At 37.6% G+C, this 72,089-nt stretch overlaps 1 protein-coding gene across 4 annotated transcripts; it reads right to left on the reverse strand.

Moving 5' to 3' along the window:
* Positions 1–6,578: 6,578 nt before the first annotated feature.
* ST18 (ST18 C2H2C-type zinc finger transcription factor) lies at positions 6,579–54,337 on the reverse strand. Of its 4 annotated transcripts, XM_030445293.1 has the most exons (19): positions 54,148–54,331; positions 49,681–50,040; positions 49,246–49,596; positions 45,843–45,977; positions 43,215–43,305; positions 41,659–41,763; positions 40,078–40,283; positions 36,724–36,935; positions 28,022–28,267; positions 23,378–23,493; positions 20,700–20,762; positions 19,817–19,885; positions 14,697–14,759; positions 14,521–14,601; positions 13,215–13,436; positions 11,455–11,543; positions 9,896–9,999; positions 7,526–7,669; positions 6,579–6,719 (listed from the first exon to the last, which is right to left on the reverse strand). In XM_030445293.1, exons 1-19 carry the CDS (start codon positions 54,320–54,322, stop codon positions 6,579–6,581), a joined length of 2,973 nt encoding a protein of 990 aa, XP_030301153.1. In that variant the 5' UTR covers positions 54,323–54,331. The 4 variants fall into 4 exon arrangements, with proteins under 4 accessions (XP_030301153.1, XP_030301152.1, XP_030301154.1 ...); XM_030445292.1 differs by having other exon boundaries at positions 49,246–50,040; positions 54,148–54,337; XM_030445294.1 differs by lacking the exon at positions 28,022–28,267 and having other exon boundaries at positions 49,246–50,040.
* Positions 54,338–72,089: the final 17,752 nt, after the last annotated feature.

Here is a 72,089-nt window from a genome sequence, read left to right on the forward strand (position 1 = left end):
ATAGGAATAAAATGAGGACTGTAAAAAAATGCCTTAGGAGGGAAAAAAAAAAAAAAAAAAAAGAAAAAAAATCCCCAAAACCCCTAAGCCTTCAGGATGGGTTGTATGCAAAAGCTGAAAGTGTTTGAAATAGGAAATGAAAAACCAGAAAAACCAGAGGACAGATCTGAATGCTTCAGCTGGTACCATGCAGTGCTTCTGAGGCACGGGGAACAAAATAATTGCACCAGAGTTACAGTGGCTGATATCAGGGCATTTAATATACAGTGTTTGTTGAGGATATCTCTCACTGAACACAAAAATTACTATACTGAGGTTGAAAGGATACTGCCACTCATATAAGAACAGCTACTACATGCTCTGGCTCACTCTGCTTCCCTGTATATGCATGTGTGTATTGAATGCTCCTATGTAAGACTGGTGTTGCTCATTCCTAATACATTTCAATCTTCTTTCACTGATGTGAAAGCAGAGCTAGAATGAAGTGTCTAGCCCAGAGTAACCCAAGAGGTTGGGTTTCCTGAGGTGCCATTTTGTCTCCTGCCATCTTGGAAACACAAGGTGTCCCCTCACAGCCTTCAGCATCAATGTTCTACGCGTGGTGCCTCTGCCCCACACATCTGTGCAGAACTGATCTCTTCAGTCTATGGAGATGGCAATGCATTTTTCTCTGATGTATTTCTATTTATAGAAATTTTTCTGGTAGGTTTTTATGAGCTTTTTAAAACCTTCATTCCTAAAATCCCCCCCTAAAACAATTTTGACCAGAGGATTAAAGAAACTGACTCTTATCTCCCAGTTCTAGGCAATTCCTCCCAAGGGAACTAAGCTCATCCTGCTTCCAATGGATCAAATGAATTCCATCCCAATAAATTGTAAAGTAGCATAGAACATGGCTCATAATCCAGATTTTGCTTGCTGTGCCAGAAGTAAGCAGGGGTTTCACATGAGATGCTACATATGATTGTAATTAAAGAAGATTGCAGAGCAGATACTCTAAGCCTCAGCTCCAGCTTCAGCAGCAATGACAAGGAACTGTTTGGACAGATGATATCTTCAGCCAAATAAGGCATGAGGTTCAACCATTTGTTTTTTATTTCTTTTTTGGTTTTCCAGCAGAACCTTAAAATAGATTTAGACAGAAAGCAAATGAGGAGCTTGGCACAGATCCGAATTAAGCTTGGGATAACATCAATCATGCTTTATTCTTCAATACATGGTATGGGTACAAGTACCCACCTAGAATGTTATGGTGCATTGTACATGCAGATAGCTGCATATGTAAGGATTCTATTGAAATACTAGTAGGAAAACTTTGTAGCAAGTCATTTGGATTGGCCTGAGAAGAGAATTTTGTAAAGACTCTGCTTGGTATAAAAAGCTGTACACTTAGCTTCTAAAAATAAGGCCACTTAAAATCAAGGAACAGGAATCTGGGCACCAAAATCTGGTGCTGGGCACCAAAAGCTGGTTTGGAAAAGTAATAAAAATCTTAGTAGCAGATAGAAGCAACCTAAATAGTAATTGTTATCACATAACTGAAGCATCCTGAGATTTACTTGGACAATGTCCCTTGGAACATTCGTTAAGAATAAAATGCAGTTGAAGCAATTTGTACCATGAAGTCAGACAGGAAATCAGCCTAATCCTTGATGAAATTATGTGTAAGCTTGGCTGTCTAAGACTTACTAGAGCAAAAGAGATAGAAGAAAACCCAGCCAGAATGAGATATTGAAAGGTACTGAAACTAGGTCACTGTCCTACATTACACAAAAGCTAAATGGAGCTCTATCATCCCACAGTACACAAGATGAACAAAGGACTTTGTCTGGTGCAAATCTCCTAGCAGCATCCAAGTTATACAGCTGCAGAAATCATAAAGAAACCTTAGGCAAGAGAGAAATGCCAAGATAGGTAGAATGTATAGCACAGAAGGGATATGGGAGGAAACAAGAGGGAAAGCTTCTGTCATAACTGCTCCATTCCATGATAACAAAATCCCATTAAGAAATCCTCTAACTTGATAAAAAAACCCAAAAGTACAACATGAGTGGGATGAAGGGCACTGAATGGCAAGCCATGACATAATTAAATAGGTACACTAAGCCAGAAGGAATGAAGAGGTGCTTAATTAATAAATAGAAATAAAATTGTAGTAGAAAAGAGAATCTATTTTTCTGCACTGTAGACTCAAAAATCATGGTTAGCTAAGGGACAGAATAAACTCCCTGAGACACCAAATGTTGACTCTTCTTGCTCCCTTTTCCTCTCTTTGATATTTAAAGTTTCAGTTCCACGCAAAGTAATTTAGTCAATGGAATTTATAAATTTTTACTGAATTAAGCATTTTTTCTCTTTTTATAGGCATAGATACAGAACAATTATTAAAAGTTGTTAATTTTTAATAAAGATATGAAGAAGACAGAAATGGTTTGAAAGGTTACTTCAAGTATAACATTTTTTGCTCTGTAGTTAGGGTATTTCCCACCCCAAGGCTTACATCAGTTCACCTATGAAGATGACTCAACAGTTTACTTTTTCTTTTTAAATTGAGAGACACCATCATTTGAACACTGAAGCAAACATAATCAGAGCAAATTGTTTAAAGCTGAATGCAGGCACAGTCTTCAGATAATAATTTAGTCAACTGATGTGGACATATTTCCTACTCGAAAAAGAGAAGTGTTTCTTTGCTCACAGTCTCTGTCTCAGATTGCTAGAGACCTTTTGAGAACACAACATTGTGTTGACAATACAACATAGGTGTGTGTAGACATCTCATACACTAACATAATAACATCTCATACCACTACTCTCCACCAACCCTATAAGTAGAAGAAAATAAGAATCTGGGACAAAAAAAGGACATCTGGGCCTTCTAAATTTTTATTTTTAATTTAGGTAGTCAGTAAAAAAATGAAAATATTTGCCCCAGTCTTTATCTGTTTATCATTAAGACACATTGCTAAGGGAGAGCTGCTTCTGCTTCACCTGTGATGTGAGAAGACACTATCCCACTGCAGCCTGCTGACCTGGAGCTCTACATCTAAAATGAAATAATAATTCTAAAGGACTCTGAAAAAAGAAATTATTTTGTAGTAATTAAGAAATATTAAGAAATACTACTTAAGTAACTATTAATTAAGTGGCAAACAGTTAATGCTGTCTTTAGATAAGTGTCCTTGAGCAGAGAAACCTCCAGACCCCAATGGAGCAGATCTTCCCAGGACAGGTCTGTCTCCAGCCCAGCCTTATGCTTACTCTAAAGCTCCAAACTCATCAAGATTTTGGAGTATCCAGGATTCATGTCATGATGCAAACTTTGAATCTTTGCTCTATTTAACTGCAGAGCATGTCAGTTTTTCTTGTGTCTGAGTCCATTTTGGTTTATTTAACCATGTCTATTCAAATAAATAATTGCCAGCTGTTTTACGTACTTTAAATTTAGCTTATTTTCAAAAAGAATATTATTCTTGGTCTATCTGTGATAAGCTGGAATCTGAGACAAGAAACGTGCCTGAACCCATTACCATTCATCCTAAATAAAACCTTCCTGTTTTCGTTACAACGAGCAGTGAAAAAAGAACATCCATTAGATACTGGAAATACTGTCTTTCTAAAACCAGCAGATTTTTATTTGTGCAATGTCCGAGCACTGCAAATCTCAGCAGAAAATTGCACTAAAAGAGTGGGCGCTTCCAAATTGCTGGAAAGTTTACAATGGCTTTTATGTTTAAACATCGTTTAGCAGCTGTTAAAGGTCAGCACAAATCCTGTACTTTATCAGTATAAATGAAGTCTACAACTGCCAAGAAAAGAATGCACTAAATAATGCAGTGATTATTATCTTGATTTTTTTCCCCCTTTAGAAGTGAAAAGGACCTCTTAAGCAGTTCTGGTTTTCTCCTCCTTATTTCAAATTGACAAAGTAAAACACTAATTAAATTATTTATACCAGAAATGTACTTATAGGGATGGCACATTTTGTACACAAAGCAAGTAAAGCATCTGACACATTGTATAGTGCCAGGTGCAGTTAAGAAAGTGTAATAGAAGTCGGCATCTAGAGGCTAAAAAATACCCAACAAACTTGCTGCAGTGTTTCATTATCAATTTTATTTCCTACCATACACCAATTGTACAGCACAGAACACAATTTTGTTGTTTTGATGTAAGAAATATTAATTGTATGAAGAAACAGTATACAAACTACTCCAAATTAAAAAATGCATACATCATCGCTCTTTACAAAAGGTCTAATTTACAGTATAGCTCATCAATGCATTTAAACAAAAAAAAAAAAAAAAAGAAAAGAAAAGAAAAACAAAAAGAAAAAAAAAATCAGTGCACATTACAAAACACATCAAGTACAAGGGAGGCAAATAAATACAAACATACTTCACAGAACATCCTGAGCAAACAACCAAACACAGATAAATTAACCTGAAGCCATAGTAAATCATAATAATAAATACGTAGGTCAGTAAGAGATTTTTTTTACTTAAATAAAATATATAACAAATTTTAAAAAATATTTAGTAAATTAAATTTTAGTCTTTGTAATGAGTGAACTTATTTTGTATGCATTTAACAAGTATAACAAATGTTTGCTTTCCGTTGTGGTTTTTTTTTTTTTTTTTTTAGCAAGAACAATAACTTTAATAGCAAATTTTTGTTTGGTGTTCTCCTATTTATATTAGACAGCACATATGGTAGCTTTTGAAAAATCGATTTAAAAATAAACACAGCTCCTAAGAACATACATTTTGCCCTGTCTAAACTAAGATCGGAGAGTTGCATCAACCCTCAAACAAAAAGCAAGCCCCACCTAATGCAGAACAGTGACCACAGTGCATGAGAGTTGAATCACTTTTGAATAGTACTTTTGTGCAGGAACAGTAATAATATAACCTGTATATGTCAAGCCTGTGAATGCCATCATATTCAATCTAAATATAAATGAGGCTAATAAAAATAAACACTTTCATTATAGCACGGAAAAATTAAACACACGCTAGATCCATGTATACATTTACACTGAGGCACATATGCACATGAGGTGTGTGTGCATACAAAAAAGGCAGTTTAGCTGGTTGTTTATACCTTTTTCTTAAAAAAAATAAATATAAAAAAAACTTTTGAAACAATGCTCTGAGTACTTACAATCCCTGAAATAGACATTGCCTCTGTTTGTAGCCACTGCTACTTTTCTGACGGATTCAGAAGTTCCACCCCCAGGCTAACTGGGTACCAAGGTGCACACCAGCAACTCCACCCAAGTGCTCCTCGCCTGTCTCTGCATCTCTGTCTCTCTGGATGCACTGCAGTAGCACTTGGTACCCTACCAAAAGACTGGTAACAGATTCAGTCTCAGCCTAGTCTTAGTGAAGAAGGATGGGAGAAACCAGTCATGGTGTTGCTACCGTTCGTTCAAGGAGAAGGTCAGCCACCATTGTGCTGGAGTGGTATTATTCCCCTCCCAGAGCACTGCCTTCTCAGCTGCCCTGAGGTTCAAACCAGTATTAAATGCCATTTCAGGGGAGATGTGTTCGGTTCACTACGTACAAAGCCTTCAGCTTGGGATGCATCTACATTTCTCAAATCCAAATCCATAGCAATACCGGTCACTTGGTTAAAACCTCAACCTCTGCTACTAAAAAAGTACCAGCCCTATCAAATTATCCTTCTTCTTTAGAGATAATTGTCATTTTCCTCCGTGAGCTAACTGCAGAAAAAAACCCCAAAAAACAAAAAACCTGCAGTGGTAAAATAAATCTGAAGTTCTCTTGAAACATTTTAAATAATCATTCGCATAGGCTAAATCACACAGCCAAGTCAAGTGCTTTGCTGATTGCTATATTTCATTATTGCTAACGTATTCTTTAACACACTGTTCTCCAGCATACTGTGCTTTTAAGAGCCCAAGTTCCCCACTAGTGGGAGCCGTTTATCTTCTCATTCCATGCATCTTCACATCTCATGTTACAGCAAACCCATTTCTGATACAAAGCCATTATAAAAAAGCAGGATGTGAGGAAAATAAAACTAGAACCATGGTTCAGTCATTTGTTACTTTCATAGTTTTTTTTTTTTCTTCCTGTACAAACCCAGCAAGTTATTTAATTTACAGTATAACTTTTCAGTCTATTTAAAATCCCGTTGGAAAATAAATTAATAAACACATTTGTAAAAATATGGCAGGCCGCAAAAATGCTGTTAAAAGATAAAAAAAACAACTCTTTGATTAGAAATAAATAAAAAATATAAAAAATAGTCGCACACACTTTTTACATTCACTTTACAAAAACTGAGTGCAAAAGAAGAAAAAAAAAGGAATTGTACTGAAATAAATACAATATACTAACAGAGTGCATTGCTGTTAATACAAATAGTCTGTTGTGGGTTTATTCTTTTTTTTCTTTTTTTTAATGTCAGCTGGGAAAAAATTAGTGCAATGTTGCAATTGTAAATGCAGCATGGCAACCTACACCCCTTAGCAGTAGTACATGAACTCCTAACAGATCCATCTGGAGTTTACTGCTGTTAAGTAATTTCTGTTGCCCAGCAGCTTTCACATCCTACACATGGATGCCCTTCACTGCTTGTTTGATACTTTCCAGCAGAGCTTTGCATTCGGGGGAATAGTCCCGTTCCAGATTGCTGTACATGTCTGTGAGTGTATTTACATATGCTTCGAAATTCTGCTCACTGATTGGCCCCTATATGAAGACAAAACAGATTATAATTGTAGGAGATGAAATTAAGGCCAAAAGAGCCCCCAAACATCCAACCCCAAAGCATGGTAAAGCAGCGATATGGCAAATGGGGAGAAGCCATCAACAGGGCAGCCATCCAAATTAATGGAGGTTTTGTAGAAATAGAGGGAGCTGCATGTTTTGGGGGAACCAAAAAGCAAGGAAAAGGGATGAAGTTTTTATCGCCAGTGGAACTTGCTTATTTATTGCTTCCTGTTTGGCTCTGGGACTGTGGCTGATGTCCCTGTAACTGTCCTCTCCTAATCTCCCAGCAGCACTCTAGAAATTAAGAAAGGTGACTATAACTCTGGAGACCCAAATTACTTATTTTTTGGATTTGGCCTGTGTTTGCAAGTAGTACATCAAGGACCTGGAGTTTTTGAGAAGGTACAGATTTGCTGGCTCCAGAAAAATCCTGTATAAAACAGATTGAAATTTTGATCTAAGAGCAGAGGAAATAAGGATTCTCACTGTGAAGTTCTCACTCTCTGTGTGGGGCAGACATTCAGAAAGGGAGGGATGAGGGAAAACCCTGTCCTGCAGGGAGTGGTACAGGGCAGAGATAGCAGGGCCGGCTCAGTCCTGGAAGAAACTGTACCTGCTATCACACAGATTTCAGGATCCAGCATCTCTGCACAGTAAATTAGGCTAAAAGACTTCTCTGCTAATGCAGCTCCAGTGCTCCTGATGGTCCCTCAGCTTTTTCATCTGCTTCAAGTGCTGAAAAAACAGTCTCAAAGAAAGTGTGAAGCTGCTGGCTGTGGTCTTACCATCTGTGGAAGCTGAATGTCAGCGAGGCTGGAGATGAGGGCTTGGCTTAAACCAGCTAACTCCTTCAACAGGCTCTCGTTGTTCTGCTCGATGAGTTTGTTCTCTTCTTCTATTGTTTTCAAATTGCTCTCCATAGATGTAATCTAAAAGACACAGGCAGGCACAAACAAGCAAACAGAAAGACCCTTGTAACTGCAGTTTGAACCCAAAATAGCAGTAGTCTGATCATGAGAGTGGCCACCATGGAGCTGAAACTCAGGTATGCTTTTCTTAGGATAGGCATAAATTCACCTCAGAATATTGAGTAAGGCAGATGCTGTGTTCTATCTGACATGACTGATTTTGCTGCCTGAACTTTGTGGCAGTGAGGCACTGGAGGGTGCCCTGCAGTGGGAGGAGGGAGTTGGGCTGAGGGGAGGAAGGTCACCGTGGAGCTGCAGGGCTGGCAGAGGGAAGGAGAAAAGAACCTGATGTTTAAATTGCTGTCCTGCTCTTACAGCATCCCTGATGATTGACCACAACATCAAGGACATAGATATCAGCTGCTGTGCTACTTTCTTGCTCCACTCCTGGGTGGAGGGAAGAGCTGTGGGCTGACTGAGATTTGACAGGGCTGGCTCTGGAAAGAATAAAATAGAGTGGAAAGGAAACTGAGAGGCTGAGCTCACAATTATCATCACAAAGAGGGGCTCTGACCAAGAGAATGGAAATGAGGGGTTTGGAAAGAAAAGGACAAAGCATCTGGGGTAGCAAAACTATATGTTTTTAGCATGAAAGCAGTGGGAATATACTTAGCTGTGAAAACTTGTATGTAAAAAGAAGCGCTGAGAAACCAAAGGTAGCAATGGCAGGGTTTGGTTTCCAGCTCCCCAGCTCCTTCCCCTGCAATAGGCAGTGAGGCAGTGGAGCGGGGCAGAATCCAAGGTTGCCTCCCCTGCACCTGGCCAGGCTTCCACAAGGAACAGAATGATGGAGTCAAATCCATTGCTGTTACAACCAACCATCCCTCTCTTCTTTAAGATGCACACCTCTGCACCATGGAATTGGCCACTTCCCTTCCTCACAACAAAACTGTTCCCCTGGGCAGAAATCCCTTTTTGTCTTCGTCCATCCACAACTTTTCCTCTTGAGGGTGTGTGCAGCAGCCTAATATCTGGCTGGGCTGGAGTAAAAGGAACTAGAGAAAGCTCTGTATGAGATGTGTTGCTTCAGCTGTAGTTCAGCTCAGGCTTTGTGGGTCAGACTGCCTTCCCCAGGAAGCAAGCCATAGGAGAAGAAATTGAGCATATCAATTGGGTGATCTCTGTGCAAATAACAGTGATCACCAGAGAGAAATTAGTTAGAGAATTAGAAATAGGCACTGAATACACCCTCCCTCACTGCTGTGCTGTTTGGGATGGATATCCCCAGACCCCTGGCAGTGTGAAGCCAGGTCATTTAGATTCAGCATAATTATTTAGACCATACACATGATGGTTATTACACAACCAGCATGAACCAACATGTAACCATATCCCTCTGTATTTCCCCATTCCAGCGGGGCACTGGAATGAAATACAGAGGGGTATGGTTATACTTAGTTTGTTTTTCACTCAATTTCAGTTCAGAGACCTCTTTAAGGAACTTTTTCTTGAAATCATATTCCTAAAATAGTGAGCAAGCTTCTGCTCTTGATTTTACCCAGTCTGCCGAGGTGAACCCCCAGATACATATTAGAGTCTATGTTAGGATGAATATAGAACCATTATCAGCACGTTAAAGCCAATTTAATCTCTTCAGTATACAAAAGAATGAAAGCAAATGACTCTTTTCCATAGCTCCCATCAAACTTGTCTGCTATACAAATAAGTAAAAGGCATCCATTCTTTACCAGGTATTGCCTGGAGGCAAAATCCACATTGTGGGTGAACTGAACTAGGGAGATTTTCTTATGTACACATAAGAACCACATCAACTTGCATTAAGAGTTAGAGTGTGCTGTTAAGGGGTAATAACCTCTCTTAAAAGCACAGTCATTGGATTCTTCATGGTTTGATCAACAGAGGTCTGGTCAACAAAGGCAAATGAATGGTTTGTTTGGTAAATATGTTTTTTTCTGCTTCCCAAGATTAGCTCCAAACTGCCTTGAATTTTTGGTTTACCAGATCTTTAAGATGATACCCTGGAATATGCTGCTGATTTACAGAAAACAAACAAACAAAAACTTAACAAAAAGGCAGGTAGGGTTTTGATACTTTTAAGTGCCACAGAGTGATGGGAAAACAAGTGTGAAGGAGACTGCTTAAACATACTACTGGCATAGCATTTGTTTATTTATTGTGCTTAAATGTAGCATAAAATAAGGTAAAATTGTCCCATCAATGTCATACCTGGGTTTGAAGTTTCATCATGTCAGCTTCAATTTTAAGATTGGATTCATTCAGTTCTTTTATTTCCTCATCCAGGTGTCTGATTTCTTCATCACTCTCAATACCTGCAAAGAATTGAAATTACCAATATCAGGTTTTAAGTGTCCATGTATAAGTGGATGTATGAGTAATAAGCTGTATTACTTGTTACTAAACACGATTGCGACAAGCTTTTCATCAAATGATTGATCCTTAAATAGCCTCTTACTTTGCTTTTACTGTAAAAAATGTTTCCTAACTATAAAAAATCTGTGAGCTGAAACATAGAAGGGGCTTTCTGAGTCTGTGTTTCTCAGTTCTGTTTTTCCAATGCAACATGCAACTACAGCCTGGAAGGTACAAAAAGTCAAAAATTGCCTAGAAAGAGGGATGTTTATCAAAGTATCAGGTTGTATTGACAATGGGTTTTTTTGTTTTTTTTAAAAGAAACATAACAACAACTCATCTGTTGCAGGAAACACCCCAGAGTAAAATGTCCAGTATAATTTGTGACTTTAGAAAGCTCATCTTTATCTTTTTCTGATCTTGCAAGAAGTTCTGTGAGGGCAAATCTCTGTGAAGAATAACTTCAAGAAGCAGAGACTTAGATACATGTAATAAACAGGGAAATATAAGTAACAGCAAAACCAGAAAATTTCATAAGGCTAACAAGCATTATAGACAAAAAACAAAAAAAGGAAGAAAAAAAAGAAAAAAGGAATGAAGTAGGATAGCAGTGGAAAAAAACCTTTAAGTCTTTACTGAAAACCTCGTTCTGAAAAATATTGGCACTACATTTTCCTCTTTCTGTTTAATGTAACTCTGAGATCAACTCTACCTTGAGATTTCTGCCACTGTTGTTGTTTGTACTTTAAAATCTAGAGGTCTGAACTGAGTCTACTGAGGAGACAGCTTGGGGAATCTGTAAGCAGCAGTCCCTGCCCCAGTGAAAACATGGGCACATGGAAGCAAATTCATTTGCCCAGCGTAACACAATCGTTTTGCTCAGCAGCTGGAGGCATAAAGAATAAGTTCTTTGAACCCTGGTTCAATGCCCATATTTCTAAAGCACATTGTGCATGAAAGGAGACTCCTTCCCCCATAATTATTTGATAAAGACACTTGTCCAAGTACTGCACAGATACTGAACCGTGTAGTATGGTTCAACAGTTAGGGAGAGGAGTCAATTTCTGCACACAATATTTAATCCTTCTTACCTTAGTCATCAAGTAGCTAATTCCTTATGATCTATAAGTAAAAATTTATTAGCAATAACAATAGTGAAAGCATTTCCAAACCTAGGAATAATGCTCTGAGACAAGATGAGAGCACAGTCTCAATGCTGAGTTATTGTGGTGTGAATGAGAAAAAAATTTAAATCTCTTATGCAAAGATTTTTGTTATTCAAGTTTTGTTATTGCTAGAGACAACTGAAAGGAGTGACAATTAATGCCAGAATGGCATAAGGGGGCATAACTATAAATGGGAGTCAGGGCCCTTCTATCTAAATAAATGTCATCATCTTTTACAAATCTCCTTACCACCACTTGCTTTAAGCTTGATAGTCATTAATTCTTCCGAAATTTTGCCCTTTTTTATGGCTTGTGCATTCAGAGGACAACCAGACAGGCTGAAAGGGATAGGAAAAAAAAAAAACATTAGCACCCACTTGAAAATGGCAACAATCCTTTCAGGCAATATTATCATGCACTTGGACAGACCTCTGTACCCAAGGTCACATCAGTATCTCCATTATAGCATAGCTTCAGGGAATGACATAACTCATAGAGAGCCATTTAACTCTATATTCCAGATTGAAAATTGGCACAGAAATCTCAGCCTATAAGGAAACAATTCTTAAGCTTATTTCAGAATAATAAAAATAGCAATAGCAGCTACTGCTAAGATATGTGAAGATGCATTTACAGAATTCTTGAAATTCCAACATATATAAATTAAAACTGTCTCCTGTTTTTATTGAGGGCTTGTGCTCCAGGGGAGAAGGTCAGTACTGTCCTTTAAAATGTCAAGTTTACTAGCCTAAAAAAATTTAGTTAATGTGATAATTTCCATGGTGCTCAACTACTGTATCATTCTGTTGATACATAATAATGATCAATACAATAATAACTCTGTATATACCCTATAGACTGTAATAGTTTTTTTGAATGGTTCTATTATATAGTCAGTGTGCTTTTTAACCACTGTTCACATTAAATTACATTTTGCTATTTCAAAGCTTACAATTTCATCAGCTGGTAATTATCTGAGGCAATTTTTATAGGCCACTAAAGAGCTAAGATGAATTGCACTGTCTTAATACTATCTTTATAAATAACAAAGAAGAAATACTCATATGCTGAAGAACTGGCAGAACGATTTGTATTCAGATGTAGGCAAGGAAAGAGTGAAGGAAAATTTTGTTCGAGAGGAAAATGGTGCTTTTTATGTGTGTGTAAAAATTAAAACCAAAAATCCTAACAGATGTGATGTTTCCACACAGAAAAGAAAGTGAGTTAATGTTAGCTACACACTAAGCTAAAAGCAATGCATGCAGAAATGTTAGTTCCCTAGTTCTAAAATGCTGCTTAGTAACTCTACCCAGAGCATGTTATTAAAGGGAGGAATGTCTCAAATCATTAGGTTACTTGTTAGGTTTCAAATGTCCTATTCATAATGCTGTATTTTCTACCTTATTTTAACCAACATGACCTTGATTGTGATCCAGCCTTATGCAGAAGCTGGTGATAAGGAATGTTTATTGTTACTGGTTATATGCATGATTCTTTTTTTGTAAGGATAGTCTTCTTTGTAAGATTGTTATAAATTCAAACTTGTGTGATCCACACATGTTTACTTTTTCCATGTGGCTCCAGCTATTTAAACACAAAGTTTATGAAAAGGGATTTTCCACTAGTAGAAAAATAAAATGAGTGTAGCAATTGCTCTTGCTAAATCTTTCCTGGTGACAGGTCAATGATATTTGCATCTGCTGTAAACAATATATAATACAATTTCATATTAGCCTAGGAAGGAACTCTATTAAACTTCAAACCATACAGAAACTGTGCTAATCTGAAGAAGAGACCTTGCAAAGTCACACAGCAATGAGAACAAAGGAGCAAAAGTTGATCTCAGCTCTCTGAAAGTTATTCTGATCCATGCTACTTCAGCTGCAATATAAACTATGTTGTTACTTTAAAGGACTTCAGCACAATTTATTCAGACTGTAACCTCACACGTTGCCAATTGAACAGTAGAATGTTACAGAAAAATAAAAAGAGAAATCACAAAGTTATACCTTCTGTGGGTGACAAAAACATTATTAACATGACCCAGCCCGTTGCAGCCTGGCAAAGGACAGTGTGGCAGCTCTTGTTTGTTCAGTTTCCAGGATAGTGAAGACCCATTGACAGGACTCTCCTTCTGTCTCTTGGCAGCCAAAGGACAACCAGAAGCAGTGCGATGAGAAGTGTATTTACCTGATATGTGACCTTGGCCATCACAGCCTATCACTGGACATCTACAAAAACACAGCAAAAAAAACCCCCATTTTCACTGGAGAGAGCAGGTGAAGTCAGTCTCAAGAAAGACTAAGAAAATAATTCCAGCTGCTTGTGTCACTTTGCATTAATGAATTAAGACTCTGTCCCCAGAGGCACACTATACCTGAGCATCCAATTCATGTCAAGCTGAGTTATGGAGGTTCAGCTGATGTTGAGATTAAGCAATTTACAATACAGTCATACAGCCTTAGAAATGAAAACATTCATTTAGATAGTATTTTACAAAAAAAAAAAAAAAAACCAAAAAAAACCAAAAAAACAAACAAACAAACAAACAAAAAAAGAAATTCTATCACAGGCAATAAATCCATAAATCCCACTTTTACAAGTGTATGGGAAGTCAACATTGTCTCTTCTCTATCTAGGTTTTTGCCATGAAGCAGAGGGTGGGCTCCTGTACCTGGAAAACTTGCCTCATCTTAAGCAAATACTTGTAAAGAAAGGTTTGGGATTTATTTTTGCCTTAGTCTATGTTAAGTAGCCTCTCATGTATCATTAGTAAGTACTAAGAACATTGTATGCAACTCAATCTTTGTATTTATATTCTGGCAGTTATCATTTACTGATTTTAATGGAATGTGTGTTCAAGTCCAAAATGTAGTGAAACTGTTTTCACTTTAAGCAAAGTTTTAGTTTATCTACAAAGGAAAGACATGAGATGTAAATTTAAGTTCTCTGGGACTTATTTTTAAGGTGTCATCCTGATTTAATTAGATAACATGTTAAGATTACACTACAGGCAGAAATAAAAAATGCTTCATTTTGCCAGTTTTTCCAGACAAGTGGCACTTTCATAGCACTGTTTAAAATAATTGGACCAAAGCAAGAAGATACAGCAATCCTTCATCACTGTTCAAGCTCTTAGGTAATGTACTCCAACAGCTTTGTTGCAAGCAGAAACACTTGCTTTGGCTCCAGCTCTGGGCCATATCCTCACATGGCTAAGATTAACCAAGGAATCTCCTAGGATGTCTCAAACCCTGAGCTCTTAAAGTCTTGTCTCCCCCTTCCCTGGTGGTAGCACTCTCCTTTTGTACTCACTTAAGTTCAGGGTCTTCTTTTTCTTCCTTGGTAGGAGTCACTTTGATACCTCCTTTCCTGGCACGAGGACAACCAGATAAACTGAAAGAAGCACACAGAATAAAACCCACTTCTTCCTGCTGCTGCTTCCTGAGAACACTGAGTGCTACAGCTCTGTGCAATGGGTTGGATTTTACCTTCTGTGGGATGCATAGTTTCCTGTCACGTGGCCAGAACCATCACAGCCAGGTGTTGGGCACCTATAGGGTAATACAGGAAGCTTACAAAATACAGTTTCAAAGGTACACAGGAAATAACAAGTACATTCTGCATTTTATCTATTGCGGAAGAAAGAACAACAGAGCTTTTTTTTAATAATTAAAAAAACACAATGAAAGGAGCCTGTTCTTTTTAAAAAAAATCCCAGCAAAAATGAGTTTTTTTTCTTTTATAACAGATTTCTGGTAAGGGGTATGAAATATATTGCATATTATGTCTAGATTTAATTAGTTTATAACACAGTTTGCAGCAAACATTTTTCCTTGTACAAGATCAATATTAAAAAAAAAAAGGCAGCTTGGTATACATCTATTTTTACTAATGTACTGTTTGATATTCATCTGATGTTTTCAGGTACAGATATAAATAAGCTCTTTGCCAGTATTTACAGAAGGAAAAACAGAAGCAGAAAAGCAGCTTCACTTCCAAGGATCAGTATATGATAACCAGAATTTGAATTTAAAAATCTGTATATTCTAACACTGCAAGCATACAACAGGATCATATCTTCCTAGCTTTAGATTCTATTGGGTATTCAGCTTGGTAATTGGACTGTGCTTATGTGTCAGAGTTAAGGGGTTTCTGTTTGCATGTGTGTGCAACAAACAAGCCTTTTCAAATATGAATGTTTGATACTAAAACATCCACACAATGAATTAAAAAAACCTGCCTGTTGCTGTGTTTTTGCTAGTAGTCTGGGAAGGTGGACTTCTTGCTTGCTCGTCATGCATGAAGAAGGTGCTCCAAAAGTCAGCAGTTCTTTCCATTAATTTCCAGGGGCCTGGAGCAGGACTTAACTGCTAACACCTTCTGTCTCAGAAGTTCAGATATACATTTGTGGGTTTTTTCCCCATTTAAGGCTTTTATACTTCTGTGGATTTTTTTCTTTGTTTTGGGTTAGGCTTTTTGCTTGTTTGTTGTTTTGGTTTTAAGAGAAGAGAAATACAGCTCAGCACACAAAGAAGAACAAAAAAATATTTACCTACAGAAGTTGTGCCAGCGATTTCTGTGTTTCTATATTATAGAGCATGAAGTTCTTATGCTAAGCATCCTTGAGGGCCTTTTGAATAGCTATGATTTTTACAGAGTATCAGAGTTACAGAAAGAGTTGTGCCAAGTAATCTTGTACCAAACCATTAAGGAAACTTGTTACCTTTTTAAGGGTCTCATTCATTACTGAATCTTTCCTGAGTTGAGGAAATGGGTGATTTAATCTAGTCATTGGTAAGCTGCCATAGAAAACACCTACAAATGTAATTGTAACGGCACATCTGAGTGTGCAGGTGTATCTCTTCACAGAATATTCCAAACTGTTTTCCTGCGAACAATTAATTTGTCAAAAATGTGATTTCTTTTGGACATGACCAAATTTATTCACTGATTCAAGCAGGATTCAGCAAATAATTCCAACTGAGGGGGAGAATTTTTTTTTTTAAAGTTAATGTCAAAACATTTCACAGTGATGTTTTCAGAACAAAATATTTTGGCAGAATGACATGCCTCACACTGACAGCAAAGGTAGAGGTTGGGTTGCAGAGTGCCAGATATGTTTGAATGTGTAGAGCTAAATGCTGACCTGTCTGAGTTTGGGAGAAGGACTGGGCACAATGTCAGGTGGAGCAGGCAGCAAGGGCAGATGTCTGGAGAGCATGAATGCTCACAAGTAAATCCAGAACACCTGCCAAGTACTATGGGTAATAACTTTGGCTACTTTTTTATCAGATATCACAGATGGAAGAGCTGTCCACACAGAATGTATGTGGATTTTAAACCAGTTAGAACTCTTTGTGGAAGATGTTCAAATCTAAAAGTTATGGACTTAAAAAAGACACTGGACTAAATTTAAGCTTCCCCATCTGTATTTTTCACATCTGGAAGCAGATAGATTTCACAACCACATTAGTGTCCAAGGTTTTCTTGAGGCCACAAAAGATCTGAGGATGAGATATTATCAATACTGCTGAAATTACTAGATGATATTTCAGGGGTACTACTAGCAAATTAGTAAGAAATTTCACCGGCAAGTCTCCTAAGCTTGATCACTGTGTTTGCAAAATATCAGTGATATCTTGGGATGGATTGTGAAATTCCACAGTACAAGATAAGGCAGCAATGTGTTGCCTTACAGTCAATAATGCTGGGGATCTTCATCAGCTTTTACCTAGCTTATGAGTTTAAGCTGGTGCCCCAGCCTCAGGATTCATCCCCTGTTACAGATTCCTGTGCAGAGCTGAGAAAATCACATTTACATTGGATGTCCAGAGGTCTCAGGAGCTCAAGCTGAGAGATGCCAATTGTCAAGTGGGTGTAGGCTACATATTCTTGTAGAATAAAGTTTGTTTTCCAACACTCCCAATGATTTCACATAGAAATTCTTGTAAATGTGCATTGAGTACTTGCTTTTTTGTTCTCTTCTCCAAGGGGTTTGTTTTTTGTTTAGGTAGATGAATTACAGCTGCACGTAAAACTGATAAAATCAGGAGGAGATCTAGGAGCATTTCTGGTGATTTTACACCCCAGAAAGCTCACAGGGTTGCTTGGACATGAACTGTTATAGCAAACCCACAAAGGTGAACTAAGAAAACCAGTGCCTGAAATATGTCATGCTGCCTATGGAATATGGATCAGTACCAACATGCTGTATGTATGATATCTCACTGAAAGAACTACTAGAATCTCACCTAAAATATTACATTTAACCATGGGAACAAGTTGTCTAAGGTTAGTACTGACTACCTATTTCTTAGAGTATCTGAACTGTAAGTAAACATCTTTAAATATCTTTAAATAAATATCTTTTAAAAGTACACTTTTACAATTCTTTAAGGCTTGATAAGCAAGCTCTTTGGTGAAACTGGATAATCAGATATAATTATCCCTTATAACTTTAAAATCTGAGTCACCAGCTGGACTATGTTTTCATTTGACCATTTCAGATTGTTCTGTGCAGCAAGAATCCTCAGATAAAAAATTTCTTGAAATTGACTCAAAGGCTCACTTTCTGAACAGATCTTCCTTATTTTCAAACTGTAGATCACATGGAAGCCTTGTATCTTTGTTGGCTTAGAGTTTCATAATCAAAGCCAAAATCATATCTTGATTCTGGCAAATGAAACATGGATAACATTTGGAAAAATACACAGCTTTTTCATATTGATGCCTAACTACATGAGGGTACTTTTGTGGCCTGATTCAATGAACATTTATGCCCTCTGCTCACACAGTAATAGTAAAATTAACTATTGATATGACTACACTATACCAGTGCAAGCACAATTGCATTTTTTGGCATAAGATTTCATTTATCCAGCACTTGCTGAAAGCAGAGTTTTGTTTAAAATATCACCTGCACTATGTTTTCGGGAATCTTAAGTAAGGTGGTTACATTTGTGGAAAAGATTTTTATTTACCCCCTTCTCCTTTTGCAAATTGTCTGTGAACAGATTTTGAATTTTGCTCTTTTTCTTGTTAATTGAAATTAAATGCTAAGTGTGTTATGCAACATATTTCTGTCTGTGAAATGTCCATGAACTTTGACTTTGTCTTTCACAACTCACTTATTATACATGGCGTACAGTGTGCAGTTTGTCATTTAAGTCATATGCTGTTGCTCCTCTTTCCTTATGGCATGACCAAAACTCTAGAAGCTTTAGTGGAAAAATAACCATATTGGTATGCAAATTTCCTTATTCACACATGAATATGGTGGAGGGGGAGCTACATGAGGAGCAACTATTCAAAATATTTGTGTGACTGTCTATGTATGGCAGAAAGCCAACAAAAGCAGGGACAAATCCATGTGACTCAGCAAATGATTTCAAATTCGTCAGCATTTTTGCGAGTCAGTTCCTTGCTTCTAGTGCTGCTCTTTTTAAAATAAAGTAAACCTAAATATTATACCTTTGAGATTAAGTGATGCAAAAACTGAAGCATTGTGCCAGTGTGTCAATTTAAGTGCTGGCATTGGGAACCACTTTAAACAGTTGGCCATAGAAAAGGCCTTTCTTTGCCATTTTGCTACATCTCCAGTAGTCTCAGCTCCATAGCTACAACCAGCTCAGCATTTTTTTTATAACTCAAGTTGTCAGACTAAAGGATAAGGACATTAACATTTGAAGCTGAACACTGAGTCAAGCCTAAATGTAGTCACTGCTACTATTAATGCCATTAGAGCAGTGTAATAGTGCCATGATCAGACTTTATTTTCCTCTATCTGAACTAGAGATGAACCTAAAGGACAGAGAGGACAGTCACAGGATTCTCCTCTTTTTACATGCATTTATGAGTTTTTCCAAGCCATCTATTATGGGATCCAATTTTCAAGTTGCAGAGCAAAAGCTATGAAAGAACTCTAATTATCCTTTCCTCTTCCCCATATCCTTATTGACAAAGCCAATTCAATGACTAGATGACTGGTTGCCAGTGCCTCCCTTGACTACAGATTTTTGAAATATTCATATGTCCCTATACATCTGTCTATATAGCAGAGCATGCACAGTCCTTTTGTAAATGACATTTCATGGTGAGAATTATGCCAGCACAAAATCATATGACATGATGTCTGTTTCAGTGACATTATACTCATAGTATATGGTAGTGAACGTCAGAAAATGATTTGCAGGAATTCTGGTGTCATTTGGAGATTTATCCTAGCTAGATTTATTTCTGACTAAATAATTCTATTTTATTCTAACTGGATCAGACCAAGTTATTTTCCAGCTAACTTTTACGTATTAGATATTTTCTAATTTCTCTCTGATTCAGAAATACTGCAAAAGCAGCATCTCTCCTACTTTTTACACTTTTTCCCCAGGGTCCTGGGTACTTCATGAAAATAAGTGATATAAAAATGAGGAAAGAGAAGTGGAGAAAAATAAAAATTCTATTGCACTCAATAGCTTTCAAACCAATTCCCTTCAAATTTCAGACAAAGGTTTGATGTTGCTCAGAGCCATTCTAATGAGCAACTGAATTAACATAGGGGACACGCTGATCAAAGATAAGTAAGAATAACATTTGTGGTATTATCAACACTTACTTAAGCTCCTGAGAATTAGCAGCCATAAGGGATTTCAATGTCTTGTCAGCTAATGGGCATCCAGAAACACTGAGGAAAAAAAAAAAAAGCAAAAAAAAAAAAGCATGAAAAGTTTTACTAAAACAGAATACATTTTTTTCCTAAACTAACAACCTCCAGACAATCTATGATTTATTATGGTAAAAAAGTTGTCCTCAAGTGTTTGCTTTTGGGAAAGGAGGACCAGCAATTACCAGGCTGTAGCTCATAAATTACTGGAAAAATATGGGGTTAGGAACAAAAGTTTCAAAGTCTCTGTAAAGCTTTGAATTGGGAGGCAGTGCTACAAAGAGACCTTCTTTAATGTTGCCTACATGGAGGGCAGGTGGAGCATCTGGTCCCTGTGGCTGGGAAAAAGCAGAAACTTTCCATCCTACTCCCAGAAAGAAAGGCAAGCAATTATTTTTTCAACTCTTAGACTGACAGTAGGCTACTCTGAAGAAAATATTTAGAATCCTCAGATTATACTAGCGGATCTATGAATTTCAAAGGCATTTATGGAGAGATCTGCAGAAACCTCATTTAAAATCTCATGCTCCAGCATCTGCACAGGGTGCCTGTACACTTAGGGAAACACAGACTTTATTAAATGACTTATCTACAAGTCTCATCTAAGACATGCAGCTACAGGAATATCCATATACTGCTTAACTCCATCAGTCGATTGAGTCCAGACCTTCATAAAATAGAACAATAACAGGAAAACCAGCCAAGTTTTTGTATGGATTGTTTTTATGCAAATCTATTTTGAAAACTTATCCGTGGTTAAGGATAAAAATGTTCAAAAATGACAGTAACTACAAGTAGCTTTGTTTCCTTCTTTGGGCTTCCTGCTGTCTCTTACCTACGGTGTGAGGCATAGTTTCCTGTTACATGACCGCTACCATCACATCCTGGAGTTGGACAGCTATGCACAGGAGATGCAACAATAAATTAGAGCAGGTATAATACACCCCACAGCACCCCCTACCCTGCAGTGAATGGCATGATGATCCTTAGGGCAACCACATTCATCATTACACGTCTAAATATTATCATGACACTGCAGAAAACTAGCAACATGTACATGGCATTTTTAGTTTTCAATTATTACTTGAAGTACAGATGGAAAACATTGCTCCTATTTCCACCTGTTTCCACATTTCCTAAATGTTGGGGCTGAAGTTTCTCATCTGACCTCCTGTATAACACAGGCCAGAGAAAAGTAATATCAAAAATTATTCCCTCAACTTCTGGCTGAAATGAGGTCACTTCTTTAGAAACACACCTGGTCTTTATTTGCTGACATAAGTGAGAAATTGGTTGTTATAGTTCTTGCAAAACAGAAAGAACATCAAACTCGTGTAGCTGAAGTTCAGAATGAGCACAAAGGTTTACCAAGATGTTTCTCAGCTGAACTCAGCAGTGATACAAAGGTGGTGTACATTTAGCAGAACAAATATACTCATTTATGCCAAGAGATGGAACTGTGCTTAATCTGGAGACGATGCTATGGCTTCTATTTTAACTCAGCCCTTCTTCAGTTATAGCCCTGAACTCATGTATCAAACATGTAATTTGTGCATGAAGAGGAGGGGAAGGGTGACTAAAGTACCTTTTTACAGAATTATAAAACTCTCTAAAACCAACTCTGCCGAGTCCCCTTATGAAGGGCTGTGTTTCTTTCTCTCATTGGCACATGGGTAAGAAGGGCAAGCAGAAGCTGTATGAAAGCTTTTAGCTAGTGCTCACTACCTGACATCCTTGCCTGGCTATTTTCTCTGGGCTGGCAGAGTGCTGGAAGTTTTTCAGATCTACAAAGAAAGCTTTAGGAAGATACCAGCTTCATTTTCACTGCCCATTTCAACCCGAGTAATACAGTCATGGGCAAGAGAATTCACATGGACAAATAAAAAGCACATGCTAGGAGGTGTTGTTCATACAATAACCATGTCAGAAATTTTTCTATGAAACTGCTTATGTCATATTATAAACTTCCTCATGATGGAGCCACCTGTATTGAATTGTTTTGTACAAGTTTTTAATTGAATAGAATGACAGAAAAGCAGTCTGATCCCTATATTTCTTCTAGGTTCTTCTGATAAATTTAAAGTGTTTCTTATTTAGTTTTATGGACAGCTACATTTTAGATATGTATTTCTAGTCACTCTGCAAGTAATGCAATAAACCCATTGTACTTTAGTAAATACTCTGAGAATTGTGAGAGCAGAAAAGTATTTTACAGACATCTCAAAAAAGGTCAGTATCAAAAAGGAATAAATATTACAAAAGAAAAGCCATTAGTCTTCAGCAAATAAACTCTCAGTGCTTTTTTTATGCATTTGTTTTAGAAGAGGCAAAACAAAGCTGACCTGTAGCAATTTAGGTCATGAACTACAAGTGCAGATATAATGTGGTGAGCAGACAACACGCAGACTGCACAGCATGAGGGGAAAGAATCACTCTTCAGGGCAGCTTGCCCCAGGGAAATGTAAATTTCAGAGATAGAGGTGGATCTAACTGCTTCAGTGACACTGAATCTGGGGATCAGGACACAAGGTGACAGGATGTGATGTATTTATTGATGGGTGAGCCTGCAGTGATACATTATGGACTTATCATCACTAAGTAAAATGGAGTGCACTTGCCTAGAGAGACCTCCTCTGGTGTGGGACAAAAAGAAAAATGATTGCTAAGATCCAGTTGACTATTTCAGTGAAAACACTATATGGATATCAAAATGGTGTTGATGTGAATGCAAAGGGCTCTTGTGAAGAGCCTAGAGGAGATTTTAAAAAAAGTGACTCATGTTATGAGCTAGTTGGGCAATTTTACTGAATGATTCTGGACCGAAACAAGCTGTTGCATGCAGAAAGATTTAACAGAATTTATCTGCAGTTTTAGACAGTAGAGTTTTGGAACGTGAGACAGAGCAAGTGTATTCTCTTTACTTGGGAAAATATAATATTAGCCTATTCTCCCAGAATGTGAATTTGTGCATTACTGGATTTTCAGTAGAACAGAGTAGTTACCCATACTTTGAAGAAGGTAGAAGGGGGCCTTAAATATTGATTTTTTTTAAAGGATGCAATATGCTGAACCAGTTCCTGTTTTCTGTTTATCTTGTCATGAACTTTGCATGTTTCCTATCTGAGAAATCCCACCTATTCCTACTTCTGCTTTTGGATCTATAGCATTGATTGTCTAAATAAAGTTTAATTATGCAAACATTAGCACAATCAGCCCATAGCACATTACAAAAATTTCTGCTTTGTAGAAGGAGATGTTGCCCATTTGTTATCTAACCATTTGAGGAACAAGGAGAGATACTCAATATAATATTTGCCATGAACATGTCCAGACCCCCAGGCTTACTCTGGCTCATCTCAGCTCCAAACCTCAGGTGTGCCCAGTTGCAGACCAACAACAGGGAACTAGCAACTTGAAATGAACCTGCAAATGTACTCCAAACCAGCACTCAGACGAGTAGTGCTGTCAGTCTTTACCAGGGTAGAAGAAAAGGAGGCATATTTTGTGACTCACGTGATGAGTTCCTTTTTCAGATCTCTTGAATGGAGCTTGGGTTTAGGACTTGGTATGGAGACATCTCCTGGATACTTCTTTTCCTCCATATTCTCTGGAGAGCTCACTGGATCCTTCTGAAATATTAGATGAGATTGTGACAAAAGGTTTCTCTATTCAAGACCTCTCATACATTCAACAGATAACTTTATCTGGCAAGAAGAGAACCTCTTGAAAACCTGAAAACAAAGTCTTAAGAAACACTGGAAATCGATGAAAATAGATTAGTACATCATAGTTTCTCATAGGTAGACTTTTAAAAATTTTGTGAAAGTATTTCTGAAGGTAGATGCTGGTTTAAACATTAGACAGGGGAAATTTGTTTTTGATTAATAAAATGATTATAAAGGCCAAAGAAAAACATACAGGGAAATTAAAAATAGTTGTTGAATTGCCAAATAAGACTTTGGCAAGCATGTTCCTGTTTTTTCTGTGCAAGTACATCACTGAGCTTTGTACACAAATGAAGTACCATTGTACTGTGAAGTACAAAATTGTAATTATAAACAGAACCTTGTATTTTACATACACATATGTAAATGCAAAGCTTTTCAGGTCTGTCACATGGTATTACACTTATTACCTTATCCAAGGAGAAGATACTTGTTAAAATAAAAATCAAAAGAACAAAACCACTTGGGAATTTTCTTAGTAGCAGGCTGCTAAGGGTGGTTCTTGATTTCTAGAATTTATAGATTAAAATAATCATAGCCACAGTGCTGGTTGATAGACAGAATAGACCCCAAGCATTCCCTCCCTTGGAAAGGTATTTCAGAATTTTGGAGTCCTGGAGGAAAAGGGAATTTTTGTTTTCTGCAAAATATTTGATCACTTGAAAATAGCTTGGTTTCTACTGTTTTGAGAAATAATGCCTGCAAGTATTAATATTTTTTTTAAAAAAGATATTTATTTCCTTTCTGGAGGGATGCTTTGTGGATATTGTATTGTTCAAGAATCATCCAAAGTCCATGTTATTGATTATCGTATTTCTATTAACCCCATCTTGGACTTCTCGTTGGTTTTGTGACTCTCAGGCAGGTATCACCCTGAGATTAATCTGTAGGAACAGCAATTGCTGCCTGTGGTTGAAAGGAGAAACTCCCAGCTCCTGCTAAATTCATGGAGATGGTGCCATAGATGCTCTGGGCTTGTGCAGCTGTGGAACGTGCCAGGACAGAGGGGCAGGGATGTCTGCAGAGCTGTTAACTCAGAGCAGAGGGCTGAGGAGAATCTGGACTGGAAATGGAGATTTTTCCTAATGGGACTTGTAAGCTCTGCGGGGGTGTTTCTTCTAATAAAGCTTCCATATGGTCCTCAATGCTGGCAGCTCATCGTTGCCTGTTTGGAGGCTGGATCCTCAATATAACTTCCTTCTGCTTTCTGGTGCTGGCTACCTACAGCCTTCTGAAACTTACACTACATATACGTATAGAAACCATGTCATATTATTGCTGTATCAGTTACTACTGATTTTTGTAACCACATTTGTGGGGGTTTTTTTGGAATATTCTAATCTGCTACAAATATAGAAAGCAAAAATGCACATATTCAGCTTTTCTAAATGTACTTCCAAAGTAATTATCAAGCAATTATTTAAAAACAAAAAAAAAAATTAAAAAAACCCAAAACCAACAGCTAAAAACAACACTGACATATTTCAGGTTTTTAGAAACCTGTTTATACTTTCAGATAAAGAGTAATGGAGAAAAGTAAAAACAATGAAAGGTATGCTGAATTGTTAGTACAGAAATAATAAATAGTTGAATCCTCCAAACGTAGAAATTAAAATGCTAAACTGCAAAAGTGGAAAAATAGGTGTCAGCTTTGTTCAAGATTAAAGAAACCTCAAAGAGTGTTTTCCAACCGTGTGTTAAATCCTGATTCCAGTGGCATATGGGGGTGGGGTTTTTGCCACTGCATTCTGCAGTGTTTTGAGTTCAGACATGAAGTCTTCAGACATCAAGTCTTCAGATGTGTAGAAGATGAAAAACAGAGACATTGCAAAAGGAATCTAGTCAAAGAAATAAAAAAACTTTGCCTTTCTAGGACCTTACATCAATACATATGGTCCAAAAGGGATTCAATCTGTCTTAAATTAGTAGGTAAGATGTAAAGATCAAATATTTTTTGGTCCTCTGGACTTAAGGCTGAGCAGAGTGTCGTTCTTTGGCTTGCCTGCTTCTCCAGGGATTTAGCTTCAGAGGGACAGAGAATCCTTTGGGGAAACACCTTTAGCACTTCCCATTTTTCAGTCTGTTAGGTGATGATCACCACGGCTAGTTAGGTCCAACCTTATAATTTTTCCCTGCTCAATTTGAAGGGATTTATTATTAAATGCTATTCAAATCCTGAAGAATTTCAGAGTAAAAGAAAAATCAGAACCATCCCAATTGGTCCAAACACTACTATTTTATGCAAAGAGCATGTGTGTATTCATGCATGCACACTACAGAAAGCAAGCAAGCAATGAAACTCCATTAATGTACAGATGGAAGTTTATATTGATTTCAGCAAAGACCAGAACATAATGGTAACATGAATAACAGATAATAGCATCTGGCACTTTTAACATTTTTAAGCCCTGAAATCTTTGGAGAACTGACAGTTGAACTAACTGACAGCTCTAGTTATTTCTCAGTGCTTTCCTTTTGGAGAGATTTTGAGCTTTTTCCAAATCCAGAAAAAAAATTTTAAGGGGGCATCTGGACAGGCTATTTTGCTGAGAGAGAGAGAGACAATATTTTCTGGAAATTACCACCAAAATTAAGCAACTGTTGTGCATATGAACCAGATAACAATGAATTAGAAATAGATATAATCAGTCATTTTCTTTATATGAGGATAACAGACAGTCTTTGATTTGCAAAACGGAGCCTCAGGCCCTGAGATCACTGGACATGTCAGGACTCCCTGAGATGACACAAGGTCTGGGGATAGATCCTCGATTAGGGACAAACCACTCAGTGTTGAGGAGCAAAATGCAAGGGGCAAGAGTGCCTGAGCATGGACCTTTATGTCTGTCAGGTGTTCTGCTGGTGTCTTCAGCTCCCTGTGCTGGTAAGGGCAGGGAAACAATCAGCCACCCATCACAAGCTTCTGAAAGTTGAGCAGAGATTGGGAGGAAGCAAAGGTGCTCCTGCCACAGCTCCTCTGCTGAGCAGAGCAGGGTGGGAGCAGGGAGGAAGAGCAGCAGGAAAAGCCTCTTTGCCAAGCCTGTGACATGGACTGATCCCCTGCAGCAAGGTGTTTTCTCTTGAAGCTGGATGTATTTGCTCATTATGCAGCAGGAATGGGGAAAAGCCTGAGCCCTCAGCCTGCTGTCTTGTGTCAAACCCACTCCAAATGTTATTATTTTGTATAGAAAGCCAAACAGGGGAAAAATATTTTTAAAACTTCACACAAACTCCAAACTGGGACATCTTTCAGTCTGTTCTTCAAAGGTATCACTTAGGCTGGTCCATGTTAATTACTAACATTTTATGTAATTAGCCTTTAAAAGTGCTTATGGACCCTTTCTGATTTAAGGAAAACACAAACAATCCATGTTTGGACATCCAGGCTAAAGAGAAAAAAATGAAACCAAACTTGCCAGCAAAATAGAATAAGAGGGACTGTAGGACACTATGCTGCCTTGTTGATAAGATGATATAAGTAGATATGGAAGGCCAAAACCAGAAACAAAACCAAAATCAGTTTAATTACCAAGTTTGAAATTGCAGTCTAGAAGGTTAGCCATTAAAGCTGGAAAGTTACTAAATAAAAGTATCTGCTGAAATTTTAGTTGCTCATCTTTTTTCCTGCAACTGCCTTTTTGAGACTGGGCAAAATTTTACATTTCCAAGGACAGGTTGAAAAAGGAAGACACCTTTATATACACACCAAGTTTTTCTATGCTGTTTTCTTATTAGATAAAAAATATCTCAATTGGTGGAAATTATGTACATATCTTCTTGTGCTATCTATTGTAATAAAAACATTCAAGAATCCCTCACAATTTTGTATTTCTAAATTTTTGCTCTCAGATTGTCTTCTAGACCACTGGACTCAGCAGTGATATCTAAGACTCACTGGCAGGAATTTCTTGAAATATGTTAAATGTAAAATAAAAAGTCTGCCACTGAAAAAATATTTCAGCCAGGGTTCTAAGCACATGTTTAATTGCTTAAATAATGAGTTATCTAGAATATAAAGAATTGATGCAGAAGATTTATTTTTTTTTTTCAGAATGCAAAAAGCTATGTTGGTTTGTGTTTTTCTTATTTTTTTTTCCAAGTGATCCCTTGGTCGTTTGAGTGTAAGTGCTCTAAAACTGAGCCATTAGGAATAATGATTTAAAAAGCAGTCTCTAATGGTGGATAGCTTTTGTTTTCTTATATTAGGGACTTATAGTCATCTACAAGTATGCTCAGAGAAAGATTTTTCAAAGTGAATAGTGGTTGGTTTTTTTTATGCCACATCCCAGAAGGCACTAAAGCCAGCTCAATGTTCACAAACCTCTGCCTGTGGAAATAGATTCCCTTTAAACTGCTCTAGATTGGTCATCCCAAAGACCATCATATGGCCACTCATCCAACAGAAAATTTCACTCAGAAACTGCAAAAATACCTCTTTTTCTTCATCTTTTCTGCCATGGGTCTTGCTGTAGTTGATTGGTGTATCCCAGCCCTCCTGCTCACAAAGAGCCTGGTAGAAGGCAGCATTTACCAGGATACTGCTTGTTTTGAAAGGAGAAGAGGAAGGAGTGGGAAGTGCTGTGCTGGAAGAAGTGAGAGGCATAACTTTGTCTTGACTTCGGTTCTTTTTCATGCTCAAATCCAGAGTGCCATTTTCATCCACTTCTATATCAGCCCCCTGACATGCAACAGGAAACAGAGACATGTTTAAATATGGACATAGTGAGGCTGCAACATAACCATGTGGTGCTTTTAAAGGATAAATATAAATGCACGCTTTTATTTAAATTTAGCTGAAACTAAACCCAGCTTTTCGATTTATACCAGTTAATGTCCAACTCTCAGGCAGACTTAAGAGTAGCTTCCGTATCTCAGCTTAAATATAATAAGTAGAATTTAAATAAGATGCCTTTAAACCATAACCTATACATCCTAAATCTAGTTTTATTTAAAAAAAGTTTAGCTTTAAATCTTCTTGATCTTTTCACTCTTCCAGAGAACTATGACCCCAATTCACAGTTAAAAGCATTAATGCATTGTTTAGGTCATCAACATCATTACCATTACATATCCTCCCTTCCCCCCACACCCCAGAAACATTACAACATCTGCATCATGGAGGAGAGAAGGAGGGGGAAGAAATATGCCTAGAAGTGTAGCACAGTAGGAGAAATTTTCACAAGGGTTTTGTACATCACTCAAAATAACATATTGCCTCAATCACAGCCTGACTGGGCCACTAAGGCACAATTCTGCTCTGGGACCATTATACTGGGAGCCACAGGAGGAAATTGAGGAGGTTCTCCCTGATGGAGATCTTCAACATGAGTTAACAAAGCCTTTACTACCTGAGAAGTACAGCAAAGAGGAACCTCTGATGGGAGAGGAGCGTTCAACATCAGCAATGTGAGCAGTGTGTGCAGCTTCTCTTTCCAGGCTGAAAGAAGCTGTCAAAGCAGCTCCTGCTCACAAGAAGGGACAAGTGCTACTCAGATGTACAAGAACTAGGGGAAAAACCCTCCCTCTTCCGCCCTACTCTATCTGACCACAGAAAAAGACTACTACCCCCTTTTATTTGAATAATGAGAGTGAAACTTACTAATGAAAGCAACAAAGTATTTCCCCTCATGCTCAGTATACAACACTAGATATTGACATATCGTGTATATAGGGATAAATATAAGACTTTGCTATTGCCAAGTTACTAAAGTCAAGGAGGGGAAGAGGTGAAAGGGGGGCTTCTGGAGAAGCACCTGGTAGTCTAGTTCTGTGTGTTGCCCTGAATAGGGTGGAAAACATTCAAAGACTGTAGAGATAAATGACAATGTCAAAGACCTACACATGTAGAATGATGTAATTAACATTAGTTTGAGTCTTCCTGGTATTGTCACCACTAATATTTTTTATTTGCATTGCCACAAAGCTCAGATACTGCTTGGGAATTTGGTGCTGTATAATTGTCACATAAACCCAAACTGAGACTTCCTACAGTGATCAGTATCAAAGTAAACCCATTGTGTAAGTGAATCACCTACACCCTCTGCTGTAAATTAAATAGACAGGTACGTCCAAGGCAAATTTTTATTCCATCTTTATTAGACATCTTCTAATGGAGAGGAGGTCTAATAAAGGAGAGGGAAGAGATGAGACAGTGGCATGAAGATTCTCTTTCTTCCCATTAACTATTGCTGGAGTGTTATGATTAATTAACCATTTGATGGTTAAAGAGTAGTGAATCTTATCCTTGCTTAAGGACATTCCAAACAGTTGTACTGAAATAAGGAATCCTCCCCTTGTGTTTAAAGTGTGACATGGCCACCCCAGTTGGACTGAAGGCACAAGATTCCTCCGTGCAGACTTGTCAATCTAAAAATGAGTGATGGCTTATTTAAAGGTAAAATGTGTTCAATTAAAGCTTTTAATCAGAAGAAAAATGTAGCAGGAGATGAAAAATTAGGGCCCAGTGATCTCTCCTCAGTCGGAAAGCCAGACTCAATTTTGTATCCGTGGGCCTAAGACAGATGCCCACCTAGACTGAAGCACTACCAAGCCATCTGCCCCTGGTTCAGAAACTCAGGCACCTCTTCTGTTTGCTTCTCCTGCATAGCAAAGTTCCCATTTTCAATCATACAGCTTAAAGAGAAATGTTTTATTATATTTATGGGAAGTAAATACACTTCTAATATGTTCATACTAAGACGCTTTGGTTATATCTTTCTGCCCCTTTTTAGTAAATAGTTTAATCTCCTGTGATAGTTTTAAGCCCTGAATTTGACAGTGCAGCTTATCCTGGATAATAACTTAGTAACCACAACATCTTATGCCATCTGTATAATATCAAATACATTTTTATACCAGCATTAATAAACCTTAGTTACAAAAATCCAAGATATTAACTATATCAGTGCCAAGTGCACACTCCAGGATCTGACAATGTAGCTCTGCCATGATTGCCCCTCTGTTTTTTGGCTTCATAGTTGATATGTAACTATAGCAATGAAACAGAGCTACAGTAATCAAGTTTAATGACCAATGTAAAGTAAAATGCTAAATATTGTAGTTGCTGACATTTTTCATAATAAAAAAAACTTGGGTTAAGTCTGCACAACCAATATTCACATAAAATTCCAGACCTCTGTGACAGATGGCTTAGGAAAGGAAGCCATGTGACTGGGCTGCTGTAGTTTTATAGTGCAAAACCCATAAATAGTGCAGATTCTCTGTCACTGACAAAATATCAACTACTCAGAAAGCAACAGCAATAACAAAAAGGACCAAAAAAACAAGGTCCCCTCCTCAATGAAATGTAAAAAAGCTAAAAAATATCAGAAAATGTATTGTCTCCGAAAGACAGGTACCATTAGCCACAACGAGGAGCTCTCGTTGGTACTCAGACCCTTCACTAACATGAATATTTACAGCTCCTTCAGCACTTTCCTGAAGTTCACATAGAAGTTGAGTTGTCCAGCATGTACCTAATTCTGACCAGGGAAGGCTGGCTTGTGTGTTTGTGAAGTAGTGTACAGATGGGGTTTAAGTGAGCTCACAGATGCACACAACAATTAAATATAGTAATGGAAAAAAATATCCCCTTTTGCCCATTTCAGGATGGATCACACTTTTACAGCATGGCTTTTTATTCAGAATGGTATAAAAGAGCTGCCTTTGTATCAGACTCCAAACAGCAGAGCAAGAGGAGAGCAGAGTCAGAGGTACTGCTCCAGTTTTCATCCCTATTCTCATCCCACCCTCCTCTCAATATGTCTCCTTTGCTTGTTTTAGCATTAGCTTGTTTAGCATTAACTCATTTAGCTTGTTTAATGTTACATTAAATTTGAAATGGAACTAAAAAGGCAAAAATGGCACATGGCAAAAATGCTAGAGCAGTGCTATGACATGCTGAGAGAAGATGGCACTTACTAGGCTTAGCTTAGAACTGGAAAGTTGGTGTTCTCCTCAGTGGAGGTAAAATCCTATTATGGTCCACTGAGAATGCGTGAACAGCCCTATATGCATTTATCAAGGCATATTTAAAATATAGCTACCAAATCAATGTAAACTGTTCTGATCCTTCCTTAAAACATAAGACAAATAAAGATGTAATTTTATCTTATTGTATCCTGACTTATATTACTTTGCAGCTGTGTAAATCTCCGAAGCCTGATTTGAATCCTATTTACATTTTACATAAACTGAGAAAAAAAATCACCGAAGCAATGAAGAAAAATCAAGGAGGGTGAGAGGATACATGCACTGATTAAATTTGGGTTACTCCTTATCTACTCTCACATCAGTGACAGTGTAACCACCCCCACCAGGTTTTACAAACAGCTGGGGAAAGGATTTAAGAATAAAAAAAATGAGAGAAAAATGACCGAGGCATATTTTCTTCATTCCAGGATCTATTCAGTGAAAAGATAAGGTACAAACAATACTGTCAATATCTACTTAAAATTACTACCAATATAAATATGTAAACAAACAAACAAAATATCTCTATCCTCTTCAAGTGTTTTATACTTTGAAGTCAAGTTTTTTCAGCCTCCTTTATTTTATGACATGAATATTACAGAATATTTTCTAGTACATTAGTATGTCTTGTCCTCAGAACTAAACCACATCAGAGAGGACAATATAAGAATGACTTTTTTTTTTTTTTGTGATAAGTTACTCCAGCATTTTTTGGTATGCTTTTGGTCCATCTGATCACTCACAACATTTAATTCTCCACAGTGTGTCACCAGTAACGATTACAACTTAAGCTTTATCACTTTAAAAGTGAATTAACTCTGTCTGCATGAATCTTATTTCAAACCTGTGGCCTTGGGGAGGCTGTATCATTACACATAAAGGGTTTTATGTGTTCTTTGGTTGGCATCAGCCATACAACTTAATACTAAGTAAGTCTAAAGAAAAAAACATTATCAGTGATTTTATATTCCCATTAGCAGGTCAGTCTAGTTTGGAAAGCTCTAAAGAGCTCTGCAGTTCTGGTATTGGGAATAACCCTGAAATTTGTATCTTGCCATGTGTATGGATACTGTTCTTAATGCAACTCCATCAAAAAGACTACCACCTTTTCTATTCTCAGCCAATAAAAAAATCATGCACCTAGCCCTCAGTTCTTCAGACTTCAATTTAAGCAGTTGACTTCTGAACCAAATTAGAATACTAATAAGAAAAAATAAGAAAACATGCAACTGGCCAGCAACTTCTAAGAAAAAAATGAAGTCACATTTTCAGCCTGGAGTAATTCACAAATTAAAAAAAAAAAGCAAGCCAAAAATGTACTCAAGGAGCAAGATGCACAGCAGTATAACAGGATGGCACCTAGTGATATTCTTGGCTGATTTTTGAACATGTTTTTAGGCTTGAAGGTATCTGAACTAAAGGTCTGCCTGACAAATGTGCTGAGCACTAAATACATTGTTGAAATAATTGATGTAATTATCATGATCATCAATATCCAAGAATGAAGAGATGATGACATAATTTCATTCAGAAAACAGAATTTGAACTTTAAACATTTTTAGCAAGTGTCATTTTTTGTTTTCTTTCAAGGCATAGTGTGCATATGCCATTTTGTCTAAACAGGTGGGAAAACCACCAAAACAGTCAACAAAATATTTGGCAAGCCATAGTGATGAGGATACAGATAAACTGTATTGCCTGCAGCTACCTCTATGAGACGTGAATGTGGTGAGAGCTGAAAACAGGGAAGAATGTTATGAGTGTTCTGATGATGTAGACTATTGCAAAATGCTAGAAACTGCAGGAAAAGCCTTCTAGGGGAGTTCTGTTGACTTCAGTGGGAGCTGAATGAAGCTACACAAACCAAATGCAACCAGGAGATTGGTTTGAGGTACTGACTGCATGAGAATAGGCTGAGCAAGATTATATTCAAAGGAACAGTTTACTATAGTCCCAGGCTGAGGCTGAATGGCTCAGACAATGTAATAATAATGTGGTATTATTTATTTTTTAAAACAGTATCATCAAGGTGTCTCATGATCTGAGTATTTTGTAGGCTGCTGATATAGATAATTCATAGTCAAAGCTTCGGATCCATTTTAATGTTAATCTCAGAATAAATTTATTTAAAATGCTTAATTTATAAATTCATAATTTTAATCTTGAGATATTTTTCAGATCACCTTTCACATTAGATCTATTTGAACATTTTTCTTACTAAGGGTACTGTTAATGTATAATTAGATTTTTCCCTTTTTTTACCTTAGACACTCCCTTTTAACTGATATGTTAAGAATGTGAAATATGTATTTGAAAATCTATTAAGTGAAATTTGTAATTTTAGCAGTAAAACTAAGTACTTTTTACACTGATTATTTATATAAAAGTGGTGATGAGCAGTCAAGGTAAAGCATCCAGCTCTTACTGAAAAATGGACAACATTCTGTAGATCAACACATAAAATTTGAAAAGAAAAAAAAAAGAAAAAAAAGAATTACTTTGAGAATACATTCATGCTTAAATTTTTTTGGGTGTTTTCCCCACCTGTTTAAGAAAGTTGACATATGCATGCCTTGAGCAAATGCAAGCAAATAACACTTGCTTGAAATGCTGAAGTTCAAATTCTGCTTTAAGAACCTGGAATGACAATATTTTACAGCTTGACAACTGTGTTACTTGTGAAAGATTTCCTGCAAGTCCAGGAAATCTGCAGACCCACATGCCCTTGCTCTACCACCACACCGCCTCCCACCTGCAAAGTGTCATGATTTGGGTTGCTGTGAGGTTGCCTTTAGAAGTCAGGAGTTTTGATCTGCTAAAATGTGGACAATGCCAATCAGGTTTTCTTAGGCAAAGGAACAAAGGAAGGTGGCAAGGGGCAGGACTATGGAGCCTGATACTATGGGGCTCAGCCACCCCACACACGTATTTTCAGACTTGGTGAACATCTCTGTTGTCCATAGTAGAAAAAAGAAATCATTAATTCCCCAGTCATCTGTTGACACTGCATTATTTGAGTTACCTGAGTTACCCAAACACTGATAAAGCCACAAGAGATGCTTTTTATAATCTAAAAATCTGTAAAATATTCTAGCAGTTAAATATTTATCTTTGCAGCCAATACCATCCACAAAACAATTCAGAAAGATTGATAAATAGATAATGTTATATTTTAAAGGAGTCTTACTTTTTTGTTTCATATTTAACATAGAAAATACCTTCACTGGAGGGAGTCTAGTGATTTCTTTCCACGGTTTTTCTTTGGGTCTGTGTGATAAAATAATAAATAGCCAAAACCAAATAAAATGGGGTTTGTGTGGTTTTGACCATCAAATATGTTTGGGGCTTACTTGCTGGTGTTGTGGCCTGAAGCTAATTCTGATTCTTCTGTCATGTTTTGTAGCAGAATGCCCTCCAGAAGATCTGGCAAAAGTGGAGGCAGGCAGACAACAAGGTATGCAGGTGATTTTCTTTTAGGCTGGATTACTGGCTGTGAAAAAGGAGTAAGCTATGTGCCCCAAGTGTCCCTCTATATCATTACTATTATGTTCACTTCCATTCAAACCTTCCCCATGGTTTGGCAACAACGAAGCAGATACAGAAGAGAAAATCTTTAGGTTATGCCTGGTCCCTTTACTGCTCTTCTCTGGCAAGAAGGTCTATGGCTGGGGTCAGCCAAAGGCTGCAGCAGCAATTTAATCCAGCCATTGGCATCAGTTTACAATTCCCGGCTAGAAGAAGTCTCTATTGAAGATTAGTGGAAGGTTTCCACAGCAGATATTAAGGATGGATCTCCCATCCTAAAGGCTCTGTGAGCAATCTTTGGGACAGATAATGTCTGAGTTACAGGGAATGCATGAGGACACACTCTAAAAAGTCTTCCTTGTGGCATCACCCAACATAATTTTCAAGATCCAAGACCCCACCAAGTGGAAATCAAAGGCAGCGACATAGGGGATACCACTCAGCAAAGGAGCAAGCCTTGGAATACCTAACACAGTTTTGCACTAATGGTTCCACTCAAAGAATATTAGCAAACTTCTTAGAGATAGTGAATGAATCCCAACCAAATTGTAGACCAACAGCTGTGGAAATCATCTCTAGGCAGACTGAGCCTTGTGCTAAAACAGACAAAGTAGAGTGATGCTGATGTGCAGAGAAAAAGGTCATCTCTCTTTTGGAGCATACATCATCAGAGTCCCACAGCAGAAACAGACCTACTACTGTGTGTTTTGGTAAATACACCTCCTTTCATTCTCCAGTGATTTCTTCTAAAATTTTTGTAATGCCACCCTCCCAGCAACACAGAGCTTTCAAAAGTTTCATTGCCATGGTGCATGTGTGACTTTAATACAGGTAATAAACAACAGTGCTCCCAGAAACACAGCTATCAGAAGAAAATCTTGTCTATTTTAATCAACAATATAATACTCTGTAATGGCACAGAAAATAATGCTCGTAGCTCACACAGTACCATTTGTAAATCATAAAGACCTATGAGGAAATGCAGAGCAGAAACCAAAACATGAAAGCCACTCAGACATCTATGATATTAGGCAGCTTTCCATTATGACAGACTTGACCAAATTATCAATCTCCAAACACTGTGGGCCTGATTCACTTCCCTTGCCAGCATAAGGGATAATTTTACAAAAGTCAGTTGTTGTTTCCCTCCCTACACCTTGTCAAACTTTCATGAGCTCCAAACATAACAGATTTAATAGGTATAGTTCTGTTCCATGGCTAGGAAAATATCACCTTGATTAATTACATGATTTATTTAATTTTTGTTTGAAAATAAGCCCCCAAAATGATTGCTTATGGCAGGTTTCAGAGGGAAGAAAATTTTCTCTTTAAGCAGCTCTAGCGTATTACCCACCACACACTGTTGCTGGATTTCAAATAACCTTCTTTTTTCCTCCCACAGAACTCCCCCCTTGTATTTAAGGCTCAATTATGAAAAGAGTTAGCAACATAATTCCTGCTATTCATTTATTTTTATCAGAACTGGTCACTACTGATTTTTTTTCTCTGCCTCTCTTCAAAAGAGCATGCAAACAGAAGCCTCCTTTTTGGGGATTTAATGCAGTCACTAACATGAAAGACAGTTTATTCACACAGTTCAGTAGCTAGCACACCCTCCAGGTTCTTGGACTACCCTACCTTGGCAGACAGACTCTGTGGTTTGTTGGAGAGGATCTCTGCTGCTTCCCTGCAGCGGGTGGAAAGGTTCAGGATAGCAGCAGCTGCTGCTATGTGGGTGTCTTCACTACATTGACCGTAGCTATAAGAGTTGGCATGGCAAGGGCTCTGTGTGTGGGCGCTAGCACTAGGCAGTCGATTAGAAAATTTCACTGGATTTGAAAAATGCTTTGCTGTTGAAGAGAGATTTGATTAGCAATTGCATGTATGAGATTTTCCCCATTAAATAGTTTTGTTTCTCAGACCACAATTTCATACATTAAAATATCTAAAGAATACATTTCAAGCAATCCCTTCCCCATTGGCAGTAAGAGTTTTCTGTAAAAATGGCTTCAGAAACATGATAATTTTATTTCTACCTAGCAAATACATATCTTTCAACAAAGCATTTGATTTGAGACTTTTACTCAGATTTTACTCATTCTTTATTCAGGCTTTAAAAGCAATGATGTCCAAGGAAAGACTGAACAAGAGGTGGTGGGTGATTCATCGTGACCTGACAACATTGGTGGGCAAAGGTAATTGTAAATACATTCTTATAAAGGCTTCCTCTTGGAGCTCTATTGTGTTAAAAAAACCAACAGTGACTTGTCCAGTCTTAGCTAAAACAACACTGCTTACCCTACTTAAATGAATAAGTCTGCTATTTGAAAATCTTTGCTCATGCGAATAAGAACAAGATCAGGCTCTTGAATGAACCAGAGCAACCAGATAAGAACATTATCTTTTAGGAATATTGAGTCCTGATTTCATGGAAATTCTTGGAAAATTAAGCATCCCCATTAATCCATTTAAAAATAAACACAATGAACATTCAGAATAAAACTGACCTTGGCTCCCATGTCTATCATTTGGAATAATACACAGATTTGCTAGGAACAAAGAGGTCAGTTGATAACAAAAACATAACAGGTGAACAGAAAAGCACCTTCACAGACAAAACTGATGTGTGTGGTTCTTTGTTTTCCGTTCTCTCAGCAGCACTTACTCTAAAACAGGCAGAAAGAACTCTGCTCTCTGTTCTGGATTTTGGAGCTTGAGATGTCATTAACTGTTGCAGGGAAAACACAGCACTGTGATTTCAGCTCTTAGGATGTAATAATCACTTCTTTTGTCTTTAGCTTTCACAGTGTCCTACAAAGATAAACTAAGCAAAATCCAATTTCTCAGCCTACACCCAGATATACCAAGAACATTCTGTGTATGACCATCTGCTCACTCCATAAAGATCTGAGCCCCAAGGCTCTGGTGTCCTTTGGACATAGATCTTTGGCTGAGTGCATTTTAATGCTAAGACCTACACAAGACTTTGAATAACTCATCTTTTCTCAAACTTGGGATGCTCTGAGACGAATGCTTGTTCGTGTGCACTGATTATAGCTAAATGCCATAGTTGTTTTTTCCAAGTACTGGAAGCATCTCAGTAGAGCAATGCATAAAGCCTCATGTTTCACTGCTCCCTTTCTTAAGTGCAAATTAAGAAGGATTTACCTACTTTGTTGTAAAACTGTAGTGCAAGCAAGAGAATCTACATTTTTAGCAGTTACTACAGATAACTTCATATTATATTTAAAGAGCAAAAAAGTGCATTTTCTGTTACTCACCCTAAAAAAAAATTAGGAAAAAAACAGCAGGCTATGAAAGATGCATGTTTTGTTAATAGACCAATTTTGTAAGCGTAGAAAACACAGAGAGTGAGCAAAGGCCTTCTGGCTAGGACAGTGAACCAATAACTGCATCATCAGCTTCTTGTTGCCAACTTTTTTATATGTGCATAGCTAAAGCACTCACCTGATCTTTTACTTTCACCTTTCCACTAAAATAATAGCAGCACAATGCAGTATTTGCAAGAACAGGCTGTAAATTTCAGCCCTGATATATATTATACATAAATTGCATATATAGGGATTTGCATTTGTATAAAAACATTTCAATCATTTTTTCCTTGAAATGAACCTGTGAAATAGACAACCAACTGTGCAAAGAGACAGCTAATAGGGAATATTCAATTTGACAAACAAAATTGGAAAATCTGACACCCAAGAAGCTGGCAATGCACATATTTGCTTTCATTTAAACAAGCCTATTTTTCAGGACAGATAAGTATCTACTTTTAATTTGCAATTTTAAATGGGGTGTTTATATGTAAACACAAACACAGTGATACCTACAAATATATATATATGTGTATAAATATATATGAAAAAGTACTCAGACAAATACACAGATATATAAATTTATAATTTTCATAAATATATATAATATAAAATGATTTTAAATTTATATTCTATCATAATATTATATTTCAAATATATATGTAAAAAAAAAATCTGCTTTTCTGTTCACCTTATTATGAATGTTCACCTTTTGGGGGGACAAAAGCAGTGAAGTTTGCTTACCTTTTTTATTTTCCTTCACTATTTTTTTTGTTCTGAACAAAAGAAAATCCAGCTAAAGAGCTTTTTCTCACATTGTTTTGAACCAGTTTTCTTCTGTACACAAATATGTTACAATGAAACCCCTTTTTTCCATTTGTCTCATGGCAACAGAATCATTTGTTTCTTTAACTAAAGAGTATTTTATAATGGTCAACACAATGACAGAATCTTGCTGAAGTTCCTCATGCAGATAGTGAAGATCATCTGTTATCAGTGTCCACACTGTGGTATCTCATTTGTACAGAGTAATACCTCAGCAAATCTGTTAGTAATGAGAGCAGGGGAGTCTCAATAACAATTTGATGCATTGGATTTGTTTGCAAGACAAATATGGTGTAGGACAGAAATCAGAGAGCAAAACAATCCAGGACTGGAAGTAATGCAGCTGAGGCACATGGTAATGTAAGAGAAATAATACTTGTATGTATACATTTAAAAGGTATCTGAAATTCCTTTTAAAGGCTAACTTGGATTTCTCTGTACTACCATTCATAATGTCTCGTGCAGACACAATCCATGGCAATTCCCATGGCAGGATCCTATCACATAAGGATATCATAATTTAGTGAAGGAAGCAGAGAAGACATAAAAAATTCCTTTTACTCTTCTTTTTTAACCTGATAATTTATTTAAAAAGAAACATCAAAAAAGTAAACCTTATAGTGATTATACTTAGTATTCTAACATTCTGTATTTAGCAAACTAGTGACTATATTTAGCATTCTGGCCACAAGTGGTTAAAGATGCTTCCAGAAGGGATGTTTTGAATTCTAGAAATTTGGCATCAGAACAAAGAAAAAGCAAAAAAAAACCCCAAAACAACCACCTTTTTGACATTTTGCCTATTTTCCAAGAGACAATGGAATTTTAAGCTTACATTCCAGGAACTGGGGTGTTTTTCGTCCTTGTGCCACAGGTGTTATTGTGCGTTTGCCAAAGACTTGTGCATCAAAGCTGGCATAATCAAATGGAACTTTCCCAAACTTCTCCTGATCTTTCATCAGGGTAGCTCTGGAGGAGGTGACTGGCTGTGAAGTTCTGTAAGTGTACTGAGCTACCTCAGGCTGCTTTGTTAAATTTGTCCTGCAGAGGGAAGGGAAAGAATGTAAGAGAAAGGCAAGACTATCTTGAAATAAGTTTTTCTTGAGGAATGAGATACAATTTCTTCTCAGCATCAGAAAATATGCTGTTGCCACATGGAAATCTTACTTAGAATGTGTATACAAGAAATAATGCAAATATGGTGGCTGACCTAGTAGTCAAATAACACTTTGACTTTGTACAAGTTCAAGGTGGCAAACATGAAATAAACTGGTTTTGTCTAGTAACAGTGTTGGCTCCTTAAAAAAAAGATGCTGCTTTACCTCTAGATTACTACTGTAGCATGGCACTTTATTTATGAAATAGAAAATTTTCTGGTCAATAGAGTTATAGTTTTATGGGTCACAATTGTGCACACTGTAATGTGAATGAATACGGTATAAACCTCATAAAAGATGATCCAAAATAATTGCACCTGTTATTTTGGAGAAAAGAATGATATATGGTGTGTTATTCCATTTAGTTACTGTTCAGTAACTACTTGTCTTTAGCAATTTCCTGAGGACTTTTCATATGTAGAGTTAAGGCACGTGCAGTTGGCAGACACATGGACATAATATTCTGTAATGGCTCTGAAGGAACCATTACAGCTGATCATGTCAATAATCCACAAATTAAAGTGTCCCCAAATAGACCTGAATATAATAGGTTGTAATGGTCGTGGTGCCAATGATGTACAAATTATGCATGTCTGTAGGGTCCATATAACTCTCAAAGTACAATTGTAATAAAATATTTCCCCTTTTTGATGCCACTGTATAAAAATAAATTAAACTAATTAAACCAATAAATTTAAAATAAAGAAATTCAAAATATGAATTATTTAATTGTGGGAAAGTAAAATGAGCAGAGATGTGAAACCTCTCAGAATAGTGTAATGCCAAAACAACAAACTACTTGGGATAACCAGAAGATTCTTCTGAAAAAAATCATGAAATAAATGAGGACTGATAAAAGTGTAATAAAATTTAAGAGACCTTTAATTAAGGTTCAGTGGTCAAAATATTGTAACAAGAAAGAATTGAAAATTGTTTAAAGTATTTCAGCAAAACGAGATCTGGTTCACAGAAGACATTTGAGAACCACTGACGAGGCCATTTGTGTTAAAGTAAGATTGAGTAGAATAAGATTGCTCTTCAAAAGATACAACCACTGTCTTTAATGTCAATCAAACATACAAAAACCTTAAAAACACTGCTTGTTGATTTTGAGATACAACCAAGTCTCAACTTTTCAGAGGTCGATCTTGGAATACTGACATATCTGTAGCTATATCTGAAATGGGTGAACGATCTGAGGAATGATCAACAGTTTGTATAGAAATACTTTGGAAAGACTAATTCACAGGGGCTCTTACCTGTGAGCCTGATCATGGCACTGCCCAGCTTTTGGAGACTCAAGCTGGTTCTTTTCCTGGGACATTGCCAATTTTTCTGCTGCAGCAATTGGACAGCCAGAGAGGCTGTTTAAAAGAAAGGTGAATAAAAGGAAGAAGACAAAGAAGGAAGAAAAAAAACAAACGTTACAAAGAAATCTTAAATAAAGGAGTTGTGTGATGTGGAACCTCTTTACTTTGAACTTCTCCAGTACCCTGTGAATATGGGAACTGTCTCTACTGTAGCCTAGATGCATCTGTTTTTCAATCCTTAATGCAAAACTGTGAAATCTGTTTATTTGAGGTGATATATCTGGAAACAGAATCATGTAGCAGTTTTCCACAGTTCAGCTTTGATGTTTTGTGGCTGGCAAGTCACTAGTAAATTTTTTGACAAATAGCATTTACTTTATCAGCTTACCCATGCATATAAGCCTCCTGCTGATTAAAAGGAAAGAGAAATTGAGAAAAAACAAAACAAAACAAAACAGGGATATGTGAGCAACTGTTACCAAAGAATGTATTTTTGTAATTTAAAGTTGTGCTTTTTTTTTTTTTTCTATTTGCCTTCTTAGATTAAAACATGGGCTGCTTGTGATACAGCTTATGTGCTGCAAAGATGACTAGAGATTTAAAACAGGAATCACAATGAAAAACTATTTATTAATTTCTTAATATGTTCCTTTATACATTCCATTTGTGTAGATGAGCTTGTAATCTCTCTGGTAAAGACTAACTTTCTGTATTAAACATACCATGATAGTCCCTGATTTTGATGGTCTCAGACTAGCTGATCAATCAATAGCAAAAAAAGAAAATCCCACAAAAATTCAGTTCAACAAAGAAATCTGGCTTTGAAATTTTTGTGTCCCAAGTCTGATCATATGATTGACATTATGTTTTTATATATTTATATATTCTTACATTAAGCTGTTTTAAAATATTTACAATATATTTATATTTATACACTGCAGTGTATACAGCAGTAGCCTGCTGGAAACAGAGTGCTCCCTGCCTCACCTGCAGCTCAGCTGTGATTCTCCAGCTGTCTGTCTGGAAGGCTTTTCTAAATTTTACTTTCTCCCTGCATGAAGCAAGTTTATCAGTCTAGAGTGTTCCAAGCATGAAGATTATGTTCCTAAGGCTGAGAAGTGTGATTAGGTTTTACAGGAATTCTGAAGTATTCCACTTAAAATTTCCTGTTTTGCTAAAAGGGAGTGTGTCTTGGGAAGTTCCTGCTAAAGACTACCATGTAGAGGATGCAAAACTAAGTTTGCTTCCTGATAGGTTTTCCAGTTGTAGCATCAGTAATGCATTTTCTCATTCTCATCCCTTTTACATGATGGTGTTTCACTGTGAGGCCTCCAGTGAAATTACAGTTTGAAATATCATCTGTCAAAAATATTAGTGGAATTTTCTACCTTTGCAGTTCACAGGCATTCTACAGGGTAGTGCATAACATCTAATTCCAGGATGTGCCCATCTGTTTTCTCACCAATATATGTTAGGCTTAAAGTGGATGAATTTTTCTGATCTACCTTCTGTGTGTGTTGCGATTGCTGTTGACATGTCCTCTTCCAGTGCATCCTGGGGTGGGGCACTTTAAAACATTTTCATGCATGGCAAGAACTAAATAGGAATAAGAAAAAAAAAAAAGTTATAATAAAAATACATCAATTGAAAATACATATATTAAAAATCATAAATATTTATTCTCAAGTATTCAATTCTGCCACATTTTCACAGCAAAAAGAGAACAACACGGCAAGGCTGGTGCCTCCAGCATGTATAAATATATCCCTATGTCTTTGGTAAGTGCATTGATGGTTTGGAAGTGGAGGGCCCCTGGGGTGGCTCCTGTGAGAAGATGCTGGAAGCTCCACTGGTTCCAATTCTGTCCCTGCCTCTGGCCAAGGCTGAGTAGATATAGTATGAATGTGCTTCTGCAAGAAACATATTCAGGAAGGAAAAATGAAACTGCTAAAATAGTACAAAAAAAGACCGTCAGAGCAGAGTAAGAGGAGGAGGAGCAACACCAGAGCAAAGACACAAAGATCAGTGAGGAAGGAGGGGCAGAAGGTGCCTGAGCAGAGGTTTCCCCACAGCCCATGGTGCAGCTGTGCCCCTGCAGCCCATGGTGCAGCTGTGCCCCTGCAGCCCATGGAGGAGCGTGGTGGCGCAGGCCCTGAAAGACTTTGTGGATTTTCTAGCCCCTGAAGGATCTCGGCTGTCAGATGTGGAGCTGCAACCATATAGTGGTGGGCAGGTGTGGATCTGCAGCCGTGTAGAGCCCCGTGTCAGGGGAGGTGACTGCTCCCGCAGCAGCCGTGACTCTGTGTGCAGCCCGGGCTGGAGCAGTCTGTGCCTGAGGAACTGCACCTGTGGGAGGGACTCATGTCGGAGGGGTTCCTGAAGGACTCTCTGCCATGGGAGGGACCCTGCGTTGGAGGAGGGGAAGGCTGTGAGGAGTCCTCCCCCTGAGGAGGAAGGAGCGGCAGAAACACCGTGTGGTGAACTGACCCTAAACCCCCCCTGCCCCTCCCTGTGCCCTGAGGGGGAGGCAGCAGGGAAGGGATCCGGATCTGGGAAGAGGGGAGGGGTGAGGTGATGGTATAAAGATCTGGTCATATTTTCTCTTTCTCCTGATAGATTAATTAAGAGGTTTTTTTCCTTCCCAAGTTGAGTCTGCCTGTTTTTTGCCCCTTACTGTAACCGGGGAGTGAAAACCTCCCTGTCCTTGTCCCAGTTAAAGAGCCTTTGGGTGGATTTTCTCCTCCCTGTCCCACAGTGGGGATGGGAGGTGAGTGAGCAGAAGCCTGGTTGGTAACAGCTGGACCTGAACCTTGACACCCTACATCACTGTAATGTGGCTTTCTACATCCACATCATTGTTCCTATAGGCTTCAGAAGTTAGCTAGGATGTTACCTCATGAAGCCCTTTGCCCTCTGGTTCATACTACATGAACACAATCGACTAGAAAAAGCCTGTACACTTTTTATGGCCTTTGATGTAGATCGTTTTTACAGAAAGTGATACGCATGCCTGTGTGAAAGAGAATACATCTTTGTAGTCATGACTTTAGGACTGTGTTACCCCTTGGGGCGCACTGTACCTCAAAAGATGATTGCTCCGTCACCTGGTTTTGTTCTGTTTGCAACAAAATTGAGATTACAGATAATTCTGGGGTGTTTCTTTGCCAACAAAACAGAACACATATAATAAGAAGTGTGATATTTATAGAGAACCTGTTAATTTTACATTTTTAGAAAGCTAATGTTGCTAAGTTCTTCCAAATGCAGCAGCCTGCTTAACTCAGCAGATGTTTCCATAAATATGGGTTACTACCATATTTTTTTAAAGGGAGAGTTACAGTTAGGAACAGTATGTTAGTAAAGTGCAAGCATCCTCTTAGTTTGTTATGCCACAGAAAACAATCCAAATAACCAGGCTGTTTAAATAAAGTTTCACTAATATTTTCCCTTATTATGCTGTATTTCATTGTATCAAATTGCAGGATTACACACATAGAGAAATACTAAAGTAATCAGGTCAGTACAGTTAGAAATAAGCAGAGAAATTCAGGTGAGACTGGGCATAAAATAGTTAGCATGATACAGTCATACAGAAGGGACCTGCTGTGGACCATCTTTGGGATGTTCTGGTGAAGTTACATTTTTTGAGCTCAGTGGTAAGGGACACACTGGAAACATCTCTGATTAATCATGCCCAGGCTTCTCAGCTATTGGCAATGAAAACCAAGCCTTGGTGTGTGATATGGCAAAGCAGGTTGCAGCTCTGAGACAAGCAGGTGATTTTTGTGCCACATGCCTTAGCACAGCTGAGGGCAAGAAAGATCTTGAAGATTCTTGGGCCTCACAGCATACAGATCTGCTGGCAGCATGGGGATAATTTGAGTCTGAATTTATTCTTCCTAGGCCACCTGAGGAGTCTACTGCTGTTTTTAATGCTACTGCTAAGGAGTACTTGAGCTTTGCCAGTGTGGGAAGCAGGACTGTGACTAAAAGAAGGGGCAATGGCTCCTCTCAGCCTTTTCCTAAAATCTCACCCAGAAAAAAAGAGTTTCTTCTCAATCATGGGCACACAATAGCCACAATGGCAAGCCAGATCCAGTTGTTATTCTGGACTGCAGGGTGATGATACTCACTTTCTAGTGGCACTCTAACTTTATGTGGACAGCCTGAGAGACTGCGGTGGTGAGGGTACAGCCCAGTCACGTGCCCTGTGCCATCACATCCTGGGATAGGACATTTGGTTTCTCTCTTTTCAGGCCTGGGTGAATCTGCAGAGAAATCAGATAAGGATTTTGTTTGGTTTTAGCCCCCCGTCTGTACTCAGCTGAGTGATGCTAGCAGCGTGATACTCCCTATTTTGTACTTCAGATGTAATTGATACAGAGTTTTAACAGAGATGTGTGTGATTTAATCATCTCCAGGTTTTCCTGTTGTGTCCTTTGAACAATGGCTCCCCCCTCCCACAATGCCATTTATGTCTTGAATTATATAGCATTAGGACTGCAGTGTCACTTAGTCCATTCAGAACCTCAAACAGGACAGAAGCCATCATCCAATAAGCCAGAAAACTGGCAGCATCAGCCAGCAGCAAGATCTATAAAGGAATAAATAGAAAAGCAGAAACAATCTTTTACTCTGTTAATGTCAGACTCCAGGTGGCTGGGACAACCAAAATAAAAGCTGAGGTGTGAAACAAACAAACAAACAAACCAAAAAAGCATTTCAACCAGAAGCCATTCCTTAAATATCGCGGATCTCTGGGCTGTGGGCTCTTTGTTAGGAAACTGAATACATGCCACTTTACATTTGAGAGGCAAGGCAAGCAGCTCCCTCCGGTACACATGGCAATGCTGCTTTGTGGAGCAGCCCACAATGAGAGGGAAAACATGGAGCAGCCGATACCCTTTCAAAGGCGAGGTCTCAGCTCAGCCCCACAGCTCCCGCTCTGTAATGGCTGCAGCGCGCTCCCAATTTTTGTTTTAAGCACCTAGAATTGTGCAAGAAGCACTGGTCAGAAAGCCTTTATTTGATTTCCAATGCAGGATCAAAAGTCTGGGCGAGAAAGGAATGAATTTTGGTCCAGAAATTCTCTTGTGAGAAATCTGGAGGAAGTGGCTGCATAAATTGCTGAGGATGGTTTTAGCTCCATCTGTGATTGGCTGCCAACAGCATTCGGTGCTGGGAGGGGGGGAAACAGCTGCAGCCAGCACAGGGAGCAGCCTCCTTGGAGCTCAGTTTGTTGGCCTGTGAGATAGGGCATGCTCAGGGACAAGATTGCCAGAGACAGCTGAGGGTTAAACTTTTTGTTAAGACTTTACTTAAGAAAAGGAAAAAATAGAAGAGAAGAAAAAAAGAAAAAGAAAAAGAAGAAAAAAAAAAAAGAAAGAGAAAGGGAAAAGGAAAAGAAAAAAAGAAAAAGGAAGAAAGAAAACAAAATAGTAATAGGAGAGGAGAGGAGAGGAGAGGAGAGGAGAGGAGAGGAGAGGAGAGGAGAGGAGAGGAGAGGAGAGGAGAGGAGAGGAGAGGAGAGGAGAGGAGAGGAGAGGAGAGGAGAGGAGAGGAGAGAAGAGAAGAGAAGAGAAGAGAAGAGAAGAGAAGAGAAGAGAAGAGAAAAGAAGAGAAGAGAAGAGAAGAGAAGAGAAGAGAAGAGAAGAGAAGAGAAGAGAAGAGAAGAGAAGAGAAGAGAAGAGAAGAGAAGAGAAGAGAAGAGAAGAGAAGAGAAGAGAAGAGAAGAGAGGAGAAGAGAAGAGAGGAGAAGAGAAGAGGAGAAGAGAAGAGAAGAGAAGAGAAGAGAAGAGAAGAGAAGAGAAGAGAAGAGAAGAGAAGAGAAGAGAAGAGAAGAGAAGAAGAGAGAGTAGATGGAGCATCAATAGGGAATCACATGTTTTTAGAATCACTACAGATGGAAAGTGCTGCAGTAGTACACAGAAAATAGAGACCCTGAAATATTATTTAGTTTTTCTCCCACTAATTGGAAGGATTTATAATTAAAAAAATGGAAACATATATTTCGGCCATGTTTTTCTGATGTAGCATCCAAGACAGAAAATTAAGAGCTGATGGTCTTGGTGGTGGATTTTTTAGAAATAAGGTATTATTTACATAAAGTGAAGAAATTGTGTTCCTGATACTACATTGACTAAAGTCCTGTGGTGTCTGTGCAGCCTGAGAAAAGTCTAGTTTGTTCCTCCATCAGTTTTACCTCTGAACTCACCTGCAACTACTGCTAATAATATAATGCAAATCAGGAAACCCCAGACTCTGCTATGCTTCCCATCACTGCCTCTTCCTGTGTGAGCTGTGAGAAAATCACACTGACATCAATGGGAACCTGGTGAACACAGCTAGTCTCAGGACAAGGAAAGGTGTCCATAAAACTCTTGAATATAGCAAAGTCATCTGAGCAAATAAAAATTAATTTAGTTTTGCAAGAAGGTAGAATTCTGGGCATGCATAACTTAAGGCATGCTAATGATTAGACTGCTTGAGACAGAAAAATGAGATGTGTGCATATTCTTCCTAAACACTACAGGAAATATTTTATATATGCAACTTCAAAAAAAAAAAAAAAAACAACTTGTCACTTATCCACTAAATGCTTTAGATAACTAAATTACTATAATATTTTTGCAATGTCCACAGGGACTGATCAAAAGAAAATAGAAATGGTAAAGTAATTTGTTTATCAAAACCATAAATTGCAGCAATGCTGCGATGACCTCAGCATATTTGGAAGCCCAAAAGGAGAAGCCAAAGGACAGATGAATGTATTCTTACTTACTGCAGCAGGGAGTGTGCTTACAAAATGCCATCTCTTGATGTTCTGTAATTATCCTCAATTGAGGAGTCTCATATGAGACAGCCCAGTTACCAATCAAGCCCAAATCTTTTAAATCTCCGCTTCTGGAAGCCTGATTAAGTCCTGAAAATGGAGCAATGTTCCTACAGCTTTGTAGGATGCCACAAACCATCTAAAACAATAAAGATTTTGGAACTTACTGGTAATTCTGCTGATGGTGAATGAGGCAGAAGAGCACGGCTTGTGCTTTCCTGGCTTGGAAGTGCTGGCTGTAGCAAAATGTAATGTTGATATGTGAAGTAGACTGAACTCAGAAAACACATGGCTTAGGAATTAGGTGGTATGCTTGAAAGAGGCCAATTTTTCACCCTAACCTTTCTTTAAGCACCGTTTTAATACCTTCTCTTTTGGCTGCTGAAATTTAGGAGGTATGTATTAGCGCCCTATGTAGGAGGAGGCAGAGGAGGAGGAAAAGGAGGAGAAGGAGTGTCAGTGCCAGCTACATAGCCCTTTTAGTGCCCATTACTGATCATTTCACATAGTGGTTTGGCAGGAAGCCAAGTACCTAGCGTTTAACCTGGTTAGATGCAAGGCACTGGTCTGTAGGTACATAATTAACAAAATTACCAGCTAAATTCCAGATTCTTTTCTGTTGCTATAAAACCCAGCTCAGAATCCTCTACCAGTCACAGGATAAATAGTTAAGTCAGTAAGAATAGCCCAAAATGTTTCCTTACGTTTGTTGCTAAATATCTGTCTCCCGCCAACATCAATAACTTTGGTTTGTCTCCTTTCCCCTGCTAGGTGCTCCAGAAGAAACCTATCCAGTTCCTTGTAGGTGCTGTGAAACACATGCCCTTGCTCTGCCTGCAGAGCGATTGCTTGTTCTAACAAACTCAAGTTCCCTTTTGTTTTGTCCAGCTCAACTGACACTTCAGTGGATTCTGATAGGCACTCGTTGTCGTCTTCTTCACTTTCATGGAAGGGATTCTGAATTCTCTTCTCAAAAGGATCTGGGTGAGACTCCTGGGGTGCTCTTAGCTCTGTTTCTGAGTCACAGAGTGTTTCACAAGGGCCAAATTCAACCTCTTCCTTCTTAATTTCTGGGACTTCCAGGATACTAGGTTGATTACACTCTACAATATACTTCTGAGTTACATGGGGCTTTACACTAGTTTCTTCTGAGAAGTTTGAGGAGCTGTCCCACTCATCCATAATTTCAGAGTTACTTTCATTTTCCTCAGATGAACAGTATTTTGGCTCAGAAACAACAGTCTTTTCCTTTCCTTCAACTGAGTTAATCATGTAACATTCATCAGTGTCATCACTTTCTGTTTTTAAGGATTGGATGCTGCTGTCATTTAGATTTTCTGTCACTGTCTGACTGGGTGCATCTTTTGCTAATTTCCCCATATTCATCAATGATTTGGTCATAGCATCTTGATAGGTGGAGTAGTTCTCTTTTCTTTGACTGCAATTTTCTTGCCCACCCAAGTGGGGGGGTTCTTCAGCTGATTTTGGAGTACTTTCCTCTGCATGAGAAAAAAGTAACAGAAAATTGTGTGAGAATAACTGCTTTTTGTATCTTGCAGAAGTGATATGAAGATATTTACTCACCAATTACCATTACTTTACTCAAAGGTACTCTGAATTTTTTTAATCCACACCAAAGCTGTGGTGTGAAAAGACTGCTTGCAGCATCAGGAAAACCCCTTCTGAGAGTTTATCCATGTTATATTATAGCTTCAAAGCTATATAAGAAATGAATATGTTGTCAGTTTTCACTGATGGTGAAGACATATATTCTCTTACAGATACAGTCGTACCCACTGATTTAAATATAATGTGCCATATATAGAATGTGTGTATATATATAATATACATATATTATATATAGAGAAGCAGAAACACATTTCAAAACTCTTCTGATCTATTTTCACTTTTCATTCATCTCAGATTCCCAAATGTTTTCTCAAAATAGACTCTAATTACTTCCGCAGTCACCCTGGATCCCACGAAAGACCTTGATGGAAAATACCTCAATACTTCACAAAGGGCAAGCTCCTGGTCACCGTTGCAATTGCCACATTAAGTGATAGATCAGGCCATGCACAGGCCAACAGAAATGGTTGTTATGTACAGTCTCATAAAGGACTTGTTAAAAACACCACTGAAGTGCATCCTATCTTTATAAACATCTTTCTTCAGAAGAAAAGCATCAGCCAGCAGGTAACAGAGGCTGCATGTAGGAGAGGTTGTCGGTGTGGAAGACAATGTGCCTTTTGTATCTCATTTAATTATTTTTTATAAACATTTCCTCTGACAAGGACACTCAAAAATACATCTCCATCATCTTCCTTTCTGGTAATTATCTCTCTAAAATCAACACTGGTTTGCCAGGATCAAGTAAATATTGCCATAGTAACTAAAAGCATTTTTGGATGAAGGGAAGAATTTAGTCACAACACTAGCCCCTTCAATAATGCTGATTATAGGGTACATTCTTTTGTTGGGATCTATTCAACATAAACTGAAAAATTTAACATTTTACTTCCTAGAAAGGAGGATGAATAAACAAGCACAGGCTATTTCATAAGATGTGTCTGTCCTCTCCTGAATCAGAGGAACTCCAGGTTTAAATAATAAATTAAGCATAGTCTAAAATGCAAATGAAGTTTCTCTCAATAACACAGCGAGCTATTAAGAGAAAGTGTAAAGGGTTATGATAATTTTAAAGTATTATGAACTACAGAAAACAAATAAAAAGCATTTTCAGTGAATATGTCCAATTCATTGAACTATTCTCTCAATCCACTTAACTACCCACATGTGTACAATAATGATTTATAGACATTATACCTAATTATGCATATTTGGGCTGTGTTAGAGTGCCTAACAAAAGCTCTAGAAAGCAACAATTACCTCTGTTGCTTAGCTACATAGTTTAAAATATTCCTATTAAGTGCAGATTATTGTGGAGGGGAAAAGGGGGACAAAAATGCACATGTGCACCACAATGCATTTCACTTTACTGCTGCCAAACTGTTAGCATTTTGGGTCATTTCCAGTTTACATAATTGTTTGGTTCAACTGTTTGTTATATGTTAAAAGAAAATATTAATTAATTCTTATTCTTCTTCAGAAAATTGGACTCATGCAGGGAGAGGTGGCCTTGTGCACTCTGTGCATAAAGTTGTATTTAAAAAAAATGTCTGTAAACCTTAGTGTAACTTTTTAGCAGCTGGTCTAGTACCACACACATTGCACTATTCTGAATAAAGAAGTCTACTGTCTTTTCATGTCTCAGCAAGTAAGAATGATTATTTGGCTCTACAGCCATCTTCATTCAAATGGATTTTTATTATTTGCTACGCAATTTGGAAAAGAACAAAATCCAATCAGTGGATCATTTCAGAAAGTAAGAAGTTCTAGTTTTAAAAGAAATCTACCACCCTTCAAAACAAAGCAAGGCAAAAAAAAACAACTTTATATTATTTTTCTGTCTGGAAGAAGAAAATAATACAACTGCATAAAACCAGATTTTTGCTTCTTAAATGATCAGCAATTTTAAAATGCAGTGTTTAAAGATTTGTTGTCGAACCAGTCTTAATGGCTCAGCTGTCACAGCTTTGCTTTTCACTTCCACAGGTTGTAAATTTACTTTAAAAATAAACAAAACTCAGCTTAGTTTACAGTTGCATCAATTGAAGCTTTAGCTGATCCACAGAAAAGAATCATGATAAAATGAGCAGTATTACACTAAAAAAAAATACAAATAAACCTGCATAGCTGAAATTTGTTTTTCAGCTGTCAAAAATTAATGAAAAAGGGATACATTGTATTATCACTGAAACAAGAAGATTGGGATGAATCTCACTGTTATCAAATAAACCTTTTGAAATCAAGTGATTTTTTTTTCCTTGTGACTTAAGGACTGGGTGAAAATAAGGTTCCCTCTCATTTACTAATGAATCTGGCCCAACACATGTGCTTTTTTTAAAAAAATAACAAGTCAAATAAGTTAGGTTCACCTGTACATGGCACAATTTGTACTTTTACACCAATTACAGTGCTTTCCTTTCAGTGAGTTCCTCAAGCTGTGCAGAGGACTGACACCAGGAAAAGAAAAAACACATGACTGAGAGTAGCTCTGGAGGCCCAGGAACCAGGCTTAATTAATGCAAGAGAAATTATCTAAAACGATATGTCCCCTCCAAAAAACCAGATAGGAACATTTATTCGAACTTCTCTTCTGCTGCTAGGAGACAGAAATACTTCTTGCAGGCTGGACAGGCACTGAGAACCATAGAGCTTTTTTTCTGGATTATTTTACCTCAGTAATGTCACCCCAAAGACAGAGACATTGGTTATTACCATGTTAATTAATGTTCTGTTTGAAGTGGGAGCTCCTTTCTAGACTTTCACGCTGATGGGATGCAGACCCTTGCAAGACACTTCTCCTAGAAGACTTAGAAGTAACAACTGGCTGAAATCTTTGCCTTATAGAAATGCCTTACTTTTACTGGTTTTGGATTTGACTCTTTAATTTGAAAGACAGCTTTCTTCTTCTTCTATGTGTTTTATACTATTCATGTAGAGTGGATAGAGATGTAAATTCCTAATCTCAGTTCATCATAGAACAGCCTAGGTTGGAAGGGACCTCTTAAGATCATTTGGTCTAAGCTTTTGTGGAAAAGGGAGCCTAGATGAAATTATCTATCACCTTGGACTTTCAAAATATTTGATAAATAGAACTTAAGTGGAAAATAAATTACCTTTAAACTTCCATAGCAACCAGTAACTGAGTGTAAAATAAGTCAATTGTCTTTTCATGTTATCTAACTTCATTGATTTTCCAGTGCAGTATCACAGTGTTTTATCATGGCATTTGATATCTACTGATGACTCCTACTGATATCACTGATATTTTCTCACTTGCCTGATATACAGTATGTGCCTCTCTAAGCAAATCCGTAACAGAAAAATTAGTTTGATATTTTGATATTTTTTGTTCATCTTGAATATATGTAAGTATATATCAGAGAGAAAGAGCAATGAAGAAATGGTGTAGCTATTCCTTTCTATCTCCCCATCCTCTTCCATGTTTTCCAGCATGCACATGGTAGAAGTTTCTATAATTTTTTGGACATGTTTGGCTTAGCACAGTTGGAATAACAAGTGTAAAAATGCTGAGTCTAATAATCGTGTTAAACAGGACACACATAGAAGTCACATGCATGAAATTGCTTTGCTAAATGTTAAAGTCAACAATGTTTTGCTAAGCATTTTTTTTTCTTCCTAAGTGCTATATATATTCCATTGAAAGTCTGCCCTTCATAAATGTGTTTTTTTGCAGTTGTGAGCTTAACCTTGTTCTTTGACAGCGTTAGTGAAGAAGCAGATGCTGCTCTGTATCGGACTTGCCGCAGTTGTTGTCTCCCTGTGTGACCTACAAAGCATTTACTAGACCCCAGAAGGAGCTGCTATACAAAATAATTGGAAATATTATGGTTAAACCCAAACATAAATGCAGCGTTTCAACTCTGTTAAAATGTTAAAACACATTTTGCATCCTTTTTGAAAATACTGTTTCATTTCTCCAGAATTCAGGTTCAAACGGAGCCACACTGCACAACTACCTGGAGTTGAGCTGCTTTCGAGGCCACTGATCTCTTCCTGCAAATCTGTCCTGTCTTCATTTTCTTCTTTGCATTCCAAGCTGGGGCTGTAGTGGCGAGGTTTCATTAACAGGGACTTCCTCTTGTTGACAGGAATGCCTGATATCTGTTCTTCAGCTTTTCTCTTCTTAGCCATGGAGCACTTGTAGGCACTGAAACGGTCAGTTGGCAATGATAGAGAAAAAAGTGGGAAAAATGAGGAGTAAATTGTTGAAAAAATAGCCCCATCATCCAGTTTAATTCTAAGCAGAAGAGTAAGGACTGATAAAATATTCACTTGCAGTTTCAACAAGTTTTGCCTAGTGAATATTTAATTTTAGCTCAAGTACTCAAAGTTCAGGGCACAGGCAAGTCCCATTTCTTTCAACTGTTGCCTAAATCTCTTTGGGAGAAGGGGAATGAGGAGGAACAGAAAACAACAGCAAAAAACCCCCACTAATATCCTTAATCCCAAATAAGCATATGCTAAAGTCAGCCCTGCTCTGCAGTAAAATAAATACACCCTGGGAAGGATGAACAAATTTGTGGTCTGGGTTGATAATCCAGGAAAAGAGCTAAGGGAAAAAAGTATATTGCCAGTTATACTATAACATCCTGAGCCTTTGGCTCCATTACCTTTACTTCAGTATGGGTATCCAATCACAAACCTTGAGTTCAACAGCATAGAACCTGCGTGAAACACTCTGTGCCTTCAGAAAATTTTGCAGTACAGGTCCTTCTGCCATTATCAGTTCCCAGCATTCATTTCACTTAATTAATTCCAGCCATAAATGCCTATTTTAAGCTCTTTTCAGATCTCTTTATAGACTCTGGAAAAAGGCTCCTTCAGAAGGCAATTAATCCAACTTAAAACAAGATTTATCTAATAAGCAAGGTGAGTCATTCCCTGGGAAAGGCCTTGCCCAATCTAGATGCCTTTCAGATTGCCAACATGAGAAGAAAGGGCAATATGTTAAAGATCAAGATTTTATTAGATTTAATATACTTTTTTCATCTCCTAGAGATCCACATATTGATCTGCATAGAATTTCCTACTACAGATGCTTAGATATATGGTTGACTGTAGCGGGAAGAGCCTTTCTTGCTCCAGAGGCTCAACAAGCTGCTGGCCTCTCCATGCCTCACACCAGAGTGAGCTGAGGTCCCTTCTGTGGGTGTGTGTCCCACCTTTATTGGCCCCCTGATCTTGCGCATGCCCAATAGGGGCCTGTCCTAATCAGGCACAGGTGGACTCACACCCACTCACTGGCAATTCGAGGCACCTGGTTTATCTTGTTTCTCTACAGTTGACATGTAGATGTTGCGTCATATGACACCTCACTAAGGAAACCTGAGCCTTCAACAGTTTTTAAAATATTTTTTTTTCAAAGTGATTTGGCATGAATTAATTGTTCTCTCACACACAGTATTCTGAATTGATTGTTCTCTTGCACACAGTATTCTAAGAAATTTATGTAGGATGAATAATAGTTCTCATATTATATCTGTCAGAGAGGAAAAAAATTCATATAGGAATCTGTGTAATCCACTCAATGGTTTCTCGACCTTAGGCACCTCCAGGGTGCATTACAAATCTACATGATGCCCTTAGGTGCTGGATTTTGCATTTGGCTCACTGACTTAGCTGCAAGATTTGCAAAAAAATCTATGTATGCAGAACTCCTATTGGTTACACATATTACAAGCTCAACAGCATAAATTAATCCTTCCAAGGTATCTTATGTGCACCAAATTGGCTCAGGTTCTGATTGTTTTAGATGAAAGCATATGACTAACTTGAGCTTTTTGTTAAAAAATACCCATTTTTGGCTAAGGCCCTTTTTGGCAACCCATCATTGCAAACATGAAGGACATAGTAATACAAAGATCTGCATTTTAAGGGGAATGTTAAAATTCTACCATATTTATCTTAAAACACTGTGGATATTCTTGATCTTCTGAAAGCTAAAATGCTATGGGCATCAGGAATACTGAACATTAAGCACCTGCTCCAGTTGAATATATATTATGCTTGCTGTGTATTTTCTTTGTTTATGAGTAGTGGATAACATGAATATCATTTAAAGGTCAAAATCACAATGGTATAACATCCTCTCAGAAGCAATACCCTTATAAGAGACATCAGGGATGGATGTATTGTGGACAAATATGCTTGATTTACTTATAAGAAAATAAAATCAAGATCTTCTTAATTCATATTTATGAAAGACAGCTCATACTATTTATGATGTTTCAGGAAAACTGAACTACAAATGGCTGACAACCCTTCATACATAATTTTTTTCTCAGCCAAAGCTTTCACTAGGTTTGCTTTTGATCTTCCTCATTTACTTGTCAAGCTTCAAGTTTACCTGCAATAGCTGCTCTGACAGTGTTTAGGACAAAGATGAATTTCCAGTGTTTAATTCCCTGTTGACAAAGCTACAACTATTTCTTACACAAGCACAACAAACAGATTTTTAGAACAGAAGATCCAATTATACCATCTAGTATTACTCCTGTACAACACAAATCACCAAACCTCATCTGGCCCTTCAGATTCCATCCTATAATTTTACCTTGTGTACCTTCCAGTCAAGCTAAGCAAAAACACTGTAAAATTCTAAGTTTATGACTCCATTCCTGCTCACTAAGTACTAGTGTTTTCTCTAGTAAAAAGAAGTTGGAATGAGCCCACCACTCTAGGACAACAGATATTAAACATGTTGGGTTTTTACCACAGCTGTGAAAGAGAGAGAAACTCAGATGTTAGCAGACCAGACTCAGGAGTAGCTCGGCGGTACTGTTGCCACCTGCCACCTGCAGATCTGCCCTGGGAAATGAAAATGCAAGAATCCCATTGGTCTGTAATTATCATGATTTACAGAAGCAAATTAAAAGCTGCTGCATTAATGTCAGGATGGGAAGCCCACAAAATCTCCCTGGAAGCACATTGATCATGTCAGAAAGTTTCTCCTCTATGATGGACTTACGTCTCAGGTTGTCTTTAACTTTTCCTGTACACAAAAAGACTCACCCAGATTTCTTTTGTGATTCCCATCATTTTAAAATAAGTGAACACATGAAATTCATATTTACTTAAAATAGTTCCTGATGTGTTCCACCCTGATTACAGGCAGATGACAAAACACAGTTGATGCTTCTTTCCTGGGAAGTGCAAATTGCTCTCTGTAGGCCAGGAGGAGATTTTCCTACTCCAGCAGAGTATACTCTTTCTTTTGCTGCTGACTTTTCAAACTGCTGGTTTTGAGTTTTAACTCTAAAATGTTGATCTGCATAAACCAGTTTAACAATCTACTACTTTCAAGCAATTCTCCCTTTTTTCTACCTTGCAGTACGTATAAGATAAAGATAAAACCAGAAAAATAAGTGGTAGCTTTTTCTAGCACTTACAAATGAGTATTTGATAATGGACACTGGAAATTTAACTGCTACAAAAAGAATATATTTATGCCTTTGTAACATTCATGGCATGTCAAATTCACCTTTGTCTTAAAAAGTTTCTATTCTCTCATTTGCTTATGTCACTACACACATACGCACACGTACATTTGCACAGATTTGTCAAGCTGTAGTTTGTCAAATGGGAAACCTATAATTTAGCTTCTCCATTACTCATCTCATAAATTCAACCTTTAATAGTTTTGTTGCTATTTATCAATGGCCTGCTTGTTGTCATGGAACACTGATTCAGCTGTCAAGGTTATTTGGTAATCTGAGGCTCATAAAACAGGAGAAGCTCTTTTTATTATAAGCCCAAAGCCAATACATGGTGGGGTTTTTTTCCCCAGTTTAACTGTACTTGAATTTTATTAATAATTAATCAGTTTAGTACTATCTGTAATTAGCAGGATTTGGGTTTGCTTGGGTTTTTTTTTTTTGTTACCTAAATCAGCCTTGTGTCAGTTATCATAATCCAAGAGGCAAAAATCCAAGACAGGTAAGACTTCGTTGCATGTGTTGGAAAAAAAAAAATGATAAATTTTTCATATGTGTTTCATACTTCAATACTTTTTTGGGGGGAATTTACTGGAGTTTTTTCTTTATTTCTGTTCAGAGTGTAAGAGTGTAATTGTCATAGGAGATTCCCTACTGAGGGGAACAGAGGGCCTGATATGCCAGCCAGTCCCATCCCACAGGGAAGTCTACTGGTTCCCTGGTGTCCAGATCAGAGTTGTAACCAGGAAATTCCTGGATCTGGTATGATCCTCTGAACACTACCTGGTACTGATCATGTAGTGATGAGATTGCTGAGAGAAGTTCTCAGTTGACAAAGAGGGATTTTAGGGTGCTGGGATGAATGGTGGGGGGGATCAGGAGTTCAAGTGGCATTTCCTTCAATTCCCTTAGTGGCAGGGAATGCTGGAAGGAACAGGAAAACACACCTGATCGATGTGTGGCTCAGAGGCTGGTGCCATCAGTCAAGTTTTGGTTTCTGTAATCATGAGAATGCTTACATGGCACTGGGCTTGCTGGCAAGATGTGGAGTAGAACTATCCTCAAGGGGGAAATGATTCTTCACCAGGAGTTGACAGGGCTCATCAAGAAGGCTTTAAATGAGGCTTGAAGAGTGGGAAGGAGATGATAAAAGCAGATCCCCTACAGATGAGCTGAGTGGTGGCATAGCAATATGAAACTGATAATCCAGCCGAAGTGCATCAACATCAATGAATGCAGCATGGGCAATAAACAGGAAGAGTTGGAAGCTATCATGTGGCAGGACAGTTATAGCTTAGTTGCCATCACGGAAATATGGTGGGATGATTCTCATGACTGGAATTCTATAATGGATGGCTATAACCTCTTCAGAAAGGATAGACAGGGAAGGAAAGGCAGCAGGGTGTCTATATGTTAGGGAGTGTTTCAGTTGTATATAGCTTGATAATAACGATGACAAGGTTGAGGATGAGGAGAAAGGAGAATAAGGTGAATATCCTTGGGTGTCTGTTATAGACCACTCAACCTGGATGAGGAGGCAAACAAAGTATTCTAGAAGCAACTGGCAGAGATCTCACAATCTCTCGCCCTTTTTTTTTGTGAGGGACTTCAATTACCAGACGTCTGCTGGAAATACAGCACAGCAGAGAGGAGACAGGCTAAGAGGTTCCTTGAGGTGTATGGAAGATAACTTCCTGACACGGATGGTCAAATTACCAGGGGAGGTGCCTCACTACATCTGGTATTCACAGACAGGGAAGGACTGGTAGAAGATGTAGTGGTTGGGGGCTGTCTTGGCCTTAGTGACCATGACATTATTAAGTTCTCAGTCCTAGTGAAGTAAGGAGAAGGGGCTGAAAGGGTCCCTTTGGAGTTCTGAAGGACAATCCAGCTGGCAGACCGTCACTAGTGGTGCCCCCCAGGCCTAAGTTTTGGGACTGCTCTTAAACAATATTTTTATCAACAATCTAGATGAGGGGATTGTCACTCCTCAGCAAGTTTGTAGATTACACCAGGACAGATGGGAGCATTGCCTGAGGGTAGGAAGGCTCTGCAGAGAGACCTGGCTGGATCAATGGGCCAAGGCCAATTGTATGAGGTTTAATAAGGCCAAGTGCTGGGTCCTGTACTTTGGCCAGTATAACCCCAGGCTATGCTACAGGACTGGGGAGGAGTGGTTGGAAAGCTGCCCGGCAGAAAAGGACCTGTGGGATTTGGTTAACACCTGTCTGAATATGAGCCATCAGTGCATCCAGGTGGCCAAGGAGGCCAAGAGCATCCTGGCCTGTATCAGTGTCTCCAGCAGGAGAAGAGATGTTATTGTGTCTTTGTACTTGACTCTGGTGGGGTTGCAGCTACAGTACTGAGTTCAGTTCTGGACCTCTCACTACAAGAATAGCCTTGAGGTGCTAGGTGTATCCAGAGAAGCTGGTGAAGAGTCTGGAAAACAAGTCCTGCAAGGCAAAGCTGAGAGAACTGGAATTTTTTGGCTTGGAGAGACTTGAAAGGAGGTTGTAGTGAGGTGGGTGTTGACCTCTTTTCCCAAGTAAATAATGATAAGACTAGAGGAAATGGCCTGAAGTTGCAGCAGGGGAGGTTTAGACTAGATATTAAGAAGAATTTCTTTACTGAGAAAGTAGTCAGATGCTGAAACTGGATGCCCAGGGAGGTACTGGAGTCACCATCTCTGGAGGTATTAAAAAACCATATAGATGAGGCACTTCAGGACGTGCTCTACTGGGCATGGTGGTTTTTTTGGGTTGAGCATTAGACATGGTGATCTTAGAGGTCTTTTCCAACCATGACCATTCTGTGATTCTCTATCTTAAATGGCATGGGCAGACACTAGTAATGTCCAAGCAGAACAATGCATTGGATCCCTACCACAAAAAAATACATTGGAAAAAAAGAGGTTTTAAGCAGTCCTAACAACATATGACTTTTCCTACTGCTAAAAATTGTCATGATCATATTTTTTTGGGAAGTAGTTTATCAAAAATGATGGTTTGTCAAGTTTTTAACCTGACCTTTAACCACTTTGTAATCAACACAGATTTTTTGTTGATAAACTGTTGATGAGATGTTCAGATCTCTGGGGATTTTTATTCTTATTCATAGCAGTTTCTAGACTGGTAACGCATGATAGCAGAGGGAAGAATTGCAGTAGTGGGTAAAACCAGAGGTACATTTAATATGACAATCTTTATTTACTAACCCTTGTAATGGATGCCATGTAAGATAATAAAGAACTAACTGCTTTTCATGTATATTCTTTAGATTCAAGAGGTAAAATAAAGAAATATAAATTGAAGATTTTAGTTTGTGGAGAAAATAATTTTAAATTCTTAATCAGAATTGCCTTTGACTGTTTTCTTGGATATACTAGAAAAGTAAGCATTAGACTACAATTAAAGGAGTCAGCATCATCTGGTCTGGAGAACCATTTAACTTCACACCAGTAGTTAACAGGAGCAGGTTAGCCTAACTACTTAATTATATTGGGATTGTAGAAGCTGGCAGATGCTTTAGGTCTCAGTCAGGTTTTCTTCACAAACTAGCAGATGCTCTAGGACACTGTGGACGGCAAACACATTTTCCTTACAGGAGGGAAGAGTTGGTGTCTGAAGATTCAGGGACACTTGCCACACATTGATGAGCTGGATTCTGTCTAACATGATCTAGCATGATGGCTTCCAAAGGTTTAGTCCATATATGAAAGCATCTGATCCACCCAAATCACAGAAAAATCTTGAGCTTCTTGTAAGCTCAGGAAGGGGATGATATGCTCCTAGGACATGTAAGTTGAAAGGACATTGATATTACTGTTTACATCAACCACGAATTCCAGAGATTCAGGAAAGGAACTGGAATATCAGAGTCAAAAGAAAGAGAGCATCTGTAGTCTGATCACTGGAAATGAAAAGCCAAACAAGTGTTGCTAAGTACAGCAACTTTAGATGTACATCAGCAGTTGGGGAGAAAGGTGGAGAGCGACTATGGCTCAATTGTTAACTTTTTCTTCAGATTATGATGGTCAGATTTATCAGATAGTGCTTGTTGCAGAGTGAATGTAAATTTTATAGCTCAATGGAAGAGTGGTAGTGTTCTCAGCTTTGCTTGCTCTAAAAGTGAGGACAGGCAGAAATTAATACAGTGTTTCATAGCCAAAAGTTAGGAGTCTCCACAGAAAGACTGAGAATCCACAGCATCAGTCAGGTTTACAAGGAGACGGTGGTGTTTCTAATGCCATGACATTACTTCAGATTACTTCTAGATTCAGAAAATTAGATAGACACTTCTAAAAGACACAGATTAATAATAGATTTTATACATAGAGATGGAATGATTTCTAAAGAGAAGAAAGTATATTGCACCACTTCAGACCCTGGATGCTGGAATACAAAATCTTCAAGGTGTATGCCTTAGGAAATATGACAACTTAAACAGCAATTCCATTTACTCTATTCTGTGCTAAAAAACATTACAGGTGCTAGATGTAAAACAAAGCAGACTCTCAAAGGACATAAAGGTTTGTGTATTAAATAAGAACTTCTTGCTCAACCTCTTCTTTTATTACTTTTTTAAGGAAGATAAGAATTATTTCAAAGAGTGTTCAGGTAAAAGTCATTTCCTTACATCAACATTGTTAAGCATTAAAACTGAAAAAACTTAAATAAAATATGTAAACAAAATACTTGCCAATTAGAGTGAATTGGCTGTACTAGAAACTCAGAACTAGCACAATGATAATTAAATAAATTCTGAGTGTTTCTCATTTTTTAATATCACACACAATACAAAAAATGTGTTTCACCCCTTTCAACCTGGCTTACAAGTTATATCTGTAAAAGGGACAGGGGCTTTTCCTGTTCACTGTAGTGATCATTCTGGGGTTAAAGGGCCTTCTACAAATAGAAAACTTTGCTGCCATATCCAGGCAATGCTCCTTTTTAAAAATGCCAGAGTTGTGTGAAGTTCAGTCCAGGGCTGAACCAAGATAAAAGAAATGCACAAAGGGTATAGATGGGAAGAGAGATAAAAGGAAAATTCATATTTATGAACACTAATATAGAGCAAAATAAGCTCAGTAACTTGGGGCTATTAAAGTGTCTGTCTATATACACAAATGAAAGGTTTAGCTAGAAAAAAACCAGCAGAACTGGATAGATAATAATGTGGAGAAAATATGGTACCATAAATGAAAGCTGGCCGGAGCATGATATTAAAAGGTATATTTTATTTTAAAAAGACATATAAGAAAAATAAAGGAGTTGCCATAGCCTTGTTGGTGAAAAAGGATTTATTAGCCCCCATAAGAAGAGGCTGGGGAGAAATGGGGAATGGCGTTGAGTCATTATATACGGAGCTTGGAGATGTTTCAGACAGTAAACTAAATGTTATAGGCCACCTGACCAAAAAGAACAACTGGACTGTGAAATGACTGAGCAAATAAAAACAAGCAAGTGAAAAAAAGTGGAGCAATGGTAAGTTAGCAATAATACAGGAAAAAGCATGCAGTTATGGTGAAAACTGCCCATGCCTCAAGCTCACTGTGATGCCTGAAGACAATTTCAGGCTGCAATAGGCTCGTGAAATGGCTTTTATTTTAAACCCACTTTTCCTTTTTCTTTTTTTCTTTTATTTTAAGAAGTCTCCCCACAGGAAAGTCAGTTAAAAGCATGACAGCACAGATTTAAATTATCTTCTCTAGTTTTCTTGTTTTCAGTTTACAGGGTTGTAGGATCATAAGGATATTCAGATCATATAAAAACAACACACATGCACCCTCTAATTAAGATACTACGTGAATGAAATGGGTGACTCCTTCATGCTGTCGTGTTATAGCTCACAAATCAAGAGATCTTCATTGCTAGAGTTGTATATTTGGATCCTTTTCTAACAGGTTTGTTATTTTTAGTAAAAGCCAGTTTGAAGGAAGTTTAATTTTTATTGTGTGAAGCTTAAAAAGTTCTTAAATTCAGTAATATGAATGAATGCCCAAGATCTGGGCCAAATTCAGCCTCCCTAGCCTCTTTTTCATTTACTCGCTCAATCTGTCCAGGTTCAGTAGGTCAATAAATTCCAGTGGGACACAAGCCAAGAATTTGGCTTAGAATGGATTAAGTTTCTAGGCAAATCTACAGATCATCCACACAACCTTTGCATTCAGAAAGCCTTGCACATGAGTAGTCAGCCTGCTAACGCTGGTAAACACATAATAAAAAACATACTGGAAGCTCCAATCTGCTTGAAGAAGACATAAGAAGATAGGCTGCTTGCTTTTTATTATTTTATTTATTTATTTATTTATTTATTTTTATGGCAGAGAGTGGGACAGTAAGCAATTAATTGTCAGGAGCCAGTACCTCCCTTTAATGTATCAGGAGGTCCCGTGGCTGCATTCTTTTCCTTTCCTAGCTATCTCCAGCCAGTCTGCAGTCTGTTTCAGCTTGCTTTTGCTTGGCTGAATCCACCCTTAACATCAGTCAGACAGAGCAATTCAGCAAGCCATAATATTTAACTCATGATTGATATATCTGAGGCAGAAGTCACCGGTTGGCATTTCAATATCTATATGGCCTGTGGTCATCTGCAGAGAAAAGATCTGCCATAAGAGGAAGCAACCATTTGGAGCTATAATGTTCTGCTGCATCCTGTTACCCAGCAGAAGGCACTAAAGCATATGCAACTCTGAATTCCTGAAATATCCTCTGAAGGATAACATTTACTGTGTGCTGATGAACACATAAGTTGGGATGAGGAAGACAGCTCCTGTTATGTATCAAGTAACATATTACTTCTAGTTCAAGACAGGGAACATTCTAAGACACAACAAGTTCCTAGGTAGAAAAACAACTCTGCAAATAACTATCCACCAGTCCAGAAACCACAATTAAAATAATAATTTAAATTAAAACATAATTTGACACATTATAAACTGTTACAGAAAAGCATATGTTGAAACTAATTAATAATCCTTTTAAAAATATTAAGCAGAGGGTTTAAGTAGAAAAATTGTAAAACCACAATAAAATAAAATAACAAAGAGAAAAGAGACACTGAGAATGCAGGTTTTGGGTAGAAATAGTCATAGTAGATGATAAAAGAAGCCTTATAATACTCTAGAAAACCCATGTAATGCTTTTGCTATTAAGGAAAGCTATAGAAGTCACCTATAAAGAAAATTCACATGAAGTATCAGGTAAAGCAAACCAAAATGTAAATCTGAACATGAAATACAAAATTTAAATGCTGTAAATAATTGCAGGAGGAAAAGGTAGAGGTCAAAGTGCATAGGTCAAAATGTTTTAATATCAAGAGGAATAATTCATACAATTAGGCAAATGGTTAATTGTAATTTACAACTCCAAAACAGGTGTCTCAAAAGGAGTATGAGATACAGCTCCTATTCCAACCATCTTAATGGTTATTCTGGATAGTTCACTAAAGTTAAGTCAAATAACTACCAACTCAAGGATTACCTGCAAAATATTACAGTTGCCCAGAACTATGTGGTATTATTTCTTCACAGAAACAATGACAATGCTTTTAAGACCAGGGATCCTTATTACCTATTATAATCTCATTCAAATAATTTTATTTTAATAGAAAAAATAAAAGTAACCAGTACTGAAAAGCAATTTGTTTCTGAGCTATGAAAGCATATGGGAATACAAAAAAGGCAAAAGCCTGAGGTCTGTCAAGTCATCAGAAGTCCAGGAAATGGATAGCAAGAGAGAAGGGAGAGGCAGAGTGATGAGAGAGGAGGAATGACAGCAGTGTAGATTTCACAATCTGATGGCTAATTAGAGAGATACTAGAAGATGAAGGAGGAAACAAGGGAAGAACTTAGACATGTCAGACATATAAATTTGATTGCCATTATAATTTAGTTTAATGCTTGTTTTATTAGTTACTATGAGAATGCTTGACATCCAGGGCATAATAATAAAGATAGGTGAATTCTACCACTATTATTTTATTAGTTCTGTGGCCAGCATACACTTACCTTTGCCTCACAGTAAACTGTAGTGTGTACTGATTGCTCAGGGTTTGTTTATGCTTGACTGTTCAATGTTTTACATCAAACATTGGTTACAAAGTCATTTTTCCTTAGCATTAAACATAGATTTCCACATATTCTTTGAGGGGAATAATGACTAGACCAGCCTAAATTCCTTAAGAATCTAACAATACTGTCAGAAAAGAAGAAATTAACAAGATTCATTCAGAATATAAGATAGTATGACTGATGACAATATGCCAGCCGTTGATTATACCAGAAATCTTGGAGTAAGAGGTTAATATTTTCAAAGCCCCATAACCATTCCAATTTCTACAACAGATAGAACAGGGGTAAAGTTCCTTTTCCAAGCTAGAGAGCATGCAGTAAATACTCTTATCTCATCATTCTATTATCAGATGTTGGGAACAGGTACTCTTACGATTAATGCCCATTATTTAACTGAAGATCAGTTATCAATAGAAACAGCATGACACAGATCTTTGTCTCAGGGGAAATAAAATATTTGAATGACAGTTTAACACCACTCTTTCCCAGACAGTTACCATCATAGGAAACACTGGGGAAGAGAGCTGGGAATGTATGCCCTCAACATCAAAGAATAACAGAATTGTTACGGTTGGAAAAGACCTCTAAGATCAAAGCATCCAACAGTCTTTAATTGAAAAAAAAAAAAAAAAAAAAAAGGCTTCTTGTCAAGCTCAGACAGGTTTGCACAAATTCAGGATAAATATCCTGGCCGTAGGTATTACTGCTGAGCACCTGAGCATTTATTACTAAGCACTGCTGAACATTTATTACTAAGACTAAATGGATTCAGGGACACACTTCTTCAGCAGAGCATGTTAAGGACTGCAAGGGTCCCACAGTCTCTGCCAATAGGAGACAGATGAGTCACCAGAGAGCACGTCTGCCTCAGTTCTATTCCAGATATACTTATTTAGGACTGTGAAAAATATGCTTTTTTTTTCCCAGCTGTTTCCAGAAAATCTGGAGTCTAGAACAAACTACTGTGAAATCAAATCCCAGGATAAACCTACCAATTTTTTCCAGATGCAGGCTAGGAACAAACAGCTTTCTCTGTCTCCGTATCACTTTTAAGCAGTGCTATAGGATAAGGCTACTGTGAAGGTGATAGCAATAGGCAAAATCAATCATAATCTCAGTTCTTACTGAGGAACATCTTTGAACATTTTTGTATGGTTTTGTTTCTCATGTCCACTACTGCCACCATATGAGTACTGCTTCCACCTCTTTCTCAGGTCGTATGCCAAACTATTGCTTTCTTGGAACAAAAATACTTATTATAAAGCTGTTTGTTTTGTTTTGTTTTGTTATTTTTGTTTATTTGTATTTAGCAATGACTCATTCCTTTTTAAATGCAGCTAGGCATGCACAGTCCTTTTCTCTCATGCTATGAATTTATCCTCAGTGGCCAGATTATCTTCCAGTTATCAAACTTTATACCATCATTCCATTACTGTTTCTAACTAGAATTCCAATGTAATTGGCTACGTATCACCTACCAGTACTTAGAGGAAACCAGCAAAACATTCAGGATTTTAAAATAAGTAATAACTACCTCAGTCAGCAAATTGCTTTTTAGTATGTAGTCTGTACTGTTATTTATATTGGCACACCTATTAAACATTTGGATAAAGAAATATATTTTAGTAACATTAGCCCTCTGAAATAACTCAGTACCATTGATTGCAGGGTTGATTTGCTGGTTTCTCACCCTTCCAATCTAGTGACATCAGTAAAGGTTGAAGTGTCCTGTTACTTCTTCTACCAAGAGACATCCAGACAGCTCCTCTCTATTACTTTCTCTCTATGTTAGAGTACTCAAGATACTCAAATCTTTATACATGTTCTCCATGACATGAAATACCATGCCATGGTTTTTTTTGCAGAATCTTCATTAATTATTACTGACAGAAGACAGAAAGACTTGGTTTCACCTGTACTTAACCCAGAAAAGGTACTTTTTCTATTCAGACGTGGATTTAGCCAAACTGATCTATGCTTGTGTAATCCTATGCTTGGATCAATCCAATTTGCTCTTCCTTGGTCTGACCCAGATGCCACTCCATAACCTACAGATGGTTCATAGTACTGTATCCCATCTGTTAAATAGAACACAGTAATGAGAATACATCACACCAATATTCCTCACTTCCCTTTGCTTTTCATTCTAATCCTGAACACAGCTGAAGGTTCTGGTCCTTTCAGTGGGCCATGACTAAATCAGCTAAGATAAGACCTCTTCTTTCAGCTTCTAGCAGAAGGTGGATGCAACAGGGATGTTATCCCTGAAAGGAGTCAGATTCAGACCTGACTGTATGGGACAGAGATCTGGCTTCAACACTTACGTCTATGACACACTGTGTTTTGCTTTGTTTATTTTGTGATAAAAGATTAATCTCATCCTGTGGGTAGTTTAGTTCACCAATGAAATCACCACACCACTACATTCCTAAATGAAAAATAAACCATATTGTTCATAAGTAAATAATTAAGACTGGAAGGAGAAACACTTCTGTTTTGAAGGACTTATTAAGTTGAGCATATTGTGCTTCAACACTACACCATATACAGTTGATATAACAAAAAAAAAGAGTCTTATAATTCAGAACTATTTATATGATATTGAAATTTGTGTTTACTTAAGACAGAATTACATTAAATCAGTGCAAGTCTGACACTTAAACATGAATTGTGTGTAGGTCAGTACCTGGAAAGAAAAATATTGTCCTCTAAAAACTCTAGTGTAGTGCAAGGGAACTTCTAGTTATTTTGTTAAATGGAAATGTATTAAAACCCAACCTGACCCCTGAGGTGATCTTTTTCCGAAAACATACTTTTTTTATAAAAAAAAAAATTTTTGATTTCTTGGGAAAAGATTAATGATAGCAAAATCATTCACCTGATTTCTCAAGGAAATCTTGGCTTTTTTGAGATTAATAGATTTTTAAATTTTTTTTTAAAATCAAATTCCTGTAAGCAAGAATGCAATCCCTGAAATTTAGAAGAGATAAATTTTCATCCATTATTGAATGTAATTGGTGACTGCAAGACTTTGTTTGGCTTTTCAGTTATTTTATTCTCTACTTTTGTGTGAAACACAACTTAGAGAATAAGAAAAGGCGAACAAATGCTCTAGAACAAATCAATGTTATGAAACTAATAATAATACAATATGAGCATGTAAGCTTATGTAGTGCCTTTCATGTAGAAGTATCCCAAGGCACTATGTAACAGAAACTCAATATGGAGTGCAGAAGTGCTTTGTCAGATAGGATAAGCCAGGGGAAAAGGGGAAATTAATTAAGCATGGATTTAAAATTCTCAGCCGACACAGCATTTAGAACCTTGGTCAGAAAAGACAGAGGTTCCAATATCTGTATCCAGGGAAAACAACAGACTATTTCAATCTTTAATTCTTAAGGAATGTTCAATGGTTTTTTCACACTAAGATGGATATGGGTAATAGGAATACATATTGTAGGTTTAATTTCCAAAAGGAAACAGAATCATAGAAGTTGATCACCTGACCTGCATGGCAGTTAAGCCACCTCATTGCAGGGATTCCTAATGTGGATTTTGGTACAGTAGAAGTTGGGAACACCAAGATAAGGACTGGGCAATTACTTTGCTGGCTCTTTAGCTCACTGTTTTAAACATGCTTCTTTATGGAGGCAGTTCACACCTCTGGCAGAGAAAGTCACAGATTATGTGGTAGTTTCTAAGAAAGCATGTATTTCACAAAGAAAAGCAATATTGCTTGGGAAAAGCTATAGGAATTGATAATGCATAAATTACAGCTTCCCTGATGTTGCAGAAACTTACACATCCTCTATTTTTCAAACATTTTTCTCATAGGAACACATGGACCATCCTCATTTTTGGATGACTGCCTCTTTGGATTAATGTATCCTTCTGGTGCATAAATTAAGGATGCACAGAGGAAAAAGGAGAAGCACTAAATCTCAGGAAACTGAAGCCATACAGAAAAAATGAGGTTCACAGTAGAGCTGAATGAATGACTCACATGAATAATTTATCCAAAAAGTTAACCTTCACTTCTGTTCACAGAATATCTAGAAGCTTATACTCAGTTTTATCATAAAACTTAACTTCAAAACATTGTATGTCTTCACTGCAAATAACTTCATGTAAAAATTTCATGTCCTAACTTGAGAGAATGGCATTCTGAGTGATCAAATAAACCACATGATTGTATTTCTGCTCCCTAGATGGATGAATCCACAATCACATGCTTCAGATGAATATTGTGGTTAAGAAAGCAGCTTGGTAGCATATAATGAAAAGTGAATGTAGGGAAAATAAGTTAAGAAGAACTTTTAAGACTTTTTGCAAAAATATTTTCAGTATTTAAATTGTAGCTGTAGTCCATTCCCTAATAACTCTAGGAATTTTCAGCCAGCTGTAAATATTTCCCTTGTGGGCCTTGAGAATAAAATTATCCCAGTAAAAAAAAAGAATTTGATGGAATGTGGGGTTTTCTAAGATTTGGTACTGAAAAATGTACCAGGCTTTCCAGGGTTTGTTCTAAGCTCTTGGACCAGTTATTAGGAGCTGATGTAGACATTAGTAAGAATAAAGTAGGAATGTTAAACTTTTATTAGATTACTGATGATCTGAAGTATCCTTGCAGAATTTATGGTATTGTGAGTACTTAGGAATGAACCATGAATGCATGTAGAATGCACAGTAGTCTACAGTTACACTCAGTTTTATAAAAGCCATCTAACGAAACTGTGCAAAGGTTAACATCTTTTAAAATGGTCAGATGCTAAAATACAGTAACACTTGCTACATGAAAAAAAAGGCTGAAGACCAAGGAGAAACTATTTTCTTTTGTTGTGCTACCTGACAGAAGCTGAAGATAAAAACAGAATGCCAGAATCCTGACCACTTTGCATGAGTTTCAATTATGCTTGCATAATGTAATGTTATCTATTTCTTTTTTGTATATTTAAAAAAATAATCACTCTCTGCCCTACCTATGCTAAATATCCACATAATGAATCATTTACTGGATTCTCTATGTTGTAGCAACACCATTGACATGAATTTCCCAATAAAATCAGAAAATATAACTGAGAGATTAAACAATGTGTGTTCTTACCTGAGCTCTTGAGCTATGGAGTCCACTTGAACTGATAAAAAAAAAATCAGGAAAGAATGTGTTAGTTTACACTTCAAAACCTGTGCTTTCTGCAACCTTGCACCTGCCAAACGTGATGATGGGAGTGGCTATCAAAAACACAGGTGGTTATTTCATGCCAGCCACAGGATTGTTGTTAATGCTAGCAAATGTTAACTGAACTTATAATTCCCATAGTTATTTTAGCATGCATGAAATCTGCAGCATGTTATTTAATGGAACACTAAGAAAAATAATAATAAAAAAAAAAATTAGAGAAGGCACAGGTTTTTGTTGAAAATAGAATGACAAAGCTCTGCTTTTCCTGAATTTTAATTCAGTTTGGGAAAGATGAAGGCTGATGTTTCCCACTACCTGCCTAAACATTACTCATATTACACAGGCAACTTTTGTTGTTTCCTCTTCTGGAAAAATGTTCCTGATATATTACTTTCTATAGATGTGTATGTGTATAAAAATATAGAGAAAGAAAATTAATAAGTTTCAAATCTGTCTTAAGTCTTTTAAGTGAAAAGGGTATGAATCCCCTAATAAATACAACTGAAGTCTGCTAAGCCAGCCAAACTGTCTTAATTCACAGACCTGAGTAACAGAGAAGACATCATCTAATGCTGAGAAGTGAATTACTTCCCTACTAAAAACTTTCTGCAAGTTTTCTGTTCTGGTATTTTTGAAGTATATATGAATTTTATATTAATTTCAGAGGACATAACCAATGGATGCATCAAGGATCTGATATGACAATGATTGTATTTTTTAGAAAGGCTTGTCTGTATTTAGCCTCTTGTCTGCAGGTTGTTCGTGGCATTCCCACCCCCTTCCTCTGTGTTTTCCTAAGAGAAGTCCAGCACTTCTCACATCTTGAATAATTTGAAACCAGAGAACTAAACCAAACCACACTTCATTCTTCATTCTGGCCACAACTTGAAGCTGAAGATACAATGTTAGGAATCCGGAATTACTGAGTTGTGACAATGAATCAAAGTAGTCTGTTTTGCACAATCCTGAGAGCGTATGATTCACATTAAGATCAGAGTGATGGATGGGTGCTTTGCACTTCTGAAACTAGCCATAAGCAAAAATGCTCACAGAGCAGGCAAAACTTTGACATTTATTTTTAAGTATTTCCATTTTTCACTCATTATCAAGAGTCACAAAAAGTGTTATGAATTGATATAAAAAATTATTTTCCTGGAAGGGCTGTATTGCCAGTCAATCATGTTTTCCAGATGTTGAGATCATTAAGGGCCT

Source organism: Calypte anna, chromosome 2 (assembly GCF_003957555.1).
Source record: "Calypte anna isolate BGI_N300 chromosome 2, bCalAnn1_v1.p, whole genome shotgun sequence".
Lineage (NCBI taxonomy): Eukaryota > Metazoa > Chordata > Aves > Apodiformes > Trochilidae > Calypte > Calypte anna.

What these genes read in the sequence shown, in the direction of transcription:
- ST18 (XM_030445292.1), bottom strand. Translation starts at nt 54,322, where the DNA reads ATGGCTAAGAAGAGAAAAGCTGAAGAACAGATATCAGGCATTCCTGTC. An exon ending in AACTATGCATCCCACAGAAG is followed by an intron (nt 14,602 to 14,696) that starts GTAAAATCCAAC and finishes TGCTTCTTTCAG; the next exon opens with TTTATCTGGTTGTCCTCGTG. An exon ending in CAAGCTTAAAGCAAGTGGTG is followed by an intron (nt 10,000 to 11,454) that starts GTAAGGAGATTT and finishes AATTCTTTGCAG; the next exon opens with GTATTGAGAGTGATGAAGAA.